At 35.6% G+C, this 72089-nt stretch overlaps 1 protein-coding gene across 5 annotated transcripts; it reads right to left on the bottom strand.

Moving 5' to 3' along the window:
- Positions 1-12468: 12468 nt before the first annotated feature.
- LOC149817705 (uncharacterized) lies at positions 12469-54133 on the bottom strand. Of its 5 annotated transcripts, none has more exons than XM_089985692.1 (12): positions 54032-54133; positions 53654-53809; positions 53247-53565; positions 48154-48211; positions 34674-34776; positions 23174-23406; positions 22845-23096; positions 22682-22758; positions 22211-22613; positions 13098-13154; positions 12961-13019; positions 12469-12882 (listed from the first exon to the last, which is right to left on the bottom strand). In XM_089985692.1, the coding sequence occupies exons 3-12, from the start codon at positions 53513-53515 to the stop codon at positions 12804-12806; spliced, it is 1590 nt and encodes a 529-aa protein (XP_089841818.1). In that variant the 5' UTR covers positions 53516-53565; positions 53654-53809; positions 54032-54133; the 3' UTR covers positions 12469-12803. The 5 variants fall into 5 exon arrangements, with proteins under 5 accessions (XP_089841818.1, XP_089841815.1, XP_089841819.1 ...); XM_089985689.1 differs by having other exon boundaries at positions 48154-48214; XM_089985693.1 differs by lacking the exon at positions 53654-53809 and having other exon boundaries at positions 54032-54128.
- Positions 54134-72089: the final 17956 nt, after the last annotated feature.

The raw sequence follows: 72089 nt of genomic DNA on the forward strand, positions 1-72089 counted from the left end.
ACTGGCAATGGTGGTAAAACAATGGCAAGGAGGGTGATAGGCAGTCAATGGCAAGAGGTGGCGCAGTGCAGCATAAGGGAGAAACATGCCCTTAAGCTCAAGAAATGGTGGTGGTGGATCTCACCAAGTGAGAGGGTGAACAAGAGTGAAGAGGGAGAGTTATAGAGAACTCGTCTAGGAGTGGGTGAAGTGAAAGAGAGTGAGAGAGAGCTAGTATTTATAGGAAAAGGAATGGTATGCGTGGATGGGTTTATTAGGACAAGTGGTAAAACCCATGTTACACATGAAATGGGAAGTCAAACAGTTGTTAAAAAATGCTTTCACAAGTATAATGTGAGAACCATGTGTTAACAAAAGATGGAATACATGTAGTGTTTTAAAGTTTATGGGTTTTGGGTCTGGTTTGAATCCTATATGTTCCAATTTAGATCCAAAATCGGAGCTTGTTATGGTTGGGTTCTAGTTACATTAACTAGATCCCAATCTAGTTAATGTAACTAAGTCCAATGTTTGTTTTCAATTAAGTCCCTAAAGAAAGCAAATGTCCACAATGACATTTTCCTTTAATAGAATCACACCTATGTCTCAAGGGTGGTTGACTGAGCCAGTCAACTAGATTTTTGATAACTATGACCCTCAGGTCATATATGTCCCCAAAACTTTTTTTTAATTACTACTATGCTTCTAAACTTGTCAAACATGCTTCAAACTCATATTAACTTCATTTTTTATGAACTAAAATTGTTTTCTTTGAAATTTTTATACAAATGCAACTGTATACTTGAAGGTCATAAAATATGCCACAAAACTTCAATTATCTAGATATTATAAAAATCAGGATATGTACCAAAAAATGTCGGATATTAAACTTACCCTATCTCAGATTGTGGTATTAAAAAATTATTATAAAAATTCCAATAATACTTCTATTTTAGTATAAAAAGTCCAAAAGTTATTCTAATTTTTTTGACAAAACCTCCCCTATATAGGAGTGTAAATGAACAAAATTTTTGACATAATCACCTTGTTTCAGTACATAAAAGATATTCTAAGGGTTCAAGAGAGAGTTAAGAGATCCTATAAATCCATACAAGGGCCCAGATGAGTTATACAGGTACACACTTGTTTATTTGTTTTGAGAGTGAAAATTTGGGCAGCACTTCTGCAGTGCGTTCTTAAGTTCACCTTTGAACGTGGCAATTTTGGTAGCACTTCTATTGCGTGCTCTCAAAACCTTCGACAATGAGTAAAGATTTTGGCAATGCTTTTGTGGTAAGGTATCAAATCTGCATTAAAAAAAATAGGCCTTCAACTATCGAACCGTAAATGATTGATTTTTTTTACGGCTAGCAGGTATAGCTAGTTAGGCAGGGTTCTGAGGTCAAAATAGGAGGAATAGGAAAGGGCATAAGGTTGGGGTAATTAAATAGGAGAGAGAGGGTCTGGGAGAGAGAAAGAGAAGAAAGAGGCTTTGAGGGAGGGCCAAGCATTATTGAGAGAGACCACCCCCAGGGGGTATTTATAGGCCAAGCGGGGTTACCCTCTTCCTAGGTGTCACCCCCAAGTGAGGAGGTTGTGGTGAGGTTGTTAGGCATTGGTCAATGCCTAATATTTTTTATTATTTTATTATTTATTTATACAGATTTTAAAAGTTAACCTTACATTTTTCAGTGTTTCATATTAAATATCTAAAAAATTACCATTTTACCTATGGTCAATTTTATTAATAACTTAATGCCCTTGGTAAATTTACTATTTTTGTTATTTACCAATATATACCCTTGGGTCATGAAATTAACAAATTTTCCCTTGACAATTTAAATATTTACAGATATATGCCTAAAATATGGATCCAAATAAATATCTAGATCCTTTAAAAATATCTATTTGAATAATATTCAGATCTGTTAAGGATCCATTTTATTTTTGAATATGAGTTTGGATCAATATCCAAATCTAATAAAAGATCCAAATCTAATATTATTTGGATCAAGCTTCTAGACTTTAGATCATGTCCAGATCCAATTCAATATCCATAGGGTTCAATTTTATATAATGAATTTATTTAACATTTAGAAATTATAATTATTATATTCCTACCTTCTAAAAAAAATTTGTCCTCAAAATTAACTATACACTCAATCAAATAGATGGGGATATTTTTTCTGCATCTCTATTTCTGGTTCTTAGGTACACTCTTCAATGTCGTGGTGCTGCCATCAAACCTTGACTAAGGAGATTGTCTTGTTTCTCAGTAGTTTATCATTGTGATCTATTATTTGCATTGGTTCTTCTTTCATTCTCAAGTCCTCGTGCAACTCTAAGTTCTCATGTTATGAGAGAGATCTTTGATATACTTTCTGGACATCGATATATGAAATACATTATGTATTTGTGCATATTGTAGTAGTAGAGCTACTTGATATGTCGTTGTTCCTATCTTTTCAAGTATCTCAAAAGGATCAATATATCTAGGGCTAAGTTTGCCCTTCTTACCAAATCTGAAATCACTTCGGGTTGCTGATATTTTTATAAATACATGGTCTTCAACATCGAATCTTAGTTCATGGCGCCTTTAATCTGCGTAGCTCTTTTGTCTACTTTGAGTTATAGTAGTTGTCGTTGGATCATATGTACCTTATCCAAAAGGTGCTAGATGGCTATTAGAGATTCAAGAATTCTACTTCTAACATCACTCCAGCATGTTGGAGGTCGACAAGGCCTGCCATACACCACCTCATAGGATGTCATCCTAATGATAGCATGATAATTGTTATTGTAGGCAAACTCTACCAGTTGTACATGTCTCGCATTTGTCAGACTAATCAAAGGTACAAGCTCTTAGCATATCTTCCAGGGCTTGGATGGTCTTTTCTGATTGTCCATCAGTTTGTGGATGAAAGGTTGTCTTAAATTGTAACTTTGTTCTCAAAGCCTTATGCAAAATTTTCCAAAATTGTTATGTGAATCATGGATCATGAGCAGATATGATGGATAATGATACTTCTATAGTCGAACAATCACTTCGACATGCAAATCTGTGAGGCTTTCCAGAGTTTGATTTGTTTTGATGGGCAAGAAGTGTGCCGACTTAGTGAGACAGTCTACGATTACCCAAATTGATTCATATTGTCTATGGGTATGAGGTAACCCGGCTATAAAATCCATGGTAATGTTGTCTCACTTTTACTTTGAAATCTCCAAAGGTTGTAACAAACCACCTAATTTTTGATGTTCTATTTTTACTTTCTGATAGGTAAGAAATCTTGATACGAACTTCATGATGTCTTGCTTTATTTTGTTCCACAAAAAAGTTCATTATAGATCCTTGAACATCTTGGTACTTTCTGGATGGATAGATTAAGATTTGTGGGCCTCTGTTAGTAGCTTCTCTAGCAAGGCTTGATCTTTCAAAATCCACCACATACCCATAAATTTAATAGTTTCATCCTCATCACAAATAAATTTGGGATTCGAGTTGTCGGGTGGTGATCATAAATTTTTTAAATTCTGGATCTGATTTCTACAGTTGGGCAATTTTATAAAAAAAAAATGATCATGCACTCAGGCTTATGCATTGAATTCACCCTAATTCCTATAAGAATGGTTGCCATGTTATAAAATCCTCCAAAAATTTTCAATGTTGACCAATTAAACAGAAGGCTGAATTTTTTCTACTCAAAAGCATCTGCAACAACATTTGCTTTTCTTGAATGATATGTGATAGAGAAATCATAATCTTTCAAAAAATTTAGTTATATTCTCTGCTATAGATTTAACCCTTTCTGGGAGAATACATACTTGACGCTTTTATGATTAGAGAATACCTCAAACTTTTCACTATAAAGGTAATAACGCCAAATCTTTAGAGCGAATACCACAACTACTAGCTTTAGGTCATGGGTAGGATAATTTTGCTCATAAATTTTCAATTGTCTCAAGGCATATGAGATGACCCTTTCATACTGTATCAATATACAACCTAGCCCAACACCGAAGGCATTACTATAGATGATGAAACTTCTTGATCCAGACGATAATGGTAACACTGGTACCAACGTCAGCTTCCTTTTTAGCTCTTGGAAGCCTTCCTCGCACTGGGGAGTCTAGATAAACTTGGCACCCTTTCTCAAGAGTTTAGTTATTGGAGCTGCTATTCTTGTAAAATCTTGTATGAACCGGCGGTAACACTGCTAATTCCAAGAAACTGTAGATTTTAGTAATATTCTTTGGTTGCTCCCATGATAGCAATGTTTCAATGTTGGCTGGATCAACTTTTATGCCATTGCCTGAGATAATATGTCCTAAAAACATGACATAATCCAACCATAATTCATACTTCGAGAACTTGGCATATAATTGATGTTCTGTCAATGTTTTTTGCACAGTCTAAAGATGAATCTATGTTGTTCCTCATTTTCAGAATAGATTAGTATGTCATCAATAAAAACTATGACAAATTAATCCAAGAAGTTTATGAAAATGTGATTTATTAGATCCGTGAAGGCGGTTGGTGCATTTGTGAGTTCAAATGAGATTACCAAGAACTCTTAATGGTCATATTTGATCCTGAAGGTTGTCTTCTAACATCATCAACCTTGATGTGCATCTGATGGTAGCATGATCTTAAGTCAATCTTCAAAAATACCTTGGTTTACCTTAGTTGATTAAACAAGTCCTTAATTCTAAGAAGAGGATACTTGTTTTTTATCATTACTTGGTTCAACATGCAGTAGTCAACACATAATCAGATCAAACCATCTTTTTCTTTACAAACATGACCATTGCACCCCATGGTGACACACTGGGTTTAATCATCCTTTGTTCAACAGCTCCTGTAGTTGCTTATTTTGCTCGGCCAATTCAACTAGAGTCATTCAATATGACATTTTTTAAACTGGGACAGTTTTAGGCCTTAAATCAATAGAAAAATCTATCTTCCTCATAGGTGATAGACTTGATAATTATTCGAGAAATACATCCTTGAATTTTCATACTATTTTCAAATCCTTAATGTCTATTTATAACCATTTAAAAATATAACATTAGTAAGAAAAATAGAACTTTTGCGCCTTTAGTTCTAAGATCATTTATTCTTTTTCAAAATGGTGTATAAAACTGAATTCAATAGTCATGTAGTTAGGTCATTCAAAAAAGACCCTTCTCCCATGACACTTTAGATTGGCAAAGTGCGCTTGTAGTCAATCTATTCCCAGTATGATGTCATAGTCTGACATTTATAGCAAAATAAGATTAGCTACAAATTTGTGTCCATTAATAGACCTCTATACTAGGAAGGTATTTGACATAGACCATCCTTGTTCCTAGAGGATTAACTACTTCAAGACCCATATTTAACTCTCCTGTTAAAAGACTTAGGAATTTTGCAAAAATTCAATTATACAAAAGAATGAGAAGCACCCAAATCAAACAACACTCGAGCAGAGTGATCACCTATAGAAGTTATACTTTCAATGACCTTGTGTCTTGGACCTACTTCCATTGTAGTGGTTGTATAAACTTGGCTAGTATTCCACCTATATGGTAGGTTCAATTGGGGTTGTTGTTGTTGTGGAGGCAGATGTAAGTACTGCTTTGGTGGAGGTCACGACAGGTACTGTAGTTGTTGGGGTCATGGTTGGGATTGTGCCACCAACCTTGGGAAATTTTTTGACAAAATGTCTCACTTCCTTGCAATAATTACAAGTATTAAAGTCACGAGGACAAGAATGTCCTAATTTACTTCTCTAACATTTTAGACAAATCCTTACGGCAGGCTGACTCTGATGTGGCCCTCTATAAAATGGATACAACCTCTTGACTAATGGTGCCTTTCCCTTATTCATAAGAAAAGACCTCTTTTTGTCCTCCCTTGATTCAGACAGCTCGTAATGCATCCGAGCCTCTCTAGTTCTATGAAAATCCTCGTCTAGGGTGGTGGTTGCTTCAATGGCATCATTAAGTGTCTTTGCCCTCCCCATAAGAACTCAACTCTAGAGTCTCGCTTTTGAGCCTTAAACATACTTTTGTGCATGAGCACATTCGATGGTAAAGACATTTGGACAATATCTTTCCAAATACCTGAATTTGATAGTGTAATCTACCAACATCATATTTCCTTGGGAGAAGTATAGGAATTTTTGCATCATCTTCTTCTTAGCAAAATTAGAGAAATAGACCCCGTAAAAGATCCTAGAGAATATTTAATGTGCTCTCAGATTATACTTCAAAAGTGGTCTCCCACCACTTTCCCACATCACCCTTGAATCGATAGGATTTGTACAACGTCTTCCTGGTCTCAAGGACATTGAATATACACTCTATCTCACAGATCCAGGACTCTCCTACTTCCGATCAACTTTTCCAATAAAGGCTGGAGAATCTAACTTTAAAAGCTTTTCGTATTATAAATTCTGAGGTTGTGTTTGTTGGGCGTGCATATTCTTCGTCACTGTATCGAGGGCATTCACTATAAAATCTCTTTACTCAGCCCATGATTTTGACATTTTGACATTTTCCTGAATTCAAAGAATAACATAAATTCTCATGTCGGCAAACACAGTATACACTCATTCATAATTTATCTTATTTATATAGTCACATTATGCTTGAGGAAACATAACAGAACGTTATACAAAAAGATATTTACAAGACAAAAATTTAAGCATCTGATCCAACCATGACAAGGTTGGTTGGTAGGCATAGCCGGAGTGTAGATAGGATCATAATTTTCATCTGAAGAGCTCCTCGGGGTTGCCTACCCCCATGCCGGTCTTGAACCACTACCACTAGCATGGTTAGTATTCTGACTTGTGGCTGCAGCCCGTGTTATCGCGTTCCTACGCACCTCCATGACAATCACAATTGAACTATGCATTTATTAATACACATTCTTATTTCATTTCATATAGCAATATCTTTAACTGAACTGAATATAATTACTTATAATTAATTGAATGATCATAAAAAATTGCTTGCATCACAAAATCCCTTATGATTTATGTATATAACCAAAATAATTTAATCTAAATAATCATAAAGAATTATTTATACCTCATATTTTTTTTATAATTATAGCAATCAATTTGAATAATTAATTAAACAATAATTCTGTATATACATGCTTATCCTATATGCATGAACCATATTAATATCTTTCAAACTAAATTGCTTTTGCATTAAATATCATACTAGCAAGCATTTCACAGAATCAAGTGACTATCCCGATTCAATAACCTAAGGCACCACTAGCTCGATCAAAACTACAAGCATTCAAACTTTCAAAAGATATTTATTTAAATATTTCATCTTCATATTTTACCCTTGTGCCTGCACCAAGTGTCTGTAATTTCTTTGTCATAGAATCACTCTGTTGGTAAATCACAGTGCAGCTATTAACACTCATGTATATGGTTGGATTGTCTATCTCTGTCAGTCGAGTCTGACTCCCTAATCAGCTGTGGTTGAAGGACAAAGGTCTCTTTTAATCTTTAAGTGTCTAGACTACCTAGCATTGGAAATTTTTCCTCACAAAGACAACTAAAAATTTTACGGGATTGGTGTTGATGTTGGTTCACATTTGACCGACTCTCTTGCCCACAATCTTTCACATGTGATGAGCTCCAAATCATTTGTGCAACTTTTATTATCCTTATGAGATCATATTCTTAATGCATGTCTTTTTTAAAATAAATACAACATGCTAAAAAATTTACAATAGTTGCACTTTTGGGTAATATCCATAAAACTTTTCATGCTATTAAAAATGCATTAATATGTAGTTACAATGTTTACTATAATTACAATTAAAACTAAATAACATGAATTATCAATATGAGGTATACATTCAATTACGAATGGATCTCTGGACAATTCTAAATTCCTAAGTCAGCACACATGGCTCAACCACAATCTTACATACATATGTTGATCTTAGCATATATATTACATATAACTCTCATAAAATTATTTAATTAAATTAGGGCTCCAAACTCGCAATCACTATAAATAAGAGTGCAAGATGTTTTCAATTATTTTAGGAAAAATAGTGCCAAAACCTTAGGGCCTACGATTTATTTCGCATCCTCCACAGTATATCAAATTAAATTCTTAAAAAGTTAGCATATAATTAAAATTATCTAAAAATATTAATAGTTCCTTTTAAATCAAATTGAGTCCATATTAAAATAAGACAAAATTACTTATTATATCTTGCATCCTGGGTATTATTTACTCTATCTCAAATCGTGGTATTAAAAAATTATTATAAAAATTCAGACAATACCTGTCTTATTTTAGTATGAAAAATTCAAAAGTTATTCTAAAAATTCTAACAGCCCTATATAGTAGTGTAAATGGACAAAAATTTTGACATAGTCATTGCATTTCAGTCCATAAAAGAAATCCTAAAGGTTCAGAAGAGAGTTAGGAGATCCAATAAATCCATACGAGGGCCCAGATGAGTTCTACAGGTGCATACCTTGTTTATTTATTTTGAGAGTGGAAATTCAGACTGCGCTTCTACATTGCATTTTTATGTCCGCCTTTAAACGTGTCGATTTTGGCAGCACTTTCGTTGTACGTCCTCGAAACCTTTGAAGGTGAGCAGAGATTTTGGTAGCGCTTTCGCAGTAGGGTCTTAAATCTGCCTTAAAAAAGATAGGGATTCTGCTATCGAATCATAAACAATCAATTTTTTTTACGGTTAGCAGGCACCCTAGTTAGGTAAGCAAGGTTCTCAGGTTAAAATAGGAGGAGGAATAAGAAAAAGGACAGGGTTGAGATAATTAAACATGAGAGAGAGGGTCTAGGGAAAGAGAGAAGAGAGAGATGCACTAAGGGAGGGGCGAGTTTTAGTGAGAGAGACCACCCCTAGGGGAGTATTTATAGGCCAAGGGGGTCGCCCCCTTTGTGGGTGTCACCCCCCAAGTGAGGAGGTTCTGGGGAGGCTATCAGGCATTGGTCAATGCATGATATTTATTATTATTTTATTTATTTATACAGATTTCAAAAGTTAACCTTATATTTTTCAGTATTTCATATTAAGTGTCTAAAATTTTATCATTTTACCCATGGTCAATTTTATTAATAACTTAATGCTCTTGGTAAATTTACTATTTTACCCTATTATATTTTTGTCATTTGTCAATATACCCTTGGGTTATGAAATTATCATTTTGTCCCTAAACAATTTAAATATTTATAAGTATGTACCTGAAATATGGATCCAGATAAATATTCAGATCTTATAAAATATTTATTGGGATAATATCCGGATCCGTTAAAGGAATCATTTTATTTTTAAATAAAAGTTTGGATTAGTATCTAGATCTAATAAAAGATCTAGATCCAAATATTATTTGGATCGAGTTTCTAGACTTCAGATCATGTTCAGATCCTGTTCAAAATCATATAATAAATTTATTTAACAATTAAAAATTACAGTTATTACAGAAACTGACTCGTGCAAGTCATCGGATCAACTTCTCAAAAAGTTAGGCAGTTATCTTAAATGTTTGAAACCTAAGACCGTTGAACATAAATTTGCCACAAACTGCGTAGCCATATGTAAATCACCATAAAAAATGAACAATTTCAAATCCAACCAACTAATTGATATACCCACCATAGTCTTCACAGATTTCAAGTGAACCCTAAACTTTTGCCACCATTAAGCAAAGTAGTCCATTCCTCTATCACCATTGGTTTAATCTTGGGATAATGCTGATTATAAAACTAAACTTGTGACACCCTTAAAAAAATGTATCTGCTGTTTTTTTTCTTAAAGGCAAGCTCGGGTTAGGCAGAGCCCCTACCAGTTATATAATGATACTATTGGGATTTGAACTTGCAATGTCCCAACACAAGGTGACGTGCACTGGCTGCTCCTATATGCAGGATGTTCAATATAAATTTCTTTTTGTACCCGTAAAACATGACAAACACTCACTGATGAGCATTTAAGATTAATAGCCTTGTTTTTCTCATAACCCCAGCTTGCCTATCAAAAAAAGGAAAAATAATAATTAATCTTCGTCTTGTTATTTGCCTTCAGTTTTACTGTTTGAAATGAAGAAGTGGGTAAAAGTTTGGAACCAAGATGGCTTTAGTTTCTTTTGTAAAAGTTCGTCACTTGAACACTAAATTTTATTGGGAGTTGAACTCTTGGAGTTATTTACTTCATCCAAGTTAAAAGTGTGGAATGCATTTAAAAAATGAAAAACTTTGGTGCATATATTAATTAGGTAAACGCACCTTAGGAGTGATAAATATTTGTTTAACCACCTGCATTTTAAAATATTGAGTATAAATGCATACCCTTTTAAGAAATTGCTCAGATGATCACTTGAGTTACCATTACAAACTACTTTAGGAAGAATAATGTGGTGGTGTTACATGATTTATACCACAGCAGCTTTAAATCAATGGACACTTAATAGTCTCCACCTTACAGAGATTTGCACAATAGTCTCTGCCTTATGAGATTTTACAAATTGGTCGACCACTTTTTCATTAACCCTTACAAATTGGCCCTTAAACTCGATAATTATTGAGTTTTGCATTCACTTTTTTCTCAACATGATCCATAGTGAATCCTTCTTCAAGTTGGAGTCCTTTAGACTCATCTCCATATGAGGACTCTAGAGCAGACGTCATTTGGATGGAGTCCTTCAACAGATGCTTGCAGGCATATTCCCATATTTTGGTCTAAAAAGACACCAAAGATAGGGCAAATCATGGACTAATTTTAGGTGCCCCACAAACATTCTTGTAACAAATTTACCCAATCCCTTGCTCTTGGATATGTGATACCAAGAAATTGTTTGGGGCGAGGCTGTCAATGGTTCAGGTACCTGACCCATCAGGGTGCACCCAGATCCACCCAAATAACAAGCGCTCAGGTTGGTGTTCGAGTTATGCCGGGTAGAAAAAATGAAATCCCAAACATGACCTGCATAATTTAGAGGGTATTTAGGATATATGTTTTTTTTTAGATAAAAACTTATAGAAACACACTGGAGTCAGCTGGATCGAGTTCGAGTTGGGTGTCTGACAAAATTTATACATTCGGTTTGGCATTTTTATGCTCATACTCGGATATCCATGTTCATGTTGGGTCAGGTATACAAGAGAAACCAGATCCATTGACAGCCCTAGTTTGAATATCTGGCATTGTCACAAGTGGAAATTTGAGCGCAGGGTGATGACTAATTCACCGACATCGGGTCGAATATGAATCACGAGTATTCACATCCAAATATGTCAAAGTAGAGTTTTCATATGTTTGATTGTTGAGCATATAAAAAAGGTCAATATTCGGTACTGACAAAGGCACGAAACTATCAAGTAAATATTACCTTTTCATATTTTTCATATATTTATTTTGTAGATCAGACCTTAAGGATGTGATGTAAAATATTTTTTTAGTAGGAAATGGGGTTTTCAATCATGCGATAATGGCATGCAAGCAGGTCTTTCTATGGCTTCAAAAATTGGTGGCACATAATGTAACAGTTCCCAACTCAAAAAGATCAAGTACCGGTACTTAGTAAACAAACCATGCCAAACTCATTCATGTGGTCAGATCGAGCCAATACAGCTTGCATCTATGATTTCTAACATAGTTCTATAGCTTCATTAGTACCAAATATAAACCCTATAAACAAAAAAAGGGAGAGTGAGAAAAATAGAAGCCCAATAAATGATTTCAAATAAATTTTCATACAATCAAGAAAATGAAAAATCCAATGTAGTTAGGATAAAGCGTGATGATGATAATGATAATAGTGAGTTGATTGCACCTAAATTAACCTGCATTTGGTTTTGCATCCAGCTAGATACACCCATACCAAACCAATTATATTAAATAATCAAAATTATTTATCTTACGCAGTTTAATTCAAAACCATTTAGTATTTTTTTGTAAAATTTACACATGAACGTTTTGTTTAAATTGGACACAGGTCTTCAAAATGTGATCATTGTGTTATACACATCCAATCGGTACGAAAAAAAAACACTTGTTTGGCCCGTTACCTTTATATGGTTAGGCTACATAAGGCTAGACAATCAACCACATGTAAACTGACTACGGTCATGGCCAAAGTGCAAACCAAACATTTTACATTAAGACGAACTTAAAGCAAATAAAAAAATATTCTAAACAAGCCGATTGAGCATGTTCCATTACTGCACTTAGCCAGATCTCCTTGGATTTCATATCAGTGGATAAACTTTGAATTTTGAAATGATCAGCATGAGAGAAGGCGATGAAAAGTCTTTAACTCTAAGCATACTAATTTTCACTAGAAAAGTTAAACTATTGATCATGGTCCATGATCAATATCATCATCGACATGCCTTTTACCATCTACATGAATTCAACATACATACAGTAGGTAATCTTTTGAATAGATGGGGGAAGAAGGTCAGACAGAAATCTGTAGAAAAAAATACATGCATAACTGTAAAAAGAAAAAGGATGCCACTATAGGTATCCTTTGTATTTTCATTTTAAACAACAGCGTTCTAGCCATGAATGAATAAAGTTTGGTTAGTAGATGTTTGAAATACATCTTGAGAGCTGCCAAAATAATACAACATACACATTTATACAGAATTTGAAGGATATAGTCTAACGAAAACCGTTTTAGCCTAATGTTCCATCAATCAGCAATGCAAAAACTGGTCCTCAATTTTTGGACTGCACATAAATAAGATTATATTTTACAGAACAGTTGATAGCACGCAAACAATCAGCATGCCAAGCACCATTTGACAATATGATTGTGAATCACCACAAATTATTTGTGTGGGAGGGTGATTGTGCTCATTAACCGTCTCCTTTGAGAACTGTACCAGTCCGCCAGATATTTCGAGTATCTGAAAGCATGAAAAACACTTGATTAGTTAAGATCAACCACAACTTAGCACTAGCAACACCAAATGACAGGCACTTACTGATCATCGTCATCCTTTCTAGTCGATTTCACCGGCAAAGGCTGTGATGATCCCACAGCCTGCAAATAGTTTAAACCACAAGTTAGAAAGCAGCTTGACAAGCATAATGAATAAATAGCCTCAGTAAAGCTACTGACCTGATGGCTTAATGACCCCTTATTTCTTGCATGAGCTTGTAGATATTCCTCATAAGACTGGAGCCAAAAAACAAAAGAACAAAAAATGGCATGTTTAGAAGAAAACCTGGCAGTCCACTCAATCTGGTCATCTTTGAATTGCTGCAAAATATTGATTTTGCTCAAATACTTGGATGATCTTTAAGCAAAAGGTAGTTTAATAAAGACATCCAGAAGTGAGCCAAAAAAAAAACAGAATTATGATTCTAATGGTTATACTGACTATGTACCACCAGGTTATGCTTCTCATGATCAGATTAGCCAACATTCAAATTTATTATCCTCAGGTTTCTCATGTAAATACACACCGGAAATTCTCAAATTTCCCTGGACCAAAATAGTGTATATGCAAAATTGTAAGGGAAAAGTACCTCTCTCTCTCTCTCTCTCTCTCTCTCTCTCTCTCTCTCTCTCTCTCTCTCTCTCTCTCTCTCTCTCTCTCTCACACACACACACACACACACACATATATATATAGCAGAAAGATGGATATTCCTTGCTCGTTATCAGACAATTACTTATTCACAAAATCCATGTGGGACTAATAGTTCTCATTTTCCATCTCATGGAAAACCCTTTTCGCTCCACTCAACCATACCTTTTTTAGGGGAATTTAAGTGACAGGTTTTAGAGGAACTGGACGATCATGTTTTGTCAAATATCAAGTGGCAAACTCATACTTTCCTTTCATTACAATATCAAGGAGTTTCTCAAGAATATGCATAACCCAGTGGTAGAATGTTGATCTGAAGACACTCCCTCAAAGTCTTCATCACAATATGCTTTCAACTCTAACACAGAGAAAACATAAAAGAATAGTGCATATTGCATGGTGTTTTTTATGTATCTGATAATTCCCAACACTACTGCGAAGTGAGAAGATCAGGGAGCATTCATGAACTGACTCACAACATTCACAACAAAAGTGATATCTATCCTCGAGATAGTCAAATAAATCAAACTCCCTATCAACTACTTATAGGCAGTAGGGTCATCAAGAAGCTCCTCATCCGAATGTCTTAGCTTGCAGTTGACTTTCATAGGAGTATCCGCATGTTTCTTGTCTTCAGCTAGCCTTGCTTTGTTAATCAAATCAGTGGCATACTTGTACAACAAGTAGCTTCTCTGAGAGTGCAACTTTTAGCCCCAAGAAATACTTTAGCTTGCCCAAATCTTCCATTTCAAAGTTTTATGCCAACCTAGCTTTACGTCTTCGATCATAACCTTGTCATCCCCCACAATTATCATATCATCCACAAACAACAAAAGTACACACTGCCCCTGATTGAAGGATCATGAAAGCTTTGCCCTTAACCCAACTTCACAACTGCAGTACTAAAATTGTCCAACCAAGCTCCTGAAGCTTGTTTCAAACCATACAAAGCTCTCTTCAACTTACACACTCTACTCTCTTTATCTATCATTCATTGAGGCAACTCAATATATACATTTTCCAGGTCACCATTCAAAAAGGCATTCTTGGCTTATAATTGCCACAAATCTCGCCTTCTAACAGTTGCTACTGCTAACAAAGTCTTGATAGCCATCATATGTGCAACTGGAGCAAAGATTACAGCAAAATCTATTATATATTACTGACTATAGCCCTTCGCTACAAGTCGAGCCTTGTATCTTTCAAACGATCCATCAACCCTGTTTTTGATCTTATGCACCCAACCACATTCTTTCCTTCAGGCAACCTGTCTAGCTCCCAGGCTTTCATTCTTTCCAATGCCTCAAATTCTTCAGACATAGTCCTTTGTCACTCAGGCTCTAACACAGATTCACAGATTTAGCATAAGATTTTGGTTCATGGTAAGATTGAATCATGGCTAGAAAAACTTGGTGAGTAGTAGAAAAAGAATCATAGGATACAAAACGAGTTGGTGGAATGGAAGGTCGAAAACTTCTGTGCACCTGAGGAATGAAGGGAGGTTCAGGTGCTTGCTTGTCAAGATTGGCCTGGGGAGCACTGAGACTTGACTCTAGTGAAGATTAACCTTCCTGATCATACTGCTCAAGGAAGGAATGAAAAGGAACATCTAATAGTCTTCTGTTGTAAGTAATCAAATCTTTATCCTTATCTTTCTCTGGATCTTTGGAGAAAAGCACTAAGAAGGAAAAGATAGACTCTTGGTCAACAACTTGATGATTATTCTTATAATATGGCATGTGCTCTAGAAATTCTGCATGCCTAGAGGTCCAAACTCTCTTTTCAACAAGATCATAGCATATATAACATGTTTGCCCTTCAGGACATTCAATGAAACAACACTTAACAGTTTTAGGGGACAACTTGTCTCTTTGATGAGGTGGAAGGAGAACAAAGTGAGTGTTAAGATATATGTAGCATTGCCCTATGTTGTATTTGTCTTCTATACACCAACAGTACACTTGAGTGTACTTTAGGTGTTTTCTTTTTTTCTTTTGATGTGTATTCTTGTACATTTAATTTGAATTGTATCCATGGTATACTTTAGGTATGCCTTTTATATATTTTAGGATAGGTATACTCTAGGTATACCTATTCGATTAGTAAGTATACTTACGGTATACTTTAGTTTAGATTAGGCATTTTGGTCATTATTAAAATGACTAAATATTTTATTTTTGCTTTTTCTTTTTTTCTATGTACTCAAAAGCCCCGATTAGGCACCGACTAGTCCGCCTAGTCAGTCTTGGCATAAGTAAAAAGACTAGGCTTTGCAATTCATAGGTGGGCACCTTAAAAGGTACCAATTTTGCCAACTAAGGTACCTAGTCAGTGACACTATGCTTCCCCCACCTAGGCACGAGGGTATTTTAGTCATTATTATTCTTATATATATATATATGTGTGTGTGTGTGTGTGTGTGTGTGTGTGTGTGTGTGTGTGTGACTTTGCTTTTAAGTTTTTTTTCTGTAAAACATTGAAAGCATGCACAAAAATTTTAATTAATTAAGTTTTTTATATATGTGTGTGTAACTTTATTTATGATGTATATATATGTTATTTATATATGTATGTGTTATTATGCTTCTGCGAAAGGCTAAAATCATATTTTGTTGATTATACTGAATATGTTATGAATAATTATATATATATATCTTGTGTGAGTACAATTATATGTATATTCTGGTTATGTATATTAATATATTTTGTGAAAGCATGTGTAATTTTGTACTTGTGTAATGAAAACATCTTATTAATAAAAGAATTAAACATATTTTTATGTATATTTTGCATACTTTTTTATATTTTAATTGGAGTACCAACTAGTCCTGCCTAGTCCTCGACCAATTTTTTAGGGGTCTACTTACTAGGCACCACCTAGCGCTTTTGAAAACTTTTTTTACGCATTTTTTGAATGACCAACTGGCCGTTGTAGTTTGTAACGGCTAATTTGACTAGTCAAACTAGCTGTTAGGATTTGTTTTCATGGCTACTTTGAATAGTCAAACTAGCTGTTGGGATTTGCTTTAACTAGTTTGACTAGTACTAGCAGTTATGTCTTCCTCTATATTGTTTATCCTTTTATTGTATTGGTGAGAGATAGTGTGAATATTTCTCATTAATAAAATATATTTTTTGTCTTGTTTTTTCCTTGTGGCTATGTATGGTTTATTGTATCTAGCCAAATGCATTATGAGAATGCATTTGTATTTCATATATATTTGATAAAAAAATTGTTATTCTTTTGTATTTCTTGTGTCTCAGATTCCGTGTCATTTTGTGAAAGCAAGTACTACCAAAGACTCTCAACATGTCATAATCAGGTTCCTTACCAATCAACTTATATGGAGAAAATCTTTTGATAACTTTAGATGGTCTCCGGTTTATCAAATGTACAACTGTGATTGCCTCCACCCAGAACACCTTAGGCATGCCACTATTGAAAAACAAGGCTCTAGTAGTTTCAAGAATGTGCATATTTTTCCTTTCTACCACACTATTCTGTTCTAGCGTGTAGGGACATGACCTTTGATGTACCATACCCTTCTCCAATAAGAATTCATGTATATTTAGACCCACATATTATTCAACTTGAATATAATCTCAGGGTCTTCACCTTAGCTACAAATTGAGTCTCAACATACACATAAAATGATTTAAAGATAACAAACAATCACTCTGAGATTTCATAAAATATATCCAAGTATCTATTAAAATCATCAATTAATGTTACAAAATACATGGGCCCACCATTTTGTTCTAGAGTGTAAGGACATGACCTTTCATATGCCCTTCTCCAATAAGAATTCATGCATATTTAGACCAAGGTTGCGGATATGGGAAGTGGAAGCAAGAAGCGATGCATTTTAAAACGTATAGGAAGCGGGAAGCAAGGAATAAAAATAATAATATAAGAATTGAAATGGAACACAAATAAAACTAAAATAAAAGTGACTATTATTAAATTTCATGACTTTTTACTGTAAAAATTAAATTTTTAACAAAATTTAAAAATGATGATTGACAATTTAGAGAAAGCACATGGAAGTGAGTGAGAAGAGCGAGAGGAAACACATAAAAAAGATGAAAAGTAGTGAGAGAACATATAAGAATAGATGAAGCGTGTGAAAAGAATAAGAGAAACATGGGAGAATTGAGATTCCCATCAAGTTTCGGAAGCGAGGAGTGATTGGGCTTTCAAAACGAGTTTCCGAGAAGTGAGCTTCCCACTTATCTAAGAAGCTTCCTGTAACTCTGATTTAGACCCACATATTCTCCCCTTGAATATGATCTCAGGGTCTTCACCTTAGCTACAAATTGAGTCTCAACATACACACAAAATGATTTAAAAATAACAATCAGTATGAGATTTCATAAAATATATCCATGTATATCTAGTAAAAATCTTCAATGAATATTACAAAATACATGGGCCCACCTATAGACAACACCAGGGATGGACCGCAAACATCAAAGTGAACGATCTCAAAAGGACAACTAGACTCAAGTACTCTGAGGCTTAAGGCTAAACAGGAGAGCATGACCCTTAAATAACCTACAACTCTCACAACATCTGACCTCATCAGAAAAATTGCACGTACAACTGCTCCCTAAAATATCTGAGGACAACATATACTGCAACCTAGCCATGAATCCTTGGATTCTTGAAATTTTGAAATGTTCATAGTTATTTTCTGCTTCACGGACCCAAGAATCCACGATTTTACTTTTGCATTATTCATTTTTCACTCCATCAATGAATCATGATTAGGGTCACCCTCTTTAGGCTTCACACTGGTACCATCAAGGTACCCCCCAAACCCTTTCCATCAATGACTGCTGTCATAAAATCAGACCAAAAACCAAAGTTGGTCCCATATAACTTCACCGGAGTAAGTTGAATCGGATCTCCCTTCTCTATACCACCACAATGCCCAAACTACAAGTTCACACTGTTGCACCCAAACACACAAAACACAGCAAAAAAGGAGGCAATACAATATGTATAACACTCAGCTACAGCAAGCACAAGTCACAATAATGCTACGATGCCAATTACTTCACCAAAAGGTCCAAAACACCCAATAAAGAGGTCCATTGACACCGAAAGTAGTGTATGAATACCAATAACACCCACAAATTGCATGAAAAAGATGTTCAAAACACTACATTACACTTGTGCCGTTACACCAACTATAACAGTCAGCACATAACAAAATACCAAGAACCTGCTTACCGCCAGCAATAAAACTCAACTAAAGTTAGGTTCTAAGCCCCACAAACACAATCAGATGACGCCTCAATAAAAAACGACCAAAACCCATCTCACTTGCCAGCTTAAAAACTGACGATAGGCCCACACCAAGCAGAATAGGCAAATCTGGACCGAACATGAAACCGAAAACTGAAAATATTGGAAAAATCACAGAAAATCCAATACTGCTCCAATCGCTGTGATTTTTTATTGATGTTACTTCTAAGATCGACAGTTACCAAATCCCCACATCAAACAGGCCAAACTGAGAACATCACCTGGGCATGCTGATATCAGCACCTCGGTTTCGTGCCTGTTTCAGGTGGAGCGAGAATGACACCTCTGCAGACTTCTGAATGCTCCCACAAAGTCCTCTTTCTAGTGTCAATATGGCTCTGATACCATATTGCATGATGAGAATTCAAGCACTAGAGAAGAGGAAGAATAAGAAGAGCACTCAAAAGTGTTAAGGTTTCATTACTTCAAAAGAATGGGAATATAAAACATATAGGGGTCGACCCCCACTTTGCTACACAAGAGGACAAAAATAGTTGACTAAGGCCCCTAAACTATGTTACACAAATGCCCCTCAACAATAAACATATATACACAACTATGAGGGTAGCACAGATACATGTATATGACATTCTTTAATGACATACATACGCACGTGTGTGCACACACACACAACACACATGATCATCAATGGCATAGGACCATATGGAAACCAGAGCCACAAGAAAAAGGATTTTAGTGTTTCCAGTCACAATTCTGAAAAGGATCACCATATTTCTATTTGCAACAGATCAACCAATCTAAACGTTCATCGGACTGACTGTCCTACAGCAGCATGTTGATAATAGTTTCAACTTGTTTTAAAAAAAAATTATAAGCAATAAATCTTAGAGATGTCCTTTTCATCTATACCTTCCCCATCTAACAAATTGCAATCTAGGTTAGTAAAATTGATAACATCTCCACCAATAGATTATTTCGATTTGCTTCGCTTGACAAGAACTTTTCCATCAGAATTTTGTCAGATTTTTATACTTCAAAACAACTATACCATTCTAAGCAGAGTCCTAGAAATTTTATGTTGACTATTTTTAGTTCATGGTCTAGAATTACCCTTATCCCATTTATTTGGAGTCCCAGTGCACCTACAAGCCTTGACTTCATCCTTTTCTACGTCATTTATATGTTGTTTTAAACTTTGATAGAGTTATGGTGCTGTGGACTTCCGTACAGTTTTGTGCATATTGATAAAGTGGTAAAGCAAGTTATTATGAATTTAAGGGCAGTTCTATTTTGGAAGTCATAGGCTGAAGGAACAATCCTGGTCTGAGATTCTCTACAATTTTTATGACTCATTTAACATAATGACTGCATCTACATGTCAATTTGGTCTATTCCAGCAGTCACAAAGGTCTGCTGCTTTTAGACCGTGTTGTTGCTAATACAATGGCTCACTGGGAATAACAGAATCATGTTCCCAGATGCCTTTAGCCAGCTGTATTGGATAAAACCTAGCATTACATTTGTGGTACAAGACACCTTAGGAATCAGATGCATATTGTCGGTGACCCTTATCTCTTGCCTTTACAATTAAAAGCCAAAAGATTGGGCATGTTGCTACGTGAATACCAACTTTTGAAAATCAGTTGAATTGGAATTCAATCTGCTTTGGAGTTTGCTGCTTGGTTATGGTTAGTTAATGCAGCAGCAACCCACAATTCCACAGAAATCACAGATAATTACGTACTCCAATCGAGAGCACATATAAGCTTACATGTTGTCTCTTGAACTGATTTTACATCTGGATTCATCTGCAATGAAGATGGTTCCAGTGCTGAATGATACTCCATGTATCAATATAATAGTGTACTCTGATCAGAAATGCCTTGGACCCTTTGCTTTCTGTTATGAAGTAAGCTTTCAATTTTTTCTTCAATCAGGGCATTTATTTCACATGAGCCCATGGTGGATCCACTTTATCTAGCTCTTCTTCTACTTCCCTTGCACTCTCATTATCACAGTTGATGGCCATCCATCTATGTACAAGATTGATTCTGTTATCACTGGCTATCTATTTGCCAGTAGTGGATTTTAGCTCCTAAAATAGGAATTATTTCATGCATTTATAAAAAATATATACTGTCCATAGATTTATATTATCATCAGGTAGCTGCAGTGTGCAAGGTCATTGGTGATGAAGCAAACAAGTATTGGTTCATAGAGTTGTGGGCAACTTATATGACAATGTCTGTGATGCATATTGCTGCATCAGTTGGTTTGAGAAACGCGGATCAAATTTAGTTGAAACACTATTGAGTAGGCCACCATTCTTCTGGTCATGTTAAATGTATTAGTAATTTGGTACAATTCTTAATATTACAATAAAACAAAGAAGACTTTTAATATTTCAATAAAAAAAGAAGATATTCTTTTGTAAGTAGTAACGCAGGTAATGTAATTCCTCTGTCCATATAACACAACTTTTTTCCGCCTTTTCCAGTTCGATACTAGCACATTTAATCTTTCATTCAGCTTTGGATTGAATTTGCATTTGATGTCATATATTTGAGCAAATAAGGAGTCCTCTTATATCATAGGTAAAGCCAATACTGTAGAGAGAGTATCTGGTGCTTGTTCCTTTTCAAGTCTTCTTCATGCTTTCTGTTGTAATTATCTTTTCCATCAGTGTACCGAGTGAGGGACTGTCTCTAGAGTCAGTTCTGATTCCTCTTGGATATGATGCCAAAAAAGAAAAAAAATACTAATGTTATGATATATCTCCAAGATGAGATTTTCAAAGTGTGTGCCGTCTTTCATATCTGGTTTGTCACCTAGGATGTCATCTGAGTCTAATCTCTTCTTTCTCCTACATGATTTTCTTGACATTTTATCCTTTGTCAGCAATGTTCTTATAAATTTATGCAGGCAAGCATATAGCAGCATGTGCAACTTTGAGAAGCAGACAGCTATTAAGGGGTACATGGACAGGCTCAAGAGAACCATTCCAATCATTAGCATACTTCCTAGGCTAATCATAATCCTGGTATATTGACTTAAGACAACTGCATCCTGTACTACCGAACAGAAGCATACCAGCTCACCCTTTTGCTCCAACTTGGTTTCAGGCACAGTTCACTTATGCTTATTGTTCAGTCTCTTTATTTTCGTTCACATATCCTTTAAACCTGGTGCTAGTAGAGCAGCAGGATTTAGAAACTGTTAAATGAAATCAATATGCACTTATCCAAAAAAAATATAAACCATATAGATACCTAGGCAAACTTCTTCAAAAGTTATATCTACTTATGAAATGCTGATAGTATTTTAATTACTCAAAATGAGACAAGCGAGATCAAGATGAAAGGGGACTACCATATCAAGAATATCTTCCTCAGATACAGAATCATCAAAATGTGCTCGGCCATTAGTAGGATTATCTTTCTTGTCCAACCAAGAAGAATTTCCATCTCCCCGTCTACTTGCAGGTTTCTCATAAACGTGAGGATGCCTTATCCAAGAACCTTTCTTTACCTCCAATGGGGAAGGAAGAGGTTCTGACAGCAAACCATCAGTAGGTCTTGCAAACGGTATTTGTGAATTTTGAGAATCAGATGACATCAAGTGTTGATAATATACAGAAGGATATGGTACTGGAGTCTTGCCCCATGCAATTTGTGAAGAATGAGCTGGCAATGCATATTCTTCTTCTGACGAGGGAACTGGAGATTCCCGACAAGGCCTTTTGACAAAGTACTCATCTCCAAATGAATTACCCCTAACAGCAAATGAATTCCAAATCAATAAATTTGGTTTGTCTTAAAAGTAAAAGCAAGTGTGAATTACCTCTTCAATTTTCCGTCCAGGCCACTTCTGTCATCAATAAGTGCACAGAGAGCTTCACCAATTTCCTGTGTTAACTCCTGAAAATCGACAATATTTAAAACATACATATGAATAGTCCTCCAAGGAGTTTTTACATAAAAAAGCAATATATTTTGGATCAAACCTGGCAATCACGGCTAATTTTAACAGGTTTGTAATCATTTAATGGATTTTTAAGATGAAGAGTTTTTTGAAAGGGTAGATTATGCAACCGAAGCCATTTAACTTTGAAAGTCCGTCCCCAAGGATTATTTCCACTGCTAGATTCACTCCAAACATTATCACGCCTCCAACCAACAGGAGACATCATTTGTGCATAACCTTGGAAATACCCACTCATATTGACGCTGAAGATAAGAATTACTCTGTCCGAGTTCTGCATGATACAAATTGAAGCAATAAGAAGAAGAAAAGGAGAACAGAAAATATGGAGAAAATGACTTGTGCATTTACATGAAAAGCTTCCTCCAGAATTGGTTCGTTCATTACTTGTGTAGCCCAAATACCTCTTTCAATTGAGAGCTGAATATTATGGTGACTTAAACTTTTAATAATAAAATATCTTGTCACATTCAGCTTTTGGTTTTGCACATCATTTAAATCAGTCCTCCCTACAAAAGAATGATTTTCTTGCTCATCAGCCATTACAGAATTGCAACGTTCATTCTCTCTGTAACTTGAGATTCCTGAAAACCAACAGTTTTGATAGGTCATATGAAGTAAGGAAAACAAGAATCTCAAAAACCAATGGACAACTACATTTTCAAAATAAACTACCTGAAAATTAGGTGCGATCACATCAATCAAATATATGAAGACATGCACATGCACATGCACATGCACATAAGTGGCCTGAAGGTCTAAACATGAACAAGAGGTGCTCCACTCAACTGACTTTCTTAGACCCACAATCAATCTAAGCTTTAGATTTTTATCACCGTTATTCATGTATAGATATCAAGACATGAAAATGTTCAGTCCCACATCTCATGTGTAGCATTTCACAAGATTTCTATTAACATAAAAATTAGTTCTGAGTTCCTTATGCTGTATGTTGAATATTCTCAAACTAGAAGGAGAGTTTCTCATTTCAAAAGTTTTGATACCTTAGCACGTTCATGTTGACGCACAATATTTACATGAAAAACGAACTAAAATTGTACACTTGCAGATTGAGTTTTCTGTTTTATTTTCCCTTTGAAACAATAAAAGAAGAAATTGACAGTAAGAAGAAATCAGAAATAGTTGACAATTAGAACCAAGAAAAGACAAAGGATCATGCTATTTCAAGACGTATTCAATGGTATTTTTTACTTTATGCTATAAAATTAATGGACACCTGTTGTACACTTTTCAGGTTCTTTATTATGCAATCTTTTTTTGGTCCATGTAATTCCACATGAAATTGGATTTTAATGATTGATAGGTTGAGCTTGAGCGAAGTCTTTAAGGGACGAATGGCCCAACAAGTTTTGAAAACCCAACCTCAGGTGGATTTCCAGCAACTTACAATGCTGGGGGTGTTAATGTGTGTGTACATGTATATGTATCATGAAACCTACCCAGCCCACATGTATTCTTTGCCACATGATGGAAAACAAGTGTGTGTATATATATATATATACGGAAAAATGTTTTGTAAACTTGAGTGTACCATGATGGTCATACACTAGCATTTTCTGGCCACATTCCACCATCAGATTGGCTGCAATTGTCAGGATCAGACCAGCTAGAATGGACAGTGACGATGGTTTCCAGCCAATCTGAAACAAGAATAGTACAGGTCAAGGAATAGCTTGTTCCAGATCAAACTGGGTCCAAAGTTGTCTCAATTATTAGTGATGGGCATTCATGAGACTAAACATTTTATGGGCAGTTATGGGCTGTGATAAGACAGAACATGGGCATAGGGCATTACACCGTTTGAGGTGGTACGGACTTCAACAGTTTTCAGTATCACAATGGCCAGAAAAGGGTAAAGTATATAGGGCTACCTAATACACATGAATGCATAGAATCATATATATAAACCGGAATACCCATCAAGGGCATTCTGGTCTTTTCACAATCTAATAAGCATCAGCCCATTAGGGGCTGACTGTGTCCTTTTTTATTCTTCTTATTTTTTGTTTTTTGTATAATGATGTGATGTGGGCAGCTCCAACTAGCTGTTGGAGCTGCTTCCAACAGTCACATAGCAGCCCAACAGCTAGTTGGGCTGCACCCTTTTTGTCTCTTATGCTTTATAAATAGGGCTTTAATCCCATGTACACTTCAATGCTTTTTAGAGCATTTCATTCAATACAAGAATATTTGTTTGACTCTTGTGTGGGTAGTGTGGCTTGATAAAGTATTGTATTTGATTGTTTGTGTTCTTGTAAGTCCATAAGTGACATTTATTTTCTTTTGTGTTATTCCATTACATGGTAGCTTTGAGGATTTTGAGTTGTTATTAATTCGGAAAAGCCAATAGGAGGATCGTGAGATTGGTGGAGCAACGGTTTGTGGGATCATTGCATCGAGAAACGCACTATCAAAGAGCTCCTCAACAAATCTTTGGTTATCTTCTTTTCTCTTTCGTTCTCTCTTTTTCTCTCTTTCATTATTGTAAAACATGAAGAATAAAAAAGAAGTGATTGTCTCCGTTCCCGTGCAACTCAATGATACTATGTGATGTGGGCATCCATAGTGAAACACAAAATATAGAAAAAGGGTCTATGGGGTTTGGTTGATAGTACTGAAAGAGAGCCTAAACTTGTACTTACCAAGAATGAAAATGTGAAGGAAGTGACTCTTCAAGGAGAAAAAATGTCTAAGGCCGTTACCGAATATGAGAAAAAATGGAAAGAGTGAAAGATGGGTCATTCCAAGATAATTAAATGGCTCATCAATAGTGTTGACATCAACAAATACTATAGCTTAACAAAATTTGACTTCGCTAGTAATGCATGGAAGTATTTTAAAGATATGTACAGTCTCAAGGATATTGCTCACATATGCAATGTGCAAAATAAAGTGATAACTATAACCCAAGGAGAGATGAGCATTAGAGAATATTACAATGCTCTCTCTTTTTTTAGATGAATTGGCTCTTCTAGAGCCAAAATGACATAGCCCACAAGATGTAGAACTCCGTGAAAAAATATTAGAACGGAGCATTTTTATCGATTTGTTAATGGGCTTAGACCCGAATTTGAAGGGACCAAGTCGGCCCTTCTTCATAGAGGAGGTGTACCTACCATAGTTGAAACTCTTGAAGATTTAACTATGAAGGAAAATAAGTTTAAAAAATCATCCGCTTCAAAGGATGAAGAATCTGTGTTTTGTATGTCAAAGCCCGAAAATCACACTAGGAGTTATAAACCTCCTAACTTTGTAAAAAATAATGAGAATGGAAGAAATTTCAATGATTATAAAAGTCAAAGTGATAAAAAAAGTGATCATGAATACAAGAAGGGTATCAAAATAATATGTAACCATTGCTATGAACCAAGATATATCAAGCCTTTTTTGTCCTAAAAGAAGGAAAGAAGATCAAAGATATAATAAAAGGGTGGCTTCGATGAGACCATCCTTTGAAAGAAATAGTGTAAACAACTCCAAATGCATCGGCTCATTATCTATGATGCAACTCATGAAGGCACTACAACCAATGTTCAAAAATCAAGCTTCTTCCTTATCGGAGGCGACTGTATCCACAAGTGTTGACCCTAGTAAGACTTCTTTGATCCTTAACTCTAGTGCTTCTTTCTATATGACTCCAAATGAGTTCATATTATCTGAATGTTATACTAACCCAAATAATTTGTATGATTCAACTACCGATGGAACTTCATTAAAAATTAAAAGTTTTGGAGTTTTTCAAAAACAACAAACTTCCTTTATACCAAATATTAGAATAGTACCAAACTATGTCACATGGGTGCGGAAAATATATATATATATATATATATATATATATATATATATATAAAGTCCAAAAGTTGGACATAAATGACCCTAGGTGCGGTCAACACACCCAGGGTCAGGTTGACCGCACTGGGTGTTGCACGCGCACCCGCATCGCGTCGATGCGGGTGCGGCACCCAGTTGGCCGAGTCCCTATGACATAGGTACCAAATTATTTAAACCTCTTATCCGTTTCTCAAATTGCAGATCATGGATGTAAAATTTTGTTTTCACCTCCGGTCCGGGAAGTCGATTGGGCGAGGTCATATAAGAGGAGATCTCTATGTTATGGACAATCTTGAGTTATTAAAACATACCTTTTGTAATTTTGTAGAAAAGAAAGATATAGAAAATTGACACAAAAGACTAAGAAATCCAAGTAGTCCAACTTAAATTTGTTTTTATTTCTTGCAAGCTATAAAGAAAAAGATTTTGGTTGTGAATATTGCATTCTTGGTAAAATGAAATCTTTACTCTTTGGGCCTAAACATTTTATATCTAAAAATCCATTTGAGTTGGTACATTCGGATGTATGGAGACCGGCTCCAGTTGTATCCAAAGGAAGAGTATCTTATTATGTTGTGTTTGTAGATGATTATAGTAGACAGTCTTGGATATATTTTCTCAAACACAAATCCGAAGTATTTGATTGTTTTAAAAAAAATCATGGATATACAAAGACTCAATTTAAAACCTATGTCACATGGGTGCGGGTGCGGGTGCTACACGGGTGCGGAGCAATTTCAAAAAAATCGGACATGGGGACTATATATATATATATATATATATATATATATATATATATATATCCATTTTGTCACAAGCCTCCAAAGTGGTTGAGAAACTTCTAATTCAGGGTTAGAACTTGAACCAACTATATTGACACTGCCGCTAGAACTCGCCATTATATCTGAAAAGTGAAAACTGAAAAGAAAATAAGTAAATAAAATAAAGTTAATAAACACTTCAAAAAATAGTAATAGGAGCTCCAGGTTCGTTCCCTCTATGCAAATAAGGTTCAAACCAGGCCCTCCTCTTCGAGGGGATGATGCAGAGAGGGGGTTTATTCCCTCTCTACAAACCAGGTTCGAGACAGGGGCCCAACCGCTTGTCTGATGCAAAAAGGAGGGGCAGGGCAAGCCCTTGCCGAACCTTATCAGTGGTAGGGGCTTCGCCCTTGCCAAAAAGCCAAAGGCAGCAAGGGCAATGCCCTTGCCTGGCGAAGAAGATGGGAAGGCAAGGGGCGAAGGCCCTTACTAGAAAAGCAGAGGCGGCAACGGCTTCGCCCCTACCTGTCCTGCAAAAAGGAGGGTCGGCAGGCCCTGCTTGCCGGCAGTGAAGGAGAGGACGAAGAAGGGAGGAGTGGGGGAAGGAGGTTCTCGACTGACAGGCCGAGCCTAGACTTGGTCGCCGGACAGAAGGGAAACGAGGAGGGGTCGAGCCCCTCTTCTGCGAGCAGAGGGTGCAGAGAGGAGGGGGCTACCAAAAAATAAGAATGAGGCAGGGGCGGAGCCCCCTGTCTCGTTCTTTTTTTTTTGCGAGCAGAGGGAGCAGGGGGGGGGGGGGGGGGGGGGCGGCTGCCGAAAAATAAGAACGAGAGCCCCCTGCCTCGTTATTTTTTTCCGACAGGGGGCGGAGGCCCTTGCCATATTTATTTTTCGGCAAAGGCTTCGCCCCCTGCCGGAAAAAAAGAACGAGGTGGGGGGCTCCGCCACCCGCCAGAAAATGAGGAAGGGGGAGCCCCCTACCGGATGAAGAGGAGAGAGTGAGAATGAGGGGCATACTTGTTGACGGAGGAAAGGGGGAGACGGTGGTTGGCGTCGCCTTTGGCTACTGTCACTGGAGTCTGGATCGCCGATGTGAGTGTAGAAGGAAGTTGCAGGGGTTGGGGGAGGCAAAATCGACAGGGTAAGCCCCTCCCCCTGTCGTAAACCCCTTTTAGGGTTTGGCCCCAACGATGCAGAAGAAGTTTGAATCTGGGTCCAAAACGTATTTAAAAACAGACATTTATAGACTCGATCAAAGTTGACCGAGTCTATAAAGTGGACGGACTTGACCCAGGTGCGTTGACCGAGTCTGACACTTGTTGACCGAGTCTGTCCCGTGTCGGGGCGTGTCGACGTTGGTGTATCGCCTCCCTAGCCGAGTCTGTGTGACTTAGTTTAAAACCAATATTAAAATCTTTAGAACCAATTTTCGAGGAAAATTTGTGTCAAAAGAGTTTAAAAATTATCTTGACTTAAATGAGATTATTCATCAAAAATCTTGTTCTTATACTCTTCAACAAAATGGACTACCTGAAAGGAAGTATAGACATATTGTTGAGACCACTAGAACACTTCTTATATCAAAAAATGTTCCAAAAATATTTTGGGCCGAAGCCCCTCTTACGATGATTTATTTGATAAATAGAATACCTTTAAAAAAACATTAAAAACATTTTCTTATTGAAAAATTATTTAAAACATTTCCTGATTATAAAAGGTTGAGTCTTTGGTTGTAAATGTTTGTCCTTACAAACAAAAACAACAAACTTTCCCCAAAAGCAATTCATTGTATTTTTCTAGTCTATGCCGAAAATCAAAAGGGATATAGATGTTATAACACTAAAAGGAACAAATTATATGTTTAAAAAATGTTACTTTTCATGAAAACGAAAATGGGTTTGGTAAAGAGAAAATCCAAGAGCATTGTGACTATTCATTTCTTTTCGACCTTGTCAATAAACATGAAAGATGTAATAACATTCATGATGTGCATGAGAATGACATTGAGGACACTCATGATACACATGGGAATCTGAATGAGGCCCTTGATGGTATAGACCTATCTCATAATGAAATTCAAACATATACTCGACATAAAGATGACCATCCACCATGTGCTTTAGAAAGATATTCTCAAAATCAAGATATAGATTCCCAAAATCAAGATATAGATTATCCTAGTGTTAGAAAATTCATGAGGATTTCAAAGGCTCCTAGTAGATTCGTATCCTATAATTCTTTTGAACCTAGGTATTGATTTTGTCTAATGGCTATACAGTCATATGTAGAACCAACATCTTACCATGATGCTAAAAATCATCAAGAATAAATTAAGGCAATGAATGATGAATCAGAATCTTTAGAAAAGGCAAAAACATGAAAAATTCAAACATTACTTAAAGAAAAACTTTAGGATGTAAATGGGTCTATAAAATAAAAACTAAAAGTGATGGGACATTAGAAAGATATAAAGCTAGAATAGTAGTCAAAGGATACAATCAAGAATATGGGATAGACTATGATGAGATATTTGCTTCAGTCGCTCGAATAACCACTGTTAGAATCCTTATTTCTATAGCATCAATTAAAAAAAGGTCAAAATCTTTCAAATGGATGTAAAAAATATTTTTTTGAATGGTAATCTCAATGAGAAAGTTTACATGGATCCTCCAGTAAGTATAAGTTTAGCACATGAAAAAATTCTTCGGTTACGAAAAACATTATATGGTTTAAAGCAAGCTCCAAAGGCTTGGTATGATCGGTTCAATAGTGTGATGACATAACTTCACTTTAAATCTTGTTATACTGACACTGCATTGTTTGTTAAGTCTTTTAATGCAAGAATGGTAATATTACTCCTTTACGTTGATGATATGAATATCACAGGAGGTGACAAGCAGGGAGTTCATATCAAAGATGTGCTGAAAGATAACTTTGATATGACAGATCTTGGTTTTCTATGATATTTTCTTGAAATAGAAGTGACTTACTCACCTCGTGGTTGTTTTTTGTCGCAGACTAAGTATGCAACAAAGATCATAGAACAGTCAGGACTCTCAGATGAAAAATGAGTTGATACTCCAAAGGTCATAAATGCAAAAATAAAGAAAGATGATGGAGAACCTCTGAAGGATCCAACTTCATATAAACAAATGATTCAAGATTTATCTTATCTCTCTATTACTCGTTATGATATTTCTCATGCTATTCATTCTGTTAGTCAATTTTAGCATGCTCCCACTACAGTACATATGAGTGTTGTAATGAGAATTATTAGATATATTAAAATTTTTATTAATTATGAGTTATTTCTTTCATCCACTTCCTCGTTAAAAGTTATTGCATATTCTGATTCTAACGGGGGGATGTGAACGATAGACGCTCAACCACTGGTTCTTGTGTTTTTGTAGGTGATTCTCTAATTTCATGGTGATGCAAGAAGCAGCAGAAGGTGTCTCTCTCTTCCACTGAAGCAAAGTACCATGTCATGGCAACAACTACGTCTGAGTTAGTATGGTTGAGACAGCTATTAGAAGATTTTGGAGTTTACATTGCAGAATCCTCAAGATTATGTTGTAACAACAAGAGTGTGGTACACATTGCAAGCAATCATATATTCCATGAAAGGACCAAACACATTGAAATAGATTGTCACTATGTTCATGAAGAATTTCTGAAGAAGACCATCACATTGCCTTATGTTCCAACTGAGTATCAACTAGCAAATTTCTTCACTAAAGCGCTCTCGTAACCTAGGTTTCACTTCCTACGCAAACTTCTCAGTTCTTACACCCTGAGTTTGAGGGGGGGTGTTAAGATTAGCCCTCTAATCTATGTCACAGGGATTCGGCTAGCAGGGTGTCGCACCCGCATCGACGCGGGTGCGGCACCGGGTGCGGTCAACCTGATCCTGGGTGCGTTGACCGCACCCAGGGTCATTTTTGTCTAATCTTTTTTTGGATTTTTTTAAAAAAAAAATTGCCCTATGAAATGGGCTGCGTAATTTAAAAAAAAACTTTTGGGACCCGCGCCGGGGGGAGCCCTCGGACCCCCCTTCCTGCAAGGGCAAAAACAATGAATCAGGCTCCACAACTCATCACTTTCATCTTTGGGGACAACCATATAAGATAAAAAAATGGTAAAAAGTAAGTTGGGCATAAATGTCATGGACCTTAACAGCTACCATACATTCATACATATATATATATATATATATATATATATATTTACATTTTTCCCCTGCCGCACCCCCGCACCCAGGTTTTTTGGAAGTGCCGAATCCCCGCACCCGCACCCATGTGACATAGCCTCTAATATATATATAAACAACAACAACAACAACTACGCCTTCATCCCAAAACAATTGGGGTCAGCGATATGAACCAAAAAAGAAATTCATTTTGGGTCTTCCACATGAATCCTTTTCCTCCAATCATTTCTATCCAACGCCATGTCCTCGGTGAGGTTCAAAGCATTCATATCCTTTCCTATCATCTCCATCCAAGTCTTCCTAGGCCTACCCCGACCTCTTTTAACTAATATATTTTCCCATTTCTCCAACCTTCTAACTGGAGCATCATTAGGCCTTCGCCGAATATGTCCAAACCACCGTAAACGATTCTCTCGCATCTTATTTTCAATGGGTGCAACACCTACCTTCTTACGTATCTCTTCGTTCCGAATCTTATCTTTTATTGTATTTCCACACATCCATCTAAGCATCCGCATCTCAGCTACACTCATTTTTTGAATATGATGTCTCTTGGCAGCCCAACATTCCGTACCATATAGTAAAGCGGGTCTAATAGTCGTCCTATAAAATTTTCCCTTCAACCGCAATGGCATTCTACGATCGCACAGCACTCCAGTAGCACTTTTCCATTTCATCCACCCAACCTTTATCCTATGATTTACATCTCCATCAATTTCTCCATACTTTTGAATCATGGATCCCAAATATTTGAAATAATCTAATATATATATATATATATATATATACATGTATATATATACACACACACACACACTGAAATACCCATCAAGGGCATTCCGATCTTTTCACATTGTAATAGGCATCAGCCCATTAGGGGCTGACTGTGTCCTTTTTTATTTCTTTTTATTTTTTGCAGCTCCAACTAGCTGTTGGAGCTGATCCCTTTTTGTCTCTTATGCTTTATAAATAGGGCTTTAAGCCCATGTACACTTTAATGCTTTTTAGAGCATTTCATTCAATACAAGAATATATAGGGTGACCAACCACCATATTCATAAAGTAATCAAACTTCCCTTTCATTATCATCAATGAGCAAGAACCAATAATTCGCAGTCAGTCTAGCAATTTGTAAACCCTGTCCTCCATTCATGATAAACAACCAGGTCATTCATAGACAGACATAATGAGAAAAGATGTAGATAATCATGTCACCAGCAGCTTCACATATTACAAATCCAGTATCTATGCTATGTTACACAAATGATCAAAAGTGTGTGCATTGCCCAAGCAGTTGACAACAAGAATGGAGCATGGAGACGTATGTCACATTGACAATTCACTTAGTATGTGTATCCCATGTCAACACAACACGACACTCGGACACTTCATGGACACACTCATACCAGTTTCATACAATCAACATTGTGCCACTAACATTATCTATTTTCTTTTAAGATCGTATTAACTTATTTCATACTCACTTTTCTTTTTCTTTTAAAACTTATCATGAATTATATTATATTTCTCATTATTTGATGTTCCTAATTATAATTATTTAGGATTGTTGTTTTATACACACACATGCATACAACTATGTGTGTGTACAACCATTTTCCTGTGTCCTAAATTTTGAAACTTATCATATTGTACCAAGTGTATCTGCATTGCTCTCGCATCCATTTCCATGTGACACAGCTGGAGACGAGTAAAAAGGACCACAACCAAAATAGATGCTTATACATTTGGTCTAAAAGAGGATTCCTAGTAAGGTTTTACTTCCTATGTTGGTTAATTGTATTCACGAGAGAGAGAGAGAGAGATGTTCCTCCAGTTCGAAAAAGTGATTTTCAAGGAATGCACTCAATGCCTCTTGGTTTACTGGAGGATACCTCTGTCCAAAAAACTGAAAAGAAAAGAAAGGGGCCATCATGGCATCAGAACATAACATTCCGCTGAAAAGACAGAGCTGACAGAAGGCCTCTCCATGAAAGAAAGAAACATAGCCAGGAGAACAACAATTGGATGAGAGCTGCATATATTCAAAGATAATTTCAAAACACAATTCATGTTCTTTGTCAGTGCATTCCTTCCAAAAGAGAAAAATGGGATCTCTTTGTTCCTTTCACAAAAAAGTGTGAAAATGTAACAAACGGTTGAATACCACCAAGTAATGACTACATGTCGGTAGTCCAATCAAGTCAGGGGCTGAATCTGTTTGTCACAAGGACAGAAGGAAAGAACAGCTAGGCCTAGCATTGATTGAAGTGGTAGCTTTAGTAAGATATAAAGGCCAAAGGTCATGCCAACTGTGTCATGTTCAATGATAAACTTAGCCTTTGTAGCTTAAACAATTGAAGATCATTAAAAAGGAATAATGTCATAAACAGATGGTCCAAATTCAAAAAGTAGAAATATAGAAAGCTATACATCTGAATAAATAACACAAACATACAATTTGAAATTAAATGACTCAATATAGAGCAATAGACCATCAAAAGAAAGCAATGTTTCAAGAAAATGTGGCCTTGAAAAAAACAACCCAAACTCAAAAACAGATGTCATAAAACAGTTGGAGATCATTAAAAAGGAATAATGTCATAAACAGATGGTCCAAATTCAAAAAGTAGAAATATAGGAAGTTATACATCTGAATAAGTAGCACAAACATATAATTTGAAATTAAATAATTTAATATAGAGCAATAGACCATCAAAAGAAAACAATGTTTCAAGAAAATGTGGCCATGAAAAAAAGAACCCAAACTCAAAAACAGATAGTGGATTGATGACATAACATCAGCAACAATGAAGTTAATATGAAAACCCAACGCTACAAAGACGAACAAACTACATGAAATAACGAAATAACAAACTAAGATGATAAAGGAATGCTTTCTCAAGAATGATAGAGAGATTCCATTGATCTCATTTAGATATCATAATCAAGATCCTTAATTTAACTTGAAGAAATAGCTGCAAAACGGACATGTGCTATTGCATTTACACCAAGACGGTCTGTTAAGTACCTCGATCCTCATGATTATCCACATCTTGCTTACTGTCCGTCAATGAAGAATCCACTATTGATGCATTTTCTCTTAGGTTATCTGGCGAACCTTTTTTGTCTCCCTGAAATATAGATGAGACAACCAAACTGTCAAATCAAAGTAAATGCACAAATATAAAACTATGCAAAGTACCTTTTAAGATTAATGACCGTTTATTGTTCAGTTTGAATAGGATAAATGCTGTTTGGTGGTGCAGGGTTTTCCTTTGTAATATATGTGAGGTGAAATTTTTTTCTATGTTTTTTTCTATATTGGTTCCCATCTTACTGGCAAGAGACAATTCCATCTCTGCCTTATGGCTTTTTATAAAAAATGTCCCCATCTTTCAAAACTCAGACATATTCATCCTTCAATCAACTGCCATCAATTAGCGGAGGTAAAAGGTCAACCATGAAGGTGCAGAAATTACCAAAACACCCTTCACCATTCTTGGGCTGGGGCTGCTCGATCCTTTCCTGAACCGCCTATATGCAATCTTATTCCATTTTCTCCCATTGCAAGTTCACTTAAAAGGAACTTGACAATGTGAGAAGACAATAACTGGGCTTGTGCAAGATGGATTGGAAGAAGATAGCATTGTTGTGTTTAATCAGTTTAACATGACTGTCTTGAACCCTGATGGATTAATGCTCACTGGCGTCTTTGCTACTTATGGTGTCTTGTCAGTAGCTATGTTGCGTAGATACAGGTAAGAGCATAGGTGTATTAAACACGATAAAACCTCCTATCATAGTATCACCATAACATAAAATATCATGATATTTTCCTGAGATATTCACAAGATTTTCAAAAAACACATTTTTCATATATTTTAATTTGTTTGTTTCTTTCATATTATGAAAACTTTTCTAACTGTATCTTTATATTTTTGCAAGAAAAGTACTACAAAACCTATTATTTCTTATGTTTTATTTCTTCATATTTTTTCAAATTTTAAAACTTCTGATATGTTTCCAAGATTTTTTGAGAAAAACTTTTTGAAAAAAAAACTCCTGAGAAAAAACTTCTTGGAAAAATGATATCAGTGAATATATGTGTGTGTGTGTGTGTGTGTGAAACTCTATTACACAAAACTCACGTTTGCTATATAGTGGCTATTAGTATTTCCATTCTCTTCCCTACTTTTCAAACTTTGAAAAAAATCAAAAAGAAAATGTTAGGTAGGCCTTTCCTCAAGCTTAGCAGAGCCAAACTGGTTTGAGATCAAAATTAGTTTAAGTTGGCTGTCTGCGGCCCTAGATGTCAACTTGAACTTAACATCAAGAAAGGACCTTGCTACTCTGCAAAAAATGCAGAGCATAATATTTGAAAACCCTAGTCAAACATGTTGTGAAGCACACATTAAGATCTATCAAAATTGTCATGCAGGTTTATCGTATTGTATCATAAAATCAACAAAAAATGTTCTTAAAATTAGATAATAATTTGAAACTTTGGTTAATTTAGGTTGTGTTTTGGAGGCCTGTCGGAGGAGGAGATGGGATGGCATTGGAGGTAGCTAGTTGAGCTGGACTATCCCAAATGCAATTGGACTGTTTGGAAGAAGGATTTGAGGGAAGCGTCAATTACGGCTGGTAATCCGCTAGCTCCAAATCCCCAAAACTTCAAATTTCAAGTCCCCTTGTAAAGAGGAGGTATTTACGACACCATGAATCATAGGGAATCCGGTGGGTCCCTGAATTTTCGATAGTTAGATTTTTTTTACTGCATTTACCTCAATAAATCCCCTCCTCAACACATCTCCTTACTTTTTTATCTATGTATGTTGACTTCCTCCATGCTGCTCACTGAAATTTTCTTCAACATTGTTTCTTCTCTCATTCTCAATCTCAGAAAGGAAAGAGGTAACACAATAGGTTATGCTTGTTTTTTTTTTCTCCTTGGATTTTTTTTTTAGTGTTCATTTGTTTGTTTATGGTTAGAATCTGCTTGTTACGTAGTTTTGTTTTCTTGATGTTGAATTTTTGGGGTGGTGTTTGGGACCATGGTCATCACCAACATGGCAGTAGAGATATAAGATTTCATCTTTGTGTTCATGGGGATACATGCCATCCATCCGATAAGTCATCTATGATACTTGATGGGGCAGGTGCAATACATCCATCTTAATGGATCTATGGTGAATTTGTTGGATTGATATAAATATATATAGCCCTACAAATATAATATGTAGCAATAGTGGAAGATGTTGCCAGTTTTAAGTGAAGAAAGTGACTGTTATATCTGTCAAAGTGCCACTCAAAATTTTACTTTTGCAGATAGGAAAATCATAAACAAGACATAAGTTTGGGTGGTGAAACATATATATACTGGCAATGGTATTTTAAGCTGATGGTTAAGTCATTTTGTTCTTGGCTTGAGATTTTCATATTATTTTGAATATGGACTTGTTTTTTTTTTGGTTCCTTTGAAAGGATATAGCTTGCTACAATAGTTGTGTCCGTGAATATTACGGATTTTGTGAGTGTTTGTTTCGGGTTTTTCCTTTCCTGTGAAGGATGCTTATTTGTTTGTCTTGTTTCCCCCACATCCTCAAGCACTAGGAAAATAAGACCCTCTTTATACCCAATCTACCTAGCTGTTGTATTCAAGAGGCCTATAACTACAGTCACCTACAACCTTGGATATGATGTCTTAGCACCAATTAGAACATTTAGGTTGAAAAGGGACAAGGTGGAAGATGGTGAGAAAATGAATAACATGTGAAGGGCGAATTAGCAGTATGCCGAGATGGTACTACCTGTAGGGGGGCTTGTTCATTAATATATCACAATGCAGTCTTTACATTGTCACATAAGCTGGTGGACATGGATCAACAATTTTTTTTATTTTTTTTCATTGAGGATGAAGAGCAATAATCAAACAATTAAAAAGTTTACTTCATAATGGTAGGTGAAAATATGTTTTTTATTTGTTTTTTATTTTATATTAATATATTGTGAATTTATGTTTGTGTTTGGAAAATTTACAGATACATTTCCTTAGATTTCGTCAGAGATGACAAATAGTTGCTAAGAGTATCATAGTTGTGGCAACGGTTGTATACACAATCGTGGGTTGGGTCATTGACACATACATAAATTGAGAGCCTGCAAGAAATAGGGACACATACAGGCAGTATTACATTAATAAAACAATAGGTGCAGGTGATGTGGCTTGTATTAACCAAATTATATGATGACGAATGTCTTTTGTCACTTATGCTATCTATTACGTCAAGATATTGATTCTAGATCCAGGCAGTAGTAAATTAATGACACAATAGGTGCAGGTGATGTGGCCTGTATTAACCAAATTATATGATGACGAATGTCTTTTGTCACTCATGCTATCTATTACGTGAAGATATTGATTCTAGATCCAGATCCAATATTCCGATTCAGATCTGATCCAAATCCAGTACCCAGATCCAGCCTGAATAGGAGACCATGTTTCCTAGTTTGTGTGATAACTGTTGTTTTCTTTATTATTTAGTTTCTCGCTCGTATAAGGAAATATACCTTCGTATTTCAGTTTCCTTATTGCATAAGGAAACAGGTATTATTGTAAAGAAAAGACTGTAAGTCATACTCCATAAATAAGAGTATCCTATCTCATAGTTCCTCATTGGGAACCGGTTAAGCAGCAGCCCCTATTCTTCTTTTCTCTTCCTGCTTCTTGAGAGTGTTATGGATATTGAGAGGTGCCATATTTATTATGGTATCAGAGCACGAATTTGATCTATTGAGGTACGTTCTAAGAGATCTTGGGTTTCATACCTTGCTTCTACAAGTTTTCCATTGCTTTCTTATTCTTCCTTGTTTTCTTCTATTGTCCTGTTATTTTTTTTCCCAATCTTCTTTATGCTATTGTCATATGATTAAACATATATTTCTAGTTCTTCATTGACAACAATATTCATTTCTTTCCTTCTTTTCTTGTTTGATGCCACACCCTTGAGATTTCCTATTTTCTTTAAATGCCTACCCTGTTGTTTCTATTTTACAGATCTGAAATCTGTTTTAAAACCTTTTTTATCCAAATTTTCAGATCCGAAACCAGATTACAGAAAATCTGATTTGCTTATTTCCACTTAATCATCACGTCACTCTTTGGTATTTGATATTTTAAAAAAAGAGGATATTTTATATCAGAAACTGTGGGTTTCTGAACAGCACGTGACTCCTATCTGCATGGTTTACCGACCCCGGAAAAAAAAGTCGGTCCAACTCTGTTTGCATTGACATGATTGATTAAGTATCTACTTCGTTTCATGTCTTTCATGGATTCAAATTTTCAATCGTCCCTCTCCTCTACCTTCCTAGAGCAATTAGTTTATGAAAAACTAAACAATTCCAACCTTTTGACTTGGAAGAGGCAAATAACTCATTTCATTGGGAGTCAAGATCTCTCTGAACACCTTTATGGATCCATAGTCCCTCCACCAGAATATATCATCAAGAAGAACACAAAAGAGAATGGGGTTGTTATGAGTTTATTTTGTGGGTGAAGAGAGATCAAGCTTTAATTGCATATATTATCTCCAATTTATCGCAGGAAAAAATCATGTATCTGATGATTGCACGATTCTATAACTTTGGTCGAGGCTAGTCCAGACGTATTCTCAGATATCTGAGTCAAGAATCATGTTTAAGAAAAAAGGAAATTCAAATTTTGAAGAAAGGTTTCATGGCGATTATGGAATATCTCAATAAATAAAAAGTATCATTGATCAGCTTGCCATGGTTGGTCATGAGGTTTTTGAAAAAGATATGGTACAACAGGATCTCAGTATATGCTCCCTACATTTGAGAATCTAAAGGCCAAAGTGTTACATTATGAAAAGACTCTCAGTGCTGATGTAGATATCTTTCGTGAACCTCAAAAAATTCTGGTTACTAATGTGTGACATGATCGTGGAAGAAGAGGCAAGGAACGAGGTCGAGGAGGCAGAGGTATATTTTTCACACCTAATATTCCCCTTAACACTGCTACACAAGGACGACATCCTATTCCTGCCTACTTCATATGTAAAAAATCAGGTCATGTTGAGACAAATTGTTAGTTCAAAGATGATCCCAGACATAATCAGGGAACAACAGAAGCACAATATAAAAACCAAGGCAAAGGTCAATCTGGAGGTCAGACAAGTAGTCAGAGTAGTGGTGAAGGTCAACTTCCTATAGATAATTAGTTATTACTTGCAACCCTTGCCAGACTTAATTTAAAGCATAATGAACAAGGAATGTGGTATCTTGATTTTGAGGTTGCTAACTACATCACAGGTGATGAGGGTAAGTTTTCAACTTTGATTTATTGTCATGGTAAAGATAGTAATATTACTGGAGATGGGACTTGTCATCCTATCACACACCGAAAATGTGTCAATTCTCTTGTCAAAATCTAGTTCTTTGAGCATTTTTAACATCTTCTTTGTTCCTAATATCAAGAAAAATCTTATGTATGTTTCTAAGTTTATTGATAATGTCAATTCTTGTGTTGTATTTACTTCATCCTTTGTTTGTGTCAAGGATCTTTGCAAGAAGAAGATATTCACTGAGGACAAAAGGTTGTGAAATATTTACATCTTCAATGAGGATCTTGTGTTCAAGTCTATTGATTCTGCTTCAAAGCCTAGTCCAAGTTTATCGAGTCCACCTATTTTATTCAATTCTTTTAGTTTAAATAAAGCCAATCCTTGGCATTGACGTCGTGGTCATTGTGGTTGGGGTTTCATTGAAAGATTGGCTTCTAGTAAATTGATTGTCGAGTCTATCCTAGATTGTGAGTATGCAATGTCATACGTTCAAGTTGTCAAATTTCAAAGAGTCATGTACTTCCATTTAATTCTTTGAATGAAAGAGCTTTGAAACCTTTTGAACTTTTTATGTTATACGTGGATATATTTTATGAAGCATAAACACGAAGTTTTTAACATATTCACAAAGTTTCACATGATGGTCAAAAATCAGTTTTCTATTTCTATTCTAAATTTTTAGTGTGATAGTGGAGGTGAGTACTTTTCAAAAGAATTCATTACTTATCTTGAAAATAATGGGATCAACACAAGAGTATCTTATCCTTACACACCTTAACAAAATGGGATTGCTAAGAGGAAACATCGTCATATAGTTGAAAGTGCCTTAGCTATGTTACATGCTAGTAGAACTCCTTTATATTTTTGAACAGAGGCATTTCATTCAGTTGTTCACATTATAAATATGTTTCCCATGATGATTTTGAATTACAAATCTTCTTATTATGTTTTGTTTGAGAATCACCCTGACTATGATTATTTACGAGGCTATGGATGCATTTGCTATATTCACATAGATAAGTCCCTGAGAAATAAATTTAAACCTAAAGCTCGTGTTTGCAAATTTATTGGTTATGCTGACAATTATAAACGCTTCAGGTGCTATGATATCAAAAAATGCCTACGAATCTCTAGAAACGTGGTATTTGATGAAGGTTCCTTTGAGTATGATTTTGGTGCAGAACAGGTTTTAAAAGAAGAAGAAAGCAAATTGAAGTATTATCAGCCATGGTTAAGTGAAGAGTTATTTTCAGCACCTATTGTTGATTTTTCAACACAAGGAGGAGTCTCAGATAATCTTGAACAGCATATGGATGTTCTCATTACTGCTGAAGAAAATGTAGCCGAGGATGAGAGATACAAAGAAGGTTGAGTTCACACTCGAAGAGGAAAAGAAACAGCCAATGTAAATATCAAACAATAGATTCAAAACATAAGCAATGATGAAAATGCAGTCATTCAACACGATGAAATCATGCTAAAACCAAAGTTCAAAAGGTCAAACAGGATTAAACATCCTATTAAGAGATGGGTAAGCTATGAAAACTTCAGTACAAACCATAGGCTTTCATCATGCAAATAGAGAAGCAATATTTCTTATTTTCAAGCAATTAAAAATAAGAAAATAAGAAATGAATTAAAGCCATAAATGAGGAGATGAGAGCATTGCATGAATGCCAAACATGAGAAATAGTTAAATCTGATGGTACCATTAAAAGGTATAATGGCTCGTTTAGTTGCCAAAGGATTCACTCAAGAGTAAGGTGAGGATTATGAGAAGACTTTCAGCCTTGTGATTAAAATGGAAACAATAAGAATCATTTTATCTTTAGCAGTGGATCATGGTTGTGATGTCAAGAATGTATTCTTAAAAAAGAAGTTTGCATGGAACAACCATAGGGATATAGTAAAAATGATCCAGTTGAATATGTGTGTAGACTTAAGAGAGCAATATATTGGGTTAAAGCAGGCTTTTCGTTTGTGGTTTGAGAGTTTCTCTCTGTAAATACCAGAGTTACCGGAAGTGCCTAAGCAAAAGGGGAAGCGTGCTTCCCCGAAGCGCGCTTCGGAAGCGCGAAACGCCGCGCTTCCGAAGCGTGAGGGGAAGCGTCCCCCTTTTTTGGGAAGCGTGTTTCCCTTTTATGGGAAACGCGCTTCCCCCACGCTTCGGAGCGTTGAGGCGTAGCAAGGCCTCCACCAAAATCTGAGGCGAGGAGTAAGCCTCGAGACGTAAAGCGTAAGCCTCAAAGTTTTTTTTTTAACTTAAAAAAATTATAAAAAAAAATATCTAAAATTATAAATAAATAAAAAATTCTTTATTGATGAAGCAACAACCAACAAGAAATAAAAAGTCTCAAATAAATACTGAAAAAATATGAGATTAACATGTAAAAATAACATTAATGCAACACCTTGATCTATGTAAGTATCTAAGAAATAAAACATGAGCATTCATTAAATAAAAAATTAACATTAACAACGAAATGCATATTAGCATTAACAATATCATGTCATAATTAGAAAATGCATTTTAGCATTAACAACCAAATGTTAATATATATATATATTAGAAAATGCATGTTTTCATCTCAATATATATATAGGGTTGTGACTGCATGTAATTGCATGACTTGATTTTTCCACTAAAAGGGTTTAACGTTACATTCTAGAAGAGATTATGGCTCCTACGAAATTGAATACATTGAACAAGTTGACACGGTGATATTAATTTTCTGTGAAACAAAGCAACTAATCTCAATGACTTCATTAACGTGGTTGCTTTGAGTGTCTATTAGACTACAAATTGGTGAACCTGCTACTAAGGGTGTCAATGGATTGGGTATGACCCGATCCTGACACATATTGGATCTTATAGGGCCAGGGTTTGGTTGCAAAGAAGGGATTTTGATTAATTATTCAGGTTGGACCCATAAGGTCCGATTATTATATGGGTTGGGTATGGTTTATAAAATTTTATATCAAACCAGGTCTGACCGGAGTTTTGGTTAAGATTCTCAAATTTTGGGTATAGTTTTTCTTATAAAAATCCAGTTAAACCCGAATCTTGATCTGATGCCTACATTACTTAGTCGGATTCAGGTTTGGACCCACTCATTTTAACATAGGTCCAACTGATGAGTTGTGGAGCCTGATTCAAAGTTTTTGCCCTTGTAGCAAGGGGGGGTCTGAGGGCTCCCCCCTGGCGGGGGTCTTAGAGGGGTAGCGTCCCCCCGAAAGAATTTTGTTGGGGGCTTATGTTTGAGACCCGGTGTCTTATGGTTCAGACCCAATTTGTTTAGGTTTAGGGTTGTCGTCCTTGCCTTGTATAAATTCTTTCTTTTCTTTCTCTCTTGTATCTGCCCTTGCCTTGTAATAAATGCCCTTTTTACTGGCAGCTTAGTTAAAACTGCGTAAAAAACCCTAATTTTTGGTCAAATGAGGGCTTTGACCCTCATTCGACTAAAAAATTCAAGGCGTATACGCCTCGGCTTGAGGCGCGCCTCGCCTCGAGACGAGCGCCTCAAGGCGTATGAGGCGCACGCCTCGGGGCTGTTGCGCTTTGTGCATGCGCCTCAAGGCATAAAGCCCCTCGCCTTGAGGCGCGTTTTTAATAACACTGGGCCCAATAATTGAAATGGATGAAATGTTTTACCATCATCATTCTCGACTTAGTAACGTTGTTGAACACGTGTTTGGTGTTTCAAAGTAGCAATTTAGCATTCTAAAAACAACTGCTTCACACTATTAAGACCAATGTTGTGAAAAGCGTTGAGGCGTAGCGAGGCACTCCACCAAAATCTGAGGTGAGGCGTAAAGCGTAAGCCTCAAAGTTTTTTTTTTAAACTTAAAAAAACTATAAAATTATCTAAAATTATAAATAAATAAAAAATTCTTTATTAATGAAGCAACGACCAACAAAAAATAAAAAATCTCAAATAAATACTAAAAAAATATGAGATTAACATGTAAAAATAACATTAATGCAACAACTTGATCTATGTAAGTATCTAAGAAATAAAACATGAGCAACAACAACAACAACGCCTTCATCCCAAAACAATTGGGGTCGGCGATATGAACCAAAAAAGAAAATCATTCTGGGTCTTCCACATGAATCTTTCTCCTCCAATCATTTCTATCCAATGCCATGTCCTCGGTGAGGTTCAAAGCATTCATATCCTTTCCTATCATCTCCATCCAAGTCTTCCTAGGCCTACCCCGACCTCTTTTAACTAATATATTTTCTCATTTCTCCATCCTTCTAACTGGAGTATCATTAGGCCTTCGCCGAATATGTCCAAACCACCGCAAACAATTCTCTCTCATCTTATTTTCAATGGGTGCAACACCTACCTTCTTACGTATCTCCTCATTCTGAATCTTACCTTTTATTGTATTTCCACACATCCATCTAAGCATACGCATCTCAGCTATACTCATTTTTTGAATATGATGTCTCTTGGCAGCCCAACATTCCGGCCTAATAGTCGTCTTATATAGAAATAAAACATGAGCACTCATTAAATAAAAAATTAACATTAACAACAAAATGCATATTAGCATTAACAATATCATGTCATAATTAGAAAATGCATTTTAGCATTAACAACCAAATGTTAATATATATATATATATATATTAGAAAATGCATGTTTTCATTCCCATATATACACATATATATATAGGGTTGTAATTGCATGACTTGATTTTGCCACTAAAAGGGTTTAACATCACATTCTAGAAGAGATTATTGCTCCTATGAAATTGAATAAATTGAACAAGTTGACACGGTGATATTAATTTTCTGTGAAACGAAGCAACTAATCTCAATGACTTCATTAACGTGTTGGCTTTGCCGGACGTACTTACGGTCAACGGGCTTCAACAGGGTAGTAAATGCCCTTTTTACTAGCAGCTTAGTTAAAACTGCGTAAAAAAACCTAATTTCATCCATAGGATTGACATAATCAGGTTGCTAACCTCCCTCTTGATTCCATTCCCCAATCTTCAGATAAGATGAACCTATAGCAAGCAAATAACGATCTTAGAGATAATGACGAAGACACTCTATAATATCATCCATTGTGTGATTTTAGTGCATAGAAAATTTTACCTGAACATTGCGTATGTAAGTTCGACTCCACAATGGCTCAAAAACAAGATTGGAAAATCTCAGAACAGTAAGATTTTCAATGATGTTTCTGATGAGTTGTGGAGCCTGATTCAGAGTTTTTTGCCCTTGCAGTAAGGGGGGTCCGGGGGCCAGAAGAATTTTTTTCTTGGGCTTATGTTTGAGACCCAGTTTCTTATGGATCAGACCCGACTTGTTTAAGTTTAGGGCTATCGCCCTTACCTTGTATAAATTCTTTCTTTTCTTTCTCTCTTGTATCTGTCGAGAAAGAGCAATAAAGTTTTTTCCTCCGGGCGGTCGTGGTTTTTTTCTCCCTCTCGGATTTGAGGAGAGGTTTTTCTACGTAAATCTGTGTTCTTGCTATGTTTTGTTTTCTTCGGTTGTTTCTTGTTCGCGGTTTTCGTAACAGTTTTTTCTTAGTAGATGGTCGATTCTGAAATAAGTTGGGAAAGGCATGAAAACATACTACATATATTTTAGCTTTTGTTGAATAAAGATCCAAGAAATAATCTACTAGAGAGAAGATGAATAGGCACACTTGAAATAATAACAAGCCAACAGGATATAGACCTGTATATCTGCTTCTCTTCAAAATTTGAAAGAAGGGATTGTGTCAACACAAAGACTGCAAATCAAAGCCAAAAGGCTTCTCAATTATTATTGTTCCAACCTCTTCTAGTTTGAGCATTCTCAGCCAATGATGAGGCAACATCCAGAAGTGCCTCTTGTGGAACAGATAGGTAAAATATCTCATTGGCTTAAAGTGACCCTAGAAAGCAAAGAACAAACAAAATTCCAAAATTCAAGGCGTGTATGCCTCAGCTTGAGGTGCGCCTCGCCTCGAGGCGTGCGCCTCAAGGCGTATGAGGTGCACGCCTCGGGGCTTTTGCGCTTTGTACATGCGCCTCAAGGCATAAAGCCCCTCGCCTTGAGGCGAGGCGCGCTTTTTGCGCCTTGAGGCGCGTTTTTAATAACACTGATTAAGACACAAACCAAGATTGCATTAGCATGTTGTGTCCTACACAATTTCATTAGAAGTATTGAAGGTGATACATTTGACGAGCAAAATGTTGATGTTGCTAAAGACGTAAACAATGATGAACTACATAAAGATGACATTGATGCAGAGATATGGGGTTTGTCACGGTCACAACAAGAAAGACATGCATGAAAGAATTTTAGAGATGAACTTGCACAAAAGATATAATATGATGCACATAATAGTTGAATAAAAATAAATGTGTCCAATTATATGATTCATCATCTTTTATATTATGATGCAACTGACTTGAATAATGACATTTTAAAGTTATTCAATATTTTCTTTTGATGAATTCATTTTGTATTGTATGGTTGCAACATTGTTAAGCATTGTATTATGAAAAATGGATGTTTATTTTGTATAGGAGATACGGATCACCCCGCATTCAGAGATATGGAACCGATAGTAGAAGGTAGTTTCAATTTGGTTGTTAGCGCAAAAGATGTCAAATCTCAATTTAGTTGGGAAGATCATAAAGGCGCAAATAACCTATTGATGAATTTATGCATTGAAGCAGTTCAAAGAGGCAAAAAACCTGATAAAGGTTTTAAAAAATCAACAAAAAGTCAAATGGCTGTTGAGATTCAAAGGCAACTAGGAATTGCAGTTACAGAAGACAATGTGGATTCTCGACTTCTGACATGGAGAAAGACTTATAATCATATTAAGGAACTAATGAATATTAGTGGGCTTGGCTTTGACCATGCAACTAACTGTATCACTGCACCATCTCAGGTATGGGAATATTATATTAAAGATATATTAACATTACTGTTTCAATTTTTAAAATTCAATTGTATGATTTTATTAATATTTGTCGTATGCACAGGCTAAACCTAAAGTGGAATATCTTCGTGACAAGAGTATTACAAGCTACACACAACTTTGCATCATTATAGGAAATGACCAAGCAGATGGTGGAGTTGCTATATCCTTTGGTGATAGTTTCATTAATCCAAAGCAGTCATCCATACAAAACTCTAATGACGATTGTTACATTCCAAAAATGCTTAAAGGTTTAGAGGACCATGATTACGAAGAGCATCCACGACAACCCATGCCAATCTCAACCAATTTCTCAAAGTGACACAGTAAAAAATAAAAAAGGTAAGATAGGGAAAAAGCTGAAGGAAGCGTTAACTCCATTGCCTTCAGCAATTCAGAATTTGTCAAAGACAATGACCAATGATGTGGAATTTACTTTGCAACAAAATGTGACAAAGGATGCTCATTAGGCCTTGAGAAGGCAGTGTTTTATGATGCTATAAAGTTTCTTGCGGAGAATAAGCACTTGGCAAATGTATTTCTATCTTTGCCTATAGAAATTAAGCGAGAATGGATCCTTGGAGAGATGGGAATAAATAAAATCCACTTCCCATGAATTCCAGTATTTGTACTTCCCTAGGCTCCTTGCAAATCCCTCCAACACCAGTTCCCAAACAGAGCCTTGTGCTTTCAAATTGATCACAGAAAGCGAAAATAAACACCAATAAACTACAATATTAGATAAGCCCAACTATGAAAAGAACGTGAATATGTAACAATTTATAAATAATATAAGAGATCAACAATGAAAATAATTGCAATTGAAATGTTGCTAACGTGTTACTAATGCTCTCAGGCAAAAACACTTACACAATTAAAAACATTAAATAAAGCAATATTACACCATATAAAATGATGATTTGTGAACAAAGCATCCAGTATCCAAGAGTAACTTTATGAGTTTACAAAGATTGAATAAGTACACAACATAAAATAACAAAAGAAAACAAATTGTAAGATCTCTCGCAATCACTTTCTATAATCACAATAAATACAAAAATGAAATAAGGAGTACTTTTTCCCACAATTGCTTTAAAGAAAAAGTATTTTTCCCACAATTATTTCCATCCTTTTTGTTTTTCTTTTATGCTTAGTACTTTCTGTCCTTCAAAGATGTCGCTTGAAGTTAAAAAAGTATTCTTACCTTGGAAATTATGCTCCCAAATGGAATTGTGCTGTCCACAAAGATATCTTCCTCTGAACTGCTGATAAGAGTATCAAGTCGAGAATACAGAAAATAAAATATTTAATTATACTCAAGATATCAGATGGATCATCTATATAAATTTAATAATAACAATGTATTAAATAACTAAAATCCATTTTGAAAGTTAAATAAGATATGACAAAATAGAGGGCTTCCAAAAAGTCAATTCAATGCCATACTTTGAACAATTAACTAATCCCAACATCCAATACATTTCAGGGTCAAACGTAAACAGGAAAACAAAATACAGGTTGATTTATGCAGACAATGAAGTATAAAGAGGACCATAAAGGAAACACCTGAAAAATGGTATGGCCTATAAAATGCAGTCAATGCAAGAAGAGATAACACACTATAATGTCTTTAACAAATGCCATATAAGATCCTGTGCCTGGTTTTCTTTCCTTTTTCTTTACATATGCTTCAATGTTGCACAGAAGGTCCACCAAGGATTCACCTTCCCCATTGTTTCCCAAGAAGATGGAAGAATAAAATGAGAACTTTAAAACATACAGCGGGACTTCATAAGAAACAACTTGAGAAGCATTGGGCAACAATGGAGGATGAAATTAAATGCTAAAAATGTGCTAGAATGCACCAACTTCTGACATGATGTGTAGCGCTTAAATCAACTTAATACGTCTCACTATGACATGGCTGTAGGATAAGGGTGGATAGGGCTACGCAACAAGTCGAGCTTTTTGTGAGAAGCTCGGGCTTGTCTTAAATAAAGCTCCAGAGCTTTGAGCTAAGCTCAGCTCAGTTGTATGCTCATTTGCTACATTAAGAGCTCAGTAGAGTACAATTAATAGGATATATAATATAAGCATAATAACACAATCTAAATGCTCCAACAGTTACTATGTTTTGCTCAATTGGGAGGCAATGGGATCAAACTGTCATCTCCTCTTCCATAAGGTTTAGAAAAGAATTATAAAAACCTAGTTCTCAAGCTTTAAACAAGCTGAGCTTGCACCATGTTACTGTAGATTCAAGCTTCTCAACTTGAAGCCTATCATGGTAAAGTTCAAATATCTACAGGTGATGGAGAGCATCACAACATCACTCACACAAGGATTACCTTTGTTTAAACTTCCTCTAGTCCTTTGTGTTTATCTGATACCTTTCTTGCTCTTGGTATACAAGGTAATCTAATATGTGTATCGCAATAGGCCTGCCAAACTAACTCTCACATCTTCTATTTTTGACAAGGATATTCATGTTTTGCTCAATAAGGAACAAAGAATTCATATTTCATGTTTTTGACAAGGATATTAATGTTTTGCTCAATAAATCAACTTAATACATCTCAATATGATATGGCTGTAGGATACGGGTGGATAGGGCTAGGCAACAAATCCAGCTTTTTGTGAGAAGCTCGAGCTTGTCTTAAATAAAGCTCCAGAGCTTTGAGCTAAGCACAGCTCAGTTGTATGCTCATTTGCTACATTAAGAGCTCAGTAGAGTACAATTAATAGGATATATAATATAAGCATAATAACACAATCTAAATGCTCCAACAGTCACTATGTTTTGCTCAATTGGGAGGCAATGGGATCAAACCGTCATCTCCTCTTCCATAAGGTTTAGAAAAGAATTATAAAAACCTAGTTCTCAAGCTTTAGCCAAGCTGAGCTTGCACCATGTTACTGTAGATTCAAGCTTCTCAACTTGAAGCCTGATCATGGCAAAGTTCAAATATCTACAGGTGATGGAGAGCATCACAACATCACTCACACAAGGATTACCTTTGTTTAAACTTCCTCTAGTCCTTTGTGTTTATCTGATACTTTCTTGCTCTTGGCATACAAGGTAATCTAATATCTGTATCACAATAGACCCACCAAACTAACTCTCACATCTTCTATTTTTGACAAGGATATTCATGTTTTGCTCAATAAGGAACAAAGAATTCATATTTCATGTTTTTGAGTCTGTAAAAATCAAGAGTTACCTCTTAGCGCATCTAATAAAAGAGCATTGTTCTCTTTTGGACATATTCATTATGATGTTTGGAGATTAGCTCGTCATTCTATGTCTAAATCCCAATACCATCTTATCTTTTATTGATGACTTTAGTAGAAACACTTGGATATGTTTCATAAAACATAAAGACCAAGTGTTTTTCTATTTCCAAATGTTCAAAACTTCAAATTGTATGTCGAACACAATTCTCTCACACACGGTAATGGTGGTGAATTCGTATATGTGGCATTCATCAAATATCTAAACAATAATGACATTTTACATGAGATATCTTGCCCCTTGAACATCTAAGAAAAACGGTGCTGTTGGGAGGAAAACATCATGAAGACTGCCTCATTTAATGAGTCTAGCTTGATAATGGACTGATGGACAGAGGCTTTCTTTATGGCAGTTTATTTAATTAATTTCATGCCAGTAAATGCATTGAGAGGAATCCCACCATATTACATGCTAACAACAAACACCATGCTTAGAATCTTTTAAGAACATCTAGAAGTACGTGTTATTTCCAATTCCCATGTTGATCATCCTCTCCATAATAATTAGTTTTCCCTTAAAGCACAAATCTGCAAGTTTGTAGGATATGATGATGAACATAAAAGTTATAGAAGATTTAATCCTAAAACTTGTAAGCTACTCATCTCTCAACATGTTTTTCATAAAAATGAGTTTGACCAACATGTCATTCGAGGAACATAGTGCCATTATTGAAGTTTGGGCCAACAACTATGCCAAGACAACACAATGATTCGAATTTGGAGTTAGCAAGATTGCAGCAAGTGCCATTGACTCCCATAATCTCATTCTCAAGGAAGTCAAAAAGATGATGCTCAACCAGCCCAAGATGTTGGAAATGTACCATGTGAACACCATGCAGTCATTCAATCTAATAAGCCCCTCTCTATGAAATTCCAGACATTTGAACGAGTATATGTGAGACTCATTCTAGCGGCAATGTATGTGAGTTGCAATAATGTCAAGTGCCTTTAAACTTGGTTCTTTTTTACCAGATCAACTTGGGCAAAATAGTAAAGCAACCCAACTGCAGGGATGATCAGACCTTCACCAGATGGAACTTTAGAAATGACTATTGCTGTTGAAACTCAACCATCACAGGATCCATCCATGTTTGACACTCACCTTCTTGTTGGGTTTCATTGGATTTCCGAGTGTTTGTATAAGCTCTTTATTTTGAAAAAAAAAAAGAGCCCAGTTTTTATCATAAATCAAGTCGCTGTCCACAATGGGCGAAAACCATGAATAAAAAAATATTCCCACTTCATGAGTGCAACACTTGGAAGTTGTCCCTAGACCATCTAGATATGAAATCAAATACAAGATACAGAAAGCTGTAAAGAAACACATGTCGCAAAAGGATATACACAAGAATATTTATTGAACTTCGATAAGACCTGCAGTCCACTCATTGTTACGAAATCCATATGAGTGGTAATTTCGTTGGCAGACAAATAACTAAAAACTATATCACCTTGATGTTAAAAATGTGCTCTTGCATAGGGAGCTATATAAGGAGGCGTAAATGGAACATCTGCCTCGATGTTCCAAAGATGACATGCAGAGCTATATATGGACTAAAACAAGCTTCATATGCATGGTTTGAGACTTTAAATGCAGTCATGTGCTCTCTTGGTTTTTTTTCAGTCCTTGTGATTACTCATTAATCACTATTCACCCATCATGAAGCATTAGAATTTTTTTTATATGGATGATATTGTCATTAAGGAAACAATGAGCAAAAAATGAAGCGGTTGAAAGATTTTAAATCTCTCCAAATGAACAAATGGGTTTGTTATAGTATTTTCTCAAAGCAGATGTTGATCACACCAAAGATGGGCAGATGTTGGCACAACAAAAATGCATATTGGACCTACTACATGAAAATGGGGATGGCAGAATGTAAACCAATGAAGACTCCCACAACATTGGATATTAGATTGGAGAATGATCAAACACATAATGATTTTCTTAAAGAACCAAAAAAATTTAGTATGATGATTTTCTTAAAGAACCAAAAAAAATTAGTATGATGATTTTCTTGAAGAACCACAAAATTTTAGAAGTTTAGTTGGAGCATTGCAATATTTGTCATTTACTAGACCAGACTTGGTTTATTCAATAAACTAGGTTTCTCGATATGTATTCCCTAAGAAAAAAACATTTAAACAAATGGTTCAATATATCAAGAATACTGTAAAAAATGGCTTCACATATAAGAGAATGTCATATGGCCCTCCTCCAAAATGTCTTTAGCAGTGAAGGCTTATTCAGACACTGATTGGGCAAGTGATCCTTCAACTAGAAGATCTGTGATAAGATATGGGGTGTTATAACGATCACATTTGATATCCTAGTCGAGCAAGAGACAACACACAGTAATGCATACCATTATTGAAGTTGACTATAGAGCAAGGGCAGCAATTACAACTAAAAATACTCTAAATTGGACCTCTTTGGGTTGTGTTACACCAAAAGGTGAAGAAATGTTTGTGCTATTATGATAATAAAAATGTGATTGCCATATCAACTAACCCAACACAACATGGTAAATGAGCATGTTGAATTGCATCTAGGGAAACTCCCAAGCATTTTGTCCATTTCAATGGAATGGAATCAATAGATCACTCTATATCTTGATGAATCATTTCTTCATGAAAAAGAAGATTCTGTAAACACATGCTCAAAATCTCACTTATCAGATTCCTTTGTAGAAGAATCATCCACAATTGACCGAAGAATTGACCATGACATATTTGATCCATGCATATGATAAAAAAAGGATACAAATTTGTAACTGTCACTTAGTACGGGGAAAGCGGGTAGAAAAAAGTATCTAAAATGATGAAATTTACATACCTTCACCCTGCTTAAGTAAGGAACCATGTCATATATGTCTGGACTAAGAGAAATCAAGGTACGTATAGCACCAGAGCACACAAATAACTGACTCCTCTTTAAGAAAATGGAATGACAAGACTCTTTCACATTGAGGTCGATATAATAATTTTGAAAACGTTCAGATTTACCATTTTCTACATGCATCTTCCCATCTACCAGGTTCACCATCTGATCCGGCACCGAGATCACCAAGGTCTTGGAAATCATCAGGGTCCCCCATTATGTCATCAAGAACACTCTTTTCCCCTTTATTGCCCTTAGGAGTAGGGGACGCCTCGACCGGCTTGCTTGTGGAAGACACAGAAGGCAGTACCGCATTGCCATCAGGGTCGGCGTGGGGCAGGTGACTATCATCGACGTTTACCCCGCTTCTCCGGAGAGCAATCTTCACGCCCATGACTCCAAGTTACTCATACCTCCATACAACAGTAAGCCTTCTCCGCTAAACTACGAACACAACAAACAAAACAACTCGAATTTCCTTACCATCAAAAGATCAACGTTGAGAGAAAGAGAGAGAGGGCAAAAACCCTACCGCTGGACAACAAAGGATGCATCAATTTGGTGAAGCGATAAACCATCCAACAAACCATTCAATCCAACCCTATTTTTGTCACAAATAAACCCGACGAACACAGAAAAGAAAACCTTGCCCTAGTTCACCAACCACGCGATATTACCAAAAGAATCCCTAAAAAACAAAAATCATGAGGAAGATGCCAACAAAACCTCGATTTAGGGAAAATTATGCACGAAATCACGAGCGAAACCGAACACAAACTTTCCCAAATGCCCCAAACAGAACAAGCAAGAAAAAGAAAGGGAGGAAGAGACTTCCCTTTCTCATTGCCCTAACCCAAGAAGGAAAAAAAGAAAGAAAGAAAAACAACGAGTCGGAGATGACAGGACGAACCTGAAGCAGCAAATCGAAGGGATGCCAGCGACCGTGTCCGCGTTCTGAGGGACACGCCTCTCTCTCTCTCTCTCTCTCTCTCTGATCGAACCCAAATCTTCCTTTTCTCTCTCTCTTCAGCCTTCGTTCAAATGACACGCGGATCCGGACCAGGTCCGGATCTCAGAGGTTCGGACACACGTGAACAATGGGTTAATGATATGGGATAAAGTGGAAGAGGAAAAGGGGTCAGATGTGATCCAAATCCAAATGCCACTAACTTCGAGTTGCTGACATGGATCCAGGTCAGGGTTGTGAAAGATAACCCAAATATCAGGTTTTTGGTCCAGATATGTGATCGGGTTCAGTCAGGCCTCTGAATGTGTGCTAACCGTGCACCATTATGTCCGCAGCTAGTATGAGATCCTGATCTCGCTTGGAGGTGGACTTGGTATGTATATTTCCAACCCAGATCCGGATACCACTTGGTTCTAGGACCACAAACGGATAGGATAGGATCAGATATCCAATCCCAGCTGACATGTTATTCCGGCATTTGGATCCTTAAAGTAAAATCAGAATGTGTGTTCCGATCGTATTCGGATCTGTTCAATTGAATTGCTTTCAAAATAGGTATTTTAAGTTGGGTCTGGCATTAATCTGAATCAAAATCCGATCCAGTCGCATTTTTTTTACACTTAAAATATCTATTTTTGTTCTACTATTTTTAGATCCAGTATTACCGCATGTATTCCAGGTTTGGATTAATCCTTACCTCACCAGATCTGATTCGCATATAGATCCAGATTCGGATCTACACTGAATGCAGAACTGACAAGATCCAACCCGAATCCATCCTGTTTGCACCCCTGCCTGGTTCTCATCCATTGTAACTCCCTATACCTCGTATGAAATTTCACCAGCCATATGAGGCTCTGCAGATTAATCGAACCTTACAAGTTTCACCCGAGTTTTTAAGTGAGCATCTTTATTTATAATCTGGATCATATTGGACCCATTTCGGGTTAATATTGGGTCATACCCGACCATTGACAACCCTAGCTTGGTTTATGATCCAGTACGTGGTCATAGTGTTGATTTGTTAACTCGAAAACATGCTTTAGACCATATTGTTTTGATGTAACCCAACTTCATTTTTAAATTTCTTGGAGAACTTATCTAAACATTAAAATCTTCTAATGCAAATCAATTTGTTTGATAATAAACTATGGACATTACATTTTGCTGATAATCATTATATATATATAAGAACTATTGTGTCAACTACTATTTTCATAGAATTTTTGTTTTTTCTCTTAAATCTAATTGCACTAATGTGATCTACATGTTTTATAAAGATCAACTATTGAATCATCCAATTATGATCCAAAAAATAAGTTTTTTAGTGCTTAAAATCAACAACTCATAAGTTTTATAATAAATGCCTAATCCAATAGTTGATTTCCAAGAAAATCATCATGCCTAACACATCTAATGGGTGGAACCAGAAAATTTGTATAGAAGGGGCCAGACACATAGTGACAAATATCGCAAGATTTATGAAAATCTCGTGATAATATCACGAGAAATTGCCCGAAAGTTTAAAATGGTAATTTCTCATGAGATTTCCAAAATATCATGAGATTTGTGAAAAAAACATAAATATTGTGATTTAAATGTGATATTTATGTTTTAAATGGCTATTTATCATGAAAAACTGCATACTTTTATTTGTTAATAATTTTTATTAATGTTTTCTTATAAAAATAAATTTTAATTTTTTATTGATTTTTTTATTGCAAATATTTTGTCAAAAAATGCAAGATTTATGAAAAAAATTCAATTTTTCGCAAGTTTTTGAAAAATGAGATTTTGCCGATAAAAATGTTTGTCACTATGGCCAGACATATATATATATATATATATATATATATATATATATATATATATATATATTAAGATTTTCACTTCCTATGAAAATCTTACAAAAAGTTTCACAACCTGAATGGTGTTTGTTGACACCAATTCTTAGCTAACACATTGACTAGAATGGCATAAAATTTTGACCAAGTCAAGCATTTCACTAAAACTGTTAGGCCTAAATTCACAATTAGGCTTTTGACAAATAAGCTAGATAGGACGGTAAGCACAATTTAGTCTAGAGTCATTTGTTTAATTATGCAATTAAGCACGCCTAGATGATTAAAGCATTTACCTGTTCTCTTCCAAGTTGGGTTATTCTACTAAATATGCCCAATTCTATTGCACCCAAGCAAATCAACTCGCACGTTGGACTTAGATTTAGTCAAGTTACTTTTACCCATAGTGACAAAAATGGCAAAATATCGGCAGCCAAAAAACACACGAGAATTTGATTTTTTTTTAAATCTAGCATTTTTAGCAAAATCTTGGAAATACAAAATAAATTAAAATTATAAAAATAAAAAATTTATTTAAAAATAAAAAACCACATTTTTTATAATAAATATTCGATAAAAACACAAATATTACATGAAATATGTGATATTTATGTTTTTGACAAAACTCACAAGAACTTGAATATATAACGAGAAAGTACCATTTTTAACTTTTGGGTATTTTTTATAATTTTTTTGAAAGATTTTCATAAATCTCGCGAGATTTGTCACTATGCTTTTACCACGCTAGGTAGAACAATTCAGCCAAGTCACGCAATTATGTCTACCTTTTAAAGTTGGATTTGCATTCATATTATAGAAAATGGTTGTACTGTATGACTAATCTGACACATTTTCTTAAAAACCTTATAATTTATGTTATTTTCCTGCTATCCAAAATCGCAAATACTCAACTTCATTAGAAAATATTTACCCTTCAAAATTGTGAATTAATAGGTTATTGTGATAAAATTATATTGCTTGTCGGTTAGTGTGAACTCTCACTTAAATTGAGAATTGCACACTTTCTTATGCGGACCTCACGAACTCGCATAAATTTATTTGCGGACATTTGGTGAAATTGAAACCACTAAAATCGCAAATATCATACTTATTTGTATATATATAATATGAACCTCGCATAAATTTATTTGCGCACATCTGGTTAGGTTGAAACCGCTAAAATTGCAAATATCTTATGTATTCGCATATATAATACGAACCTCGCACAAATTTATTTGCGCACATTCGGTTAGACTGAAACCACTAAAATCGCAAATATAATACTTATTCGCATATACTTCATGATTTTGCATAAACATATGTGTGAACTTCCACTTAAACTAAATGTCATAACATTGCAAATATCTTACTTAAATATTTATAAATTTATTATATATGTGAGTTTTTTTTATTATTTATGGAGTTCACGAATCATATACAAACTCATTTTTATACCTAAGGTTTCTTCTTTTCGTTTGTGTGTGTAAAGAACTTCTCTGTATAACCCTCTGCATTGTTCTTTTTTCTTTGCAACAATTCTTGTGTAATTTGACGCTGCATTTCGAGAAAGTTGCGATATCATACTTGTCATCGACTTCCTCATATATAGGTTTGAAAGGTGAGTTTCATAAAAAATAATATAGCTATGCATATTTTTTGTTTTTAACTCTAAACTTTTTTTTATTGTAGATATGAACATTTACTAGCCCCATGCGTATTTATGTTTGGTTGTTGCAATGAATATTTTTTGTATGTTTTTCTGTGTTGTCATTGACTTCTCCCGCTATCGAATTTTTGTTGTAAATGATTTATGTTTGTTTTTTGTCTTTTAGTTAATATTTGATGTTTGTGTATTGGTGTAATGAGATTAGGGTTCACTGTGCACAACCATTGAATATGGGTTAAGAGTTTATTATTGGTAATTGGTTTTCAAAGTGGTTGTTATAGGTAGTTATGTTAATTGAATATATGAAGTGGATAAGGATGGTTTTTTCTCACATGCTATATGCATTAAATGAATTATTTATTATGTTGTTGGTGTAGGTAGTTAATAATAGACTCTAAAATTGTTATAGTACATTATCATAGCATTGATTACCCTACTTAGTGATCTATAATCATCTAAACAAATAATAGTTATATAGAATTTATAGCTAATGTCTTATAAAATTGAATATATGAAAAAATCAATGATCCTCTGATATAATTTTTCTCTAAACCTAGATATTCAACATATATAGATGGTTGTGTTGAATGATGATGATGTGAAATCGATGTTATTTTGTGGAGATGTTTACTTAGTTGTTCGTAAAGCTAAAGAAAAAGTGGAGAATGTGCATCTATCTCAAGCACTATCTATGGAGTTAGGTCATTTATTGACCATCCAATTGTTTCAAATAATGAACAATATTTATGTTGTACATGATCAAAGGATCACTGCAAAGGATGTGGAACCATATAAACAAACTAGTGTTAGTGATCTTCATCATTGTAATTTGAATGACATGCAGTTTTTTCGAACATACGACAAAGCTAAGTACAAGTTATAATTTTGATGTAATTTATATTTGAGATGTAAGTGTGATCATGAATGTGATATCTTGATGGTTAATCTTGAATACTAAAAATATATAAATGTTGCATGCATGAAAGTAAAAAAAAATAATAGATACGATGAATTTTGATTTAGTTTGTGCAACTGAACAGTCAATTAAGGATAACAGTGATCATGCTGACAGTGAAGAATCAAATGATATCGATGATGATGAGTATACCATGTTGATAAGAGATGACAAAGACAATAATGACATGAGACAAATAATGGTAGGTGAAAGCGATGCACTAATGGCATTTAAAAAGTCAAACCCTTGGTATGTTGTATAATTATATGAATATTTGTTGAACAGTATAACTTGTTTATATTTTTACACCAATGAGACGTGGTTGAATAGGTTCTCATTCAGTGGATTCTCATACAATGAAGAATAATTGAAAATCATTAAAGCAAAGACATCTCATTTATATGACCAATTACATAATGAAAAGCTCAATGATTGTGAATAATTCCAATAGCTAACAAAAGACTCAAATGAATGAGAAATTGCTTTCAACGAAAGGTTTAATGATCTCCAACACTTTTGCGAGTTTTTAAAAGATCACGTGATCTGAAAAAACTATAAAGTAAAACTTTTAAAGAGCTGCAATAACAGAGTTATTATCATATGCATGAGGAATAACTCACAAATGACAGTTGATTGCCTTTTGAAGATCTATTGTACAAAAGTACGTAGAGCATGGTTCTTTTAAGTGAAGAAGTATCAAAGTGAGCATATATATGGTGGATCACTGAGCAACCTTATAGTGGAAAAAGTGTCTTCCAAGTAGATTTTAGGTGTTATTTATAAACGCATGTACAATAATCCAAAGATAACTCCAAGAGAAATCATGAATGACATTAGCCGCGGGGAAGGTGTGGAGGTTACTTACAAACAAGTATAGCGTGAACGAGAACATGCTAAGAAGACACTATATGGTTCATTTGAAGAGTCCTTTATGATGATTTTCGTCTATTTGGATTATCTGAAGAAGGCTAACTGATAATCACTAGGGTATATTCAGGCCTACCGGAAAGACCAATTTCAGTATTTGTTCTTATCCTTCTATCCAAGCATTGATGAGTTTTTGAAAGGATGTCCTTTGGTTCTTATGATAGATGACACGTTCTTAAAAAGAAGATGTATGGGTATATTGTTGTCGGTGCATAGTATTGATCCTTGTGGTAAAATATTTTTGGTAGTATTTGCAGCTGTTGATAAGTAGTCATGTGCATATTTTTAATTAGAGCATCTAAAGCATGAATTCATAGACTTTGACGAGTTTAGAGAGAGAATAATATTAACAGTTATTTCATATAGGCATCAAGGTTTAAAGTATGGTATCCCCCATACATGGCCTATATGTCACGGTGGATTTTGAATGAAGTATTTGACGAAGAACTTTTCAAAGAAATTTGGTTCATCACTTAGTGCACTTTGATGGAGTGCAGTTCGAGCAACCAGGAGAGAACAATGCACTTATTTTTTTTCAAAAAAATTGAGAGCAAAACAAAAATGCATACAATTATGTTATCACTGACGTACAAGTGAAACATTGGGCTAACAATTACTTTTCAATAAAAATATATGGGTGCTTAACATCTAATATAGCGAAAAGCTTCAATTCATGAATTATCGTCATATGTGATAAGCCCCTAATTCTTCTTATTGAAAATCTTTGTATCATGATGATGATTTTTTTTGGAAAAAAAAAGAATATCGGGCAGCATATCATAGACAATGTGTTGCTGAAGGTAAAAGAAAAGCTAGAGGAACTGAAGCGATTAGGTAGTTTGCGATATAAAAGAAAAGCTAGAAAAACTTTTTAATAAATTATTCCAATGTCTTATGTCTTTTATATATATCTTAGGTAGTTCACGACGTACAGTCGTGGAGGTTTCCACGACAGAAATGGAACTAAACTACCCTAAGTTTTTCTAAGTAAGAAACAAATTATGGTGCATTATGTATAATTAATATCCCGATTCATGTGTGTATATTTGTTGTACTGTACATGTACGTGAATCTGATACAATTTTAGTTATTGATAAGAACTGGTTAATAATGAAGAAAAAGTTGTTTAGCTGAATATAGAAAAGCTGAAAGAGTATGAATTTTACAAAGAAACTCTATTGGCAAGTGCCGTAAGTATTCGGTTTGCATGTTCGTTTGCATATAAACTCATATGAATTTAACATAAATGTACCACACTAGATTTATACTATATAACATCTATCTAGATTCATAGATAGACTTCAAGTTGCCCACAACTAGGACATAGAAAGAAATAACTTGCCAAATATCCTTTATCTTACCTCATATTTCTTTGTGAGTCTTAAAAATGATGTTTATATTGTTTTTCTACCTACTAATAAAAACTAACTGGTAAACCTTGATTGTTCATAATAAATGGTTGCAACTAAAAGGCAACAAAGTGGGGTAATTGACTCTTTGGAGAACAAGGACTTGCCATATTATTTCCTTGAAGCGGACAAAGTATCACTTATACAACTTTGCATACTTATAAAACTTAATTTTTCACATGCACATCAATCTTAAACTAGATTTATGTTGCAACTCCTAATCCCTTTTAACTAGGAGAACAAATAGTAGGTTGTTTGGGAACGAACATGAAGGAAGACTTTAGGTTGTACAATTTTGCACAAAACACATATTTAGCATATAAAAACATCAAACAAATAGTATGATAACATAACTTATTCAGTAATGTACTCAGTTTGTTGCATATGTTTGATATTTCATTTTCTTGTATATGTGCTATACGTTTATTTTTTTTAGTGCAATTTGGGTTCAATTGTTACAAAGATTGGACAATGCAAACTATGGAAGGTATTCCTCAACAAGAGAATGAGTAATTATTTTGCATTTGTTAGTTAACTCAATTTATATATATATATATATATATATATATATATATATATATATATATATATATATATATATATATATATATATATATATATATATTATGACTTGATATATGATTGTGATACATTTGTCCTAGTGTATATACAGTACTTGGGTAAAAACTGAAGATTAAACTTTGCACAAATATTTGTTTATATGTTATGTTGTTAAGTTCTTTGGGAAGTTTGTTGTAGTTAGTTGTTTGCTAATAAACATTTTTTCAGCAAGATATCACAGATATAAGAAATCGTATGATCAACTTCTACAAGTATATAAAGAAGAAGGCTTCGGAGGGTACGAAGGCCAATAAAAATGCAGAGGATGAAGAGACATCGGTCAGTGAGATGTTGGGTATTGATGTCTCAATAGCTGAGCTGTGGACAATTGTGGGTTCATTATAAATTTGTATTGTAAACTTCAAATATTAAAAATGTAAATGCACACACACATATGAGTTATGGACATTGATGTTGTTCTTTTGTTATTGTTTGTATTTTTATATTTCATTTTTATGGTTTGTACATGCACACAAATGTATAAAAGAATATAAGTACAAACATGAATAAATGAATCTATCATCATGTATGAGCAAGTTCATTTTTAATAAATAAACGTTAATAAATTTATATAAATATTGATTGAAATGAGGAAGTCCGCATAATTTATGAACTTTTGCAATTATTTTATGAGAAATATAAAGTTTCACCAATATTTTATGCAGACTTATTCATTTCACATAAAATAATTGCTATGATGAACACGACCGCATAAAATAATTGTAAAAATTGACAAATATTTGCTATGAGACAAATATTTGTCGACTTTTGCAACTATTTTATGTGAAATGTCAAGTATCACAAATATTTTATGTGGACTTCATTTTGCATAAAATATTTACAATGATGAGACATGCCACATAAAATATTTGCCAAAGTTGATAAATATTTGTCTCATCATTACAAATATTTGTCAATTTACGCAATTATTTTGCATGGCATGTTTCATCATCACAAATATTTTATGCAGAATGAAGAAGTTCACATAAAACATTTATGAAATTTTGTATAAAATATTTGCGAAACTTGATATTTCACAAAAAATATTTGCAAAAGTTGATAAATATTTGTCAATTGTCACAGTTATTTTATATGGACTTTGACTTGCAAATATTTGTTATAAATGTTGTGAATGTTGTCATTGGCATAATCGTAGCTCCTCGATGGCCTTATTTGCGTTCTCAAGAAGGTCAACTTGACTATGTATCATATCCTTCAACATGCCGTTTTTCTCAAGTGTAAGAGCGAACTTTGCTTCCAATCCACTTAAGTTGCTTCTATGCTTTGCTCCAACTTTCTCCTCCTCTTGAAAGACTCCTCTTTGCGGAAGAAGTACATACAACCTGTTGGGCAGCTATAAAATCGTCATTAGTGGCATGTACCATGTATGACAAGTTGATGTCTTCACTGCCCTTACACTAATCTTCAAGTTCATAGAAGAATATCATGGGGTAATCCTTTATAGAAAGCGGCAAAATTTTGTTAGCTGCACAAGGGGCGATTGGGTGGTTGCTGAACAAACCCAACCTGCCAGATGACTTAGCTGGCCATTTGGTGCTCAACTTATTTCATTTTGTGTAACAAAATATCTTTTAGCATAATGTCCTTCACCTCCACAACTACATCAACATTCTGCTCCTTCATAAGGGCACCAATTTATCCACATTTCCTTCACAGTTAGGCATACATATATATATTTATAAAAAAATATATAAAATGTCAACAGTAATACTTACATCTGCCCTGATCAGCCTGCACAATGTTGCAACACATTTAGCACATCTCATGTGAGGACCCACCAATCTTCGATCACGACCCTCTTCACTGCATGACTGACTCTACATTATGACACATACAAATTTATGGATAAGGTCACACATCTGGGCCTTGCAATAGATATGTGCTCTCATATCCAAACCTACAAAGATTAATACAATGAATAATAATGATTAATACAAACTATGTATCTATAAATCAAAATTATATGATTAATATATACTATGCAAGTACAATGAATATAAATCAAAAGTTTATGTGTAATAAAGGAATAAATACTTCCAACAACACCAACATCTTGACAACGCTTTTTCTTTCACTCCTCGTGCTACTTAAACTTGCATAGAGGTTCAGCCTAATTTATGCAAAAATAGCCCTCGGGTGCAGACAACAAGTTTATATATGAGTCGTGAACTCTGCAAAAAATAAGAAATAATGCATTTATGTCATAAATTCGTAAATATTTAAGTATGATATTTGCAATGTTGTGAAGTTCAATTTAAGTTTAAGTGGAGACTCACACATATGTTTATTCAAATTCATGAAGTATATGCGAATAAGTAGGATATTTGCGATATTTTGGGTTTCAGTGTAACCAAATTTTTGCAAATATATTTATGCAAATTCATGAAGTATATGCGAATACATAGGATATTTGTGATTTTAGTAGTTTCAGTCTAATTGGATATACATAAATAAATTTATGCAAGGTTCATATTATATATGCGAATAAGCAGAATATTTATGATTTTAATGGTTTCAATTTCACTGAATGTTTGCAAATAAATTTATGCGACTTCGTGAGGTACACACAAGAAAACTTGCGATTCTGGATTTAAGTGAGAGAGAGTTTGCACTAACTGACAAGCGATACAATTTTATAGCAATAACCTGTCAATTCGCAATTGTGAAGGGTAAAAAGATACTAACGAAGTTGGGTATTTACAATTTTGGACAGTGAGAGAATAGCAGAAATTGTATGATGTTTAGGAAAATGTGTCAAATTAGTCATAAGGTGCAGTCGTTTTCCATTCACATTACCTGTGGATCAGAATATGGATCTGACCTAGTTATAAGGATAATGGGTCCAAATCTTCATCAATTTGGACTTGGTAACACTAAATCTAGTAAGATGGGTCAAACACATATAAGATACAAGTGACTTCTAGGTAGGAATACAAAATGGTCAAAGCTCAAGCCCTGTTTCAAATTGGATCTAGCCCATATTTCAGATCCTAATAATATACAACCAAACCTAGGTTGGGTTCATGGGGATTCTGGCTGGGTCAGAGTTGAGTAAATGAATGCATTCAGAACCAGGTCTGAGCTGGGTCTAACCCAAGCCAAAAAATTAACCAATCTCCTCCTTGACTCTTTGATGAGTTGTGACTAATTGGTGATTTGCTCAACTAATAGCCAAGCCCCTCCCGCCCCCCTTTGGTTCTGCCCTTGCTCAACTACATCATTGGATTTGCAAGAAAAATGTTGAAAATGCCCAATTCACACAATAGTTCTCATATTCTAGTGACACTCTCTCATTTTATATATATATATATATATATATATATATATATATATATATATATATATGTGTGTGTGTGTGTGTGTGTGTGTGTGTGTGTGTGTGTGTGTGTGTGTGTGTGTGTGCTGAATAAAACATGCTATTATAATTTCAAGGCTTGTTTCAAATTCTGACTGTACATATGCTTGTTTTTATAGGAATCCGTTCTTGGAGCATTTGATTCTGATGCATGAATAAGTTTTTGTACGTTTTCAAAGATCAACAATGTACAAATTTTATTATTTTTAAGGCTTCAAATGCCATTTTTTTCATCCAAAATGCATGATACAAGCATCAATTTCTAGTAAACCAAGCATGTCGAACATATGTACAGCCAAAAATTCAAAAAAATATTGAAAATCCAATAAAATGATTCATTTAACATTGTGTAGCACAATTGTATTATCACACACAGATATAGTCACTAGAATATAAGAACTAAAAGTATGAGAACTAATGTGTGAACCACAATTTTCATAAATGTTTTGTTCTTTTTTCTTAAAACTAAACAAACAAATGTGATCTACGTGCTTGGGTTTATAAGAACTAGGGATGGCAGTGGACCGGGGGAAAGCGGGGCCCCGCCCCGCCTCGCCCCGTTTGGACCGGGGATGAAGGGTATGAAACGGGGATGGAGGCAGGGGTGGAGGATAAAATCCATCCCCGCCGCGGAGGTGGGGCGGGGGTGGACGTGCACTTTTCCCCGCCCTGCCCCGTCCCCGCCACGATCCCCGCCTAATCCCCGCCCCAACCACTTTTCCCCGCAATATCCCTGCCCCGCCCCGCCTCATCCCCGTTTGGACCGGGGATGAAGGGTATGAAACATGGATGGAGGCGGGGGAGGAGGATAAAATCCATCCCCGCCGCGGAGGCGGGGCGGGGGTGGAGGATAAAATTTTGAGGCGGGGCGGGGGTGGAAACCTTGTCCCCCGCCCCGCCCCGCCCCACTGCCATCCCTAATAAGAACCTTCTTTTGAATCATCCCATTTTGATGCATAAATGAGTTTTTTTTAATGCTTTAAAATCAATGGCTCATAATTTTCATAAATATTCAACCATTCAAAAATCATATTTTTTTCATCGAAAATACATGATCCAATGATTGATTCCTAGCAAATTCACCATGCCGAGCACATCCACATGGTTGGATTTGCAAAAAAAGTGTTGAAAATGCCCATATTTCTAGTTCTCATATTTCAGTTTCATATTCTAGTCTCTCTCTCTATATATGTATATATATATATAAATTTGCCTTTACCATTTTAATATGATACCATCAAATGGAATAAAAAAAAGGTCGACCAAAGGTCGACCAATATCGGGGGTTTTCTGGATTCCAATTCACCCACTTATCTAGAAAAGAGATATATCTACCTCTCAGCTTACCTCTTTTCTGGATAAATGAGTCTCCGCACATCCATATAATATTCACTCCTTTCAATTGGAATTCATAATGGGGACGAATCGAATTTCTTATTCCATTGATCTCTAATGAATCTGATAATGATTACCGGAAAGCCAGGCAGGTAGACAAAGTCCTCCGAATTAGGGAAAGTTCACCTTGAATCCAGTTTCATCAAAATTGGATCGAATCAGCCTCTTTTCAGTTCTATTTGAAGTTGATTCGGCGGTATCCGGGTATGATTTTTTGGATTTAATTTTTTTTTAATATATCAGATTCAAAACAATAAGACTTGGACTTATTTCTGGCAGATCCGATTCGATTCAAAAAACGGTTCTGACAACATTGCTTAAATCTACTACAACCGTATTTTTTTATGGCGAGACGTGATCGGTTGGGTACCCGCTGGTTCATTAGCTCACTACCTACATATGCCTTTGACACGAGAGAGGATCAGGTCCAATGAGCCTTGGACAGAAAAACCATCCAAGGAACCTGGATGCCGTTTGATCATAAAAATAAACGATACTCAATACCTACCACTAGTAGGGGTGGCAATCGGGTCGGGTTGGCGGGTTGGCGGGTCGGGTTGGCGTGTCAGCATACCTCAACTCGAATCCGACCCGTTTATTAAACGGGTCGGCTGTGGCAAACACGAACCCGGCCTGTTTAATAAACGGGTAACCCGACGCGACCCGCCAACCTATTTAATAAATGGGTTGGGTCGGGTAAACGGGTTTTCAGGTTGGCGGGTCAGGTTGGCGGGTTGACGGATCGGGTTGGCAGGTAGGCAGGTTGGCGGGTCGGGTTGGCGGTCGGGTTGACGGGTCGGGCAGACGGGTTGGCGGGTCGGGCAGACGGGTTGGCGGGTTGACCCACCCGCCTAACCCGTTTATTAAACAGGTCAGCGGGTTGGCATACCCCCAACCCGAACCCAACCTGTTTAATAAACGGGTTACACGGGTCGACCCGTTTATTAAACGGGTTGGCTTAAGCCCAACCCGAACCCGCCTAAGAGGCGGGTCGGGTTGGCGGGTCCTGTCAGAAATTGCCACCCCTAACCACTAGCACCCTTGATGGGAGTCCAGATCGGGTGCAATATGATTGTACAAAAATTGTGCATTAAGAACTTGATCACCCTTCATTGGGTCCCGCACCTGACAAGCCTGTCCCTAAGACAGATGATGATCAGGTGCATAATGCACAAATATTTGTCCAATCATATTTCACCTGATCTTTTTCACCCCTGATGCATGGGACTGAGTTTTTTGGGTTCCATCCGCCTTCCTGGAATGGTGGGTACAGGGATAATCTTTTAAAAAAATTAAAAACGAATTGTCTAGGATAGATTGAATGAACAAGACGACTGTCCTGTTTGTCCTGAACACATGTGCTGTCTAAGTTTTTGGACAAGCACTCAAACACCCCCTCAAGGGACATTCTTGTCGCGCAAAGCCAAAGCAACAAGCCCCAAGTCTTGGATGATTGGAAAATTTCCACATCAAATGGTTTGATCTCATTTGCTAAATAATGGATGATAGGAGAGTTCAGCACGTTGGGTATCCCTCGATCACTTTCATTTCATGCAGACTTCCAGATTACGTTTAGGAAAAGAACACAACGTAAATGTTGAATGCATAACTGTAACGTTTAAGGCTTATGGACCACCAATTCCATAAATTAATGAAAACTTTGTGAAAGCTTTCTTAAGAAAAGGGGAAAAAACTTTGAGAAAGCTTTCTTAAGAAAAGGAAAAAAACTTTGAGAAAGCTGTGAAAAGAAAGAATGTTCCAGAATAGGTCTGCAATTACAACGGAGTGTTTAATAATTCTCGTTTGATGCAAATTTACAAAAAAATCATCATTTTGTACCGTTGAAGAGGAAGGGGATAGAAACCCTTGGATACTTTAAGTAAAGCTTAGTTTCACAAGGTAAGTGTTTGAATCATTAATTTTCTTGGTTCTTATTTCCCATTTTTGGTAAGTCAAAAAGTTGTGGAATCTGTTTTTTTTCTCTTTGAGAGAATCTGTTATATGTAAACCTTTATTACAATTAATGCAACCGTCCCAGGCCGATCTTTCAGAATGGGGCATGTGCAGTGCGAAGCTCTACTAAGTGGAAAATGCATCGAGTGTAGGAATGTGCGGTATGTGTTCACTTGACCGGTGGCATGAGGTGGTAGCACAACATGCAATAGGCATCAGTATCGTCGTTAGTGCATCATTGTGTGGCGGTACAGACGTGTAGCATTGTTTGGTTAAGCAGTGCCAACGGATCAGAGGATGTTATCTATGGAGATTTGGTAAAAGACCTCTCGGCTTGCAACATCACACGCATACCAGTTGGATGCACGAGGGTGCATGTGGGTTAGGGCTAATTCCTACAGGACTCACCTTAGGTGGTTCTAACCGAGTATGGTGACTCGAGGATACAAGAGTGAATGCCTAGGCATCAACGAATGAGTTTGGGTGGTGCTCTTCGTTATGGTGTTTAATCATCAACCAGTATTCAGACTGAGGGCCGTGAAGTCTTGTTCTTTTGGTGATGAGGTTTTATTGTGTCGTACGCATGGAGTCATAATACCCTCCATGGCTCGCAAGGCTAAGGCAAAATTTGTGCCTCTTTCGGAAGTGATAGCTAGTATGAGACGTCTATGCACTAAGTGACATAGACTACATAGAATACATAGAATACACATTTGAAAATGTGTTTGATCAGCTTCTGCTAGGCAGCTGCACACGGGCTGATGTGCAGGGCCAATAAAAATAATTCAACATATGGAAAGGTGTTGGTACACAACCTTTGGCCGTTAGGCTGGCGAGCTTGGCGTGTTGTGAGTTTGCGAAGCATTCTATACCCGTGACAGAGCGATAGAAAGGCTTGCGACAGTAAGGAAGGATCGTTGTGCCACAGTCTTATTAAAAAAAGTAAGCCCGTGACAAATTGGCATCAGAGCAAAAAGATTCACTGAGACCTTGTTGTTTATTGTGTGCGACACTGAAGAGAATAGCGATGGTTTATCTTGGTTACGTAATTTTGCACCGCTGAAGTGTGGTTGACCGAACACAGAAGCAAGATGTTGATAGGATGATATGAGACATTTTGTCGATGATAAGCAGAAGTGTAAGGTTGTTGTTTAGTTGGTTAATGGAATATAGATAAGCCAAAAAATTCCTACCAGTTGTGTGTTAGGCTCACAGGTGGAGCATGATGTTTGCCTTGTGCATGCAGAGAATGCACGTTGGATTCGGCTGGATGGATTTACACATTTGGGTATGAGAGACTCAAGTAAACTTCTAGATTCTCTCTCAAGATTGTAGGTTAGCGGAGTGCCCATGTTGAGCAGAATGCTCATTGTTTTGGTCTCTTGAGTTGGCAGATCCTCAATGGATTATGTGTGTAGAAAAAGTTGTTGTTCATGGCTCATTGGTTGCTACGAGAATGTTTTGCCGACTCAGAGAGAGAGTTACAACGTGCTCGCTTTAGGAGGAAAGTTGCAACATTGGGGCAAAGTGCTTGTAATATCACGAATTTTGGTACTTAGTCATTTTATATTTTTTGTCAAAAATTTGGCTAAGTGTGGGAGAAAAATCGTTTAAGGCTCCATTTTTAAACTAATGACTTTGAGTTTGAGCTTGGCCCAGGTTCCATCGACAAGGTCGTAACGGGCCAATCGAGGTGAGATAAAGAGTTTTAATTTCGACCTTTAAATTCAAGCAAAATTTAGGTTAATTTTTAGGCAAAATTTAGAATTTGATAGTTGTATAATATATCGTTGGATGCGTCTCAGAATTCTGAGCTCAACGATATTTTACTTTTTTGAATTCGAGTTTCGTTTGGCCCGAAAATCACATTTTTCTGAAAATTGAGTAGTTTGTCGAAATTGATACAAAGCTGGATCAGATGAGACCCAAGGAATATGATCTGAGTTATTATGGATTTGGATCTTATTTAAGACCTTCGTAAATCTGGATTTAATTCAGATCTTGATCCATTTTCGGTTTGGGCATGGGTTTGGATTTTTAGATCCAGATCTAGATCCAAGCACCATGATTTCTAGCTTTAAATTGAATATAAAGCATTAATTTGGGGTTTAATAAGGTTAGAGAGCCTTCAAGGTTAAATTGGATATTTTTAGAAGTTTTTAGATAATTCTAATTAATATTAATTAATTAATTAATTAATATTTAATATTTAATATTTAATATTTAATATTTAATATTTAATATTTAATATTTAATATTTAATATTTAATATTTAATATTTAATATTTAATATTTAATATTTAATATTTAATATTTAATATTTAATATTTAATATTTAATATTTAATATTTAATATTTAATATTTAATATTTAATATTTAATATTTAATATTTAATATTTAATATTTAATATTTAATTAATATTAATTTCAAAATTTTATTTTAGGGCTCAGTAGGACTTCTTAAAAGAGTCCTTATTCTTACTTAAGAGAGGTTAAGAGAGAATTTTAAAAAGTTCCAAAAAGAAAAAAATACCAAATGTGGAAAAAGTAAACCTTAAAGAGTTTTTTAAAAAAAAGTTGGAAAGAAGAGTTTCATAAATTGGAAACTCTCTTCTCCAGCCTTTTTAGAAAAGGCTGGAGAAGAGGGGGGTGTCACCCCCTCTCCCATTCATTATATAAAAAAAAGAAGGTAAGAGAGAGAGAGAGAGAGAGAAGAAGAAGAAGAAGAAGAAGAAGAAGAAGAAGAAGGGTCTTCTTCTTCACCCATCCAGCCCCTTTTCCACTATTGTTTTTCTTGTTTCTTTCGATCCATGCAAAGGTATAGGTTCTCTCTTTTGGATTAAGTGAGAAATCGAGCGCCAATTCGATTTTCTGTGCAATATGTGGTGCAAATCCATGATTAGAGAGTGAATCTATATGTTAACTCTAGGATACATGGATGAGGGTCCATGGTTTCTCTTCTTAAAGTGTGTTTCTGATACTTTTCATATTTTCGTAAGGGTAAATTTCTATGCATATTGAAACAAATTTTTTATTAATGGTGGAAGTGTTTTTTTTTCTTTAATATTTCTTTCGATAGATATTGGTTTCCATGACTGATACATATAAGGGACTGTCATGTGCATGTACTCTGGTGATTAATTGATTTATATGAATGCATTCATTAAAGAAAAAATAAATATCGTAGGTTGGTGAACGAGTATCTTGTTGGAATTGTTTGTATACATGTACCTGCATGTTAGTGTCAATGATGCTTAATGCATACACTTGAAACCACGTATGCCCCAAGTGCATACATGGGTCCTTAAATCTGAATGTGCGTGCATACTATAAGTTTAATAGGGTGCATTTATCTACTTATGAAAAATATTTTTTTCTTATGGACCCTATGCTGATATATATTTTCTTTATGGCATGTTTGGACTGTGCAGCAGGGCCCAACCGAGTGAGCTCGACTGGGTTGTCTGCCAGTGTCTTGGGTTGCAGGTGTAGCCTGGTTTGGCCGTATTTTGACAGGCCGTAGGCCCAACTGAATCCATTCAGCTGGTCTGGCCTGTTAAGCCCTTGGGGCCCAGCCAAGTGGCTCAGCTGGGCAGCCTTGTGGGCCTGTGCATGCTGTCAGGCCCAACCGACAGTCGAGCCTGACTCATCTAGCCCAGAGCTGGCAAGGTATTAAACATGATGAACTCCAGATTTACTATATGAATGTATTTTGATTCTAATTCATGCTACAAGTGGAAGATTTTACATGCTTGAGCTTATGTAATATGCCTAAACATTATGTCATTCTGAAAGTTATTCCAATGTATGTGCTTACATGAAGTCGATGTGTATTTAGCAAGAAAAATCTTGCATAC

This window comes from Nuphar pumila, chromosome 13, assembly GCF_984573655.1.
Source record: "Nuphar pumila chromosome 13, dmNupPumi1.hap1.1, whole genome shotgun sequence".
Classification (NCBI taxonomy): Eukaryota; Viridiplantae; Streptophyta; class Magnoliopsida; order Nymphaeales; family Nymphaeaceae; genus Nuphar; species Nuphar pumila.

Coding starts and splice junctions, on each gene's coding strand:
- LOC149817705 (XM_089985689.1), bottom strand. CDS start 53,515: ATGGGCGTGAAGATTGCTCTCCGGAGAAGCGGGGTAAACGTCGATGAT. Junction 22,759..22,844: donor AAATTAGCCGTGATTGCCAG/GTTTGATCCAAA, acceptor GTCGATTTTCAG/GAGTTAACACAGGAAATTGG. Junction 13,020..13,097: donor AGGGGTCATTAAGCCATCAG/GTCAGTAGCTTT, acceptor AACTATTTGCAG/GCTGTGGGATCATCACAGCC.